General features: G+C 33.7%; 5 protein-coding genes and 1 pseudogene across 8 annotated transcripts in view; 4 read left to right on the top strand and 2 right to left on the bottom strand.

The window, feature by feature from the left end:
* The window catches only part of LOC120152242 (F-box protein At1g78280-like), a 9,522-nt gene extending 5,988 nt beyond the window's left edge, over positions 1-3,534 (bottom strand). Inside the window, exons 1-7 of the mRNA XM_039164508.1 lie at positions 3,487-3,534; positions 3,159-3,358; positions 2,744-2,843; positions 2,062-2,637; positions 1,504-1,626; positions 1,027-1,107; positions 829-945 (exon numbers count right to left, since the gene is read on the bottom strand). Coding sequence (XP_039020439.1) covers positions 829-945; positions 1,027-1,107; positions 1,504-1,626; positions 2,062-2,637; positions 2,744-2,843; positions 3,159-3,358; positions 3,487-3,534 — 1,245 coding nt within the window. The remainder of the gene's footprint in view (positions 1-828; positions 946-1,026; positions 1,108-1,503; positions 1,627-2,061; positions 2,638-2,743; positions 2,844-3,158; positions 3,359-3,486) is intronic.
* Positions 3,535-8,325: 4,791 nt separating this feature from the next.
* On the bottom strand, positions 8,326-11,052 carry LOC120155973 (F-box protein FBW2-like). Of its 2 annotated transcripts, none has more exons than XM_039167420.1 (3): positions 10,576-11,052; positions 9,643-9,955; positions 8,326-9,343 (listed from the first exon to the last, which is right to left on the bottom strand). In XM_039167420.1, exons 2-3 carry the CDS (start codon positions 9,948-9,950, stop codon positions 8,674-8,676), a joined length of 978 nt encoding a protein of 325 aa, XP_039023351.1. In that variant the 5' UTR covers positions 9,951-9,955; positions 10,576-11,052; the 3' UTR covers positions 8,326-8,673. The 2 variants fall into 2 exon arrangements, with proteins under 2 accessions (XP_039023351.1, XP_039023349.1); XM_039167418.1 differs by having other exon boundaries at positions 9,643-9,950.
* Positions 11,053-29,952: 18,900 nt separating this feature from the next.
* LOC120155949 lies at positions 29,953-58,842 on the top strand. 3 transcript variants are annotated; one of them, XM_039167409.1, is made up of 7 exons: positions 50,506-50,612; positions 51,108-51,249; positions 51,338-53,099; positions 53,178-53,401; positions 53,715-53,852; positions 53,958-54,319; positions 58,746-58,842. In XM_039167409.1, the coding sequence occupies exons 4-6, from the start codon at positions 53,237-53,239 to the stop codon at positions 54,261-54,263; spliced, it is 609 nt and encodes a 202-aa protein (XP_039023340.1). In that variant the 5' UTR covers positions 50,506-50,612; positions 51,108-51,249; positions 51,338-53,099; positions 53,178-53,236; the 3' UTR covers positions 54,264-54,319; positions 58,746-58,842. The 3 variants fall into 3 exon arrangements, with proteins under 3 accessions (XP_039023332.1, XP_039023340.1, XP_039023338.1); XM_039167407.1 differs by having other exon boundaries at positions 51,338-53,401; XM_039167401.1 differs by lacking the exons at positions 53,715-53,852; positions 53,958-54,319; positions 58,746-58,842 and adding exons at positions 29,953-29,963; positions 41,976-41,983 and having other exon boundaries at positions 51,338-53,311.
* Positions 54,981-56,471, top strand: LOC120152221 (60S ribosomal protein L17-2-like; the record flags this gene model as incomplete). Its single annotated transcript, XM_039164491.1, has 5 exons — positions 54,981-55,046; positions 55,744-55,974; positions 56,057-56,135; positions 56,218-56,285; positions 56,436-56,471. Coding segments are annotated over 5 exons (480 nt in total), but the record flags the coding sequence as incomplete, so codon positions are not given.
* Positions 55,433-55,541, top strand: LOC120157982 (annotated as a pseudogene).
* A 183-nt stretch (positions 58,843-59,025) lies between the features above and the next one.
* LOC120155964 (5'-adenylylsulfate reductase-like 4) lies at positions 59,026-65,241 on the top strand. The gene is made up of 5 exons (XM_039167414.1): positions 59,026-59,037; positions 63,053-63,293; positions 63,831-64,018; positions 64,109-64,233; positions 64,616-65,241. Exons 2-5 carry the CDS (start codon positions 63,096-63,098, stop codon positions 65,062-65,064), a joined length of 960 nt encoding a protein of 319 aa, XP_039023345.1. The 5' UTR covers positions 59,026-59,037; positions 63,053-63,095; the 3' UTR covers positions 65,065-65,241.
* Positions 65,242-72,089: the final 6,848 nt, after the last annotated feature.

The following is a 72,089-nucleotide window of genomic DNA, read 5'->3' as shown; positions in this document are numbered from 1 at the left end:
TTGGGCACAATCAAGAGTATGTCTCTCTGTTTTGTGACAATCAAAGCGCCTTGCATCTAGCAAGGAATCCAACATTTCATTCAAGGACAAAACACATACGAGTACAATACCACTTCATTCGTGAAAAGGTGGAAGAAGAGACAGTAGATATACAGAAGATTCATACCAAAGACAACATAGCAGATTTCATGACGAATGCGATCGATACCGATAAATTTACTTGGTGTCGATCCTCTTGTGTTCTGTCAGAGATATAAGCAACATGAAGGTACAAGGTAGAAAGAATGGTGTGAAGATATAATTGTTCCAATCAAATCTTCAAGTGGGAGATTGTTGAAAATTTTTCTCAATCACCGAAAGGTGATAATAAAGAAGAAAAAAAATCCACCGAAAGTGGAAATTGCTTTAGGTGGCAGAAAATGTTGAAATTTTAGACAATGGTAGAATCGTAATTTAGCCATTGTAATTTAGGGTATTTATAAATTAGTCCTTAAGCTTCAACTATAAATACCCTAGCTCATTTAGCTTCAAAATCATCCCAAAAGCATTCTAGCTTTCTTCCAATACTAGAGAATTTAGAGAGTTTCTTGAGAATTGTTTTCTCCTTTTTATCAAGAGAGAATTATCATTGTTTTTTCCTTGGTAGATAGAGAGAAGTTGTAATTCCTATTTTTTCATAGTGAAATTCTTCTACCGTTGCCCGTGGTTTTTACCCTATATTATTTAGGGGTTTTCCACGTAAATTTTGTGTCTCTTTTATCCTCATTTTTATTTTCTCAAATTATCAGTTGCGATTTTGCTCTATCCGATAGCCGTCTTCCGCAACACCCAAGAATCAATCTTGTAAGTTCCATTTTCCAAGTGCAGAATCCCACTAGCCAATACAATAGGAATGTGGTTTTTCAAAGGGGAATTAACTTCACAAAGAGTGTTGTAGAATTCAAGCTGCATGGAAGGAAATAATAAACTTAACGGTATGTAAAAGATCCACGGACACGAAGAGTATAAATTTGCACATACACCTACCTCAGTGCCTAAACCGTGTATTGAAGATTCCAGCCCTTCTTCAACAAAGATTTTCACCACATATTCATCCATGACATAGACCTGTTGCAGAAGAATTAGAATAATCAATCAAAACTACAAAAATAAATCTATGTTGATTAAATGATTGCTTATAAAAATGTTAGTCAAAAACAGTTAACATAAAGATCAGATACATCGAAATTCTAATCAAAAAAATAAATAAACAGCACTTAGATCACATGTTGCAGAAGACCAATATGTAGGAATCATTCACAAACTTTTAGTATTCCTTAAAAAGCTCAGATCTTATATCAAAGTTAATCATGTCCAATGGAATATGGTTAATATGACACTAGAGAAAAGCCTGCCTCCGAATAAGTTAATGAGAATTGATTTATCAGAACCAGTTCCGCTAATTTCCAATATGTAAAAGAAAACAGAATTTAAGAAATTAACGAAAATGACAAAAGAACTCACAGGATTGCTGCCTGTTCCAACAGGAAGCTTCTCATCATCATTGGGAAAAGGCAAATTGTGAAATGAGCAGATTTTCACCAAGCACTCCAACCATTTGTCTGCATTCATTTCAAGACATGCTCCCTAAGACAATTACAGGAGGAATTAAAATAAATAAAAAATAGTTAAAAACAAGATAAAAGATATTTATTAATAGTGAACGCCATATGTATCCTACGCTAAAGATTTGGACAAGCATAATAATAGGAAAAATCTCTAGTAACCACCACAGAGAGCATTTAGGGGAGAAGAAACCAACCAGGCACGATAATACAAAAATGTCAGCAGAAGATTTTCCTTATCATGCACTTATAAATAATCAATGTGATCTTTCTTTTCTTTTTCAACAATTTGCAATCAGAAACAACCTTTTTAAGTATATTCCTAGTTTATCTCTCTTCCAACATATGGGTCCGTATAACAATTTTCTTAGTCAACTCATCCATTGGAAGTGAAAACGAAGCAAAAGAAAGGACTGGATTGGTGGGATGAACAAACTTGGTTAGAAATGTAACATACCTTCCAAATCAGCTCTCTCATTCCCGGTTTTCTAACCCAAAGCTTGGCAAGCCATTCCCTCATTTCTCGTGGCCCTATGCAATTGCCCAAGCTCCATGGAGAAGTATAGTGGTCCTTCTCTCTATCCAAAAACATAGCCAAGAAACTTATATCATAAGAAAAGCCATGTTTCCATAGATTATATCTTTTAGAAGCACCATTAGCAATTCCTTCGTGATTTTCACTGTCTTGAGAACTTGGAAATTTAACCCGCTTCTCTTTCCTTGTCAGATCTGAATAATTAAAATTGTCTTTGTCACAGGACATGTTCTTCTCCATGTTCTCTAAGCAGCCTCCATCAAGAGCAAGCAATCCAACACGACGAACCCCTTTATGCTGGTAACCTGGAGCCATATCTAAACATACACATTCAAAGTTTCTGGAATTTACAAAATTTTGTGTCACAGCAACAGTTGCTTCCAGATTCAGGACACAGTGCCACCATCCGCTTGGAACAAATATCTTCTCCCCAGGCAGCTGAGTACACTCAATTGGCTTGTCTTCATCAGCAAGAAGTGGATAATAATCAAGCCACCACTGCACACAGACACACACACACACAAACAAAGGGGAATCAATAAACGTAACCTCGAAAAATGAGACAAGAACTAGGAATGCAAGCAGAGGGCCATAGTTTATATACCTGTGATGATGACAGAGTATCAATGTTGACATCACCATCTTCATCATTTACATGCACTGTAACACCCAAAGGAACTCTTCCAGGAGGATACAATGCCCACCTGTCCAAAAAAATAGAGACATGACATCCATGACAGTAGTATTTCAGCTATACAAAGCAACAAAAGAGACAACCTTATGCAGCTGAAATTCAATTATCAGGAAGTTTATGGTACACCATAAACCAATAACAAGGACACCAATATAACGTCAAATAAAATGGATAAAAGAAAACATTTAAAATAGTTGCTCTAGGGTATTCCGAATGAGCTCCACAAACAGACTTGTACTAATATTAAGTTTGAGGTACAATATGTGAAATCCAAAACCACCACATGGAAGCATTTTATAAATACAGAGGTCATATCTCAAAATACCTTTTACTACCACAAAGAAGAGTATTCCAGGCACTGGTAAGTGCTGGATCAACGTGCCAAGAGGCACCAGACCTCTCTGGCCCAATGATAAGCCATCTCAATGGTGGCCGACTATCCCTATCTAAAACATCAAAGAAGTCTTCTTGAAATATTTGGGGCACATTATAATCTTCCAACAAGCCAGGTGCAGATTCTCCAAACTACATGGCAACCAATCAAAGTACTTTCAAGTTTTCTAAAAATGGGCATTATTCCATTATTCACCCATTGCAAAAGAAACAAACATATACACAAAACTGTATGAATGCTATTCCTACCCTACGCTCACCTTTTCATCAAAAATATAAAGAGGCAGTCTAGTTCTCCCGCGTTCCATTCGCGAGATTTCCTCACGCGCCTTCCCTCTAACGTTTCTTCTCGCTTAACCTTTCTTTTTAGGATTTTGAGACTAATTTTACATTTACAATTGTTATGCAATAAAAAAATATTTTCTCATTTGCTTTACATTTCTACAATATTATTTCATACAAGTGGGTGCTAATATTTAGTTCAAAGGAAAAAACATGTACAATTTGAATTTATTTTATTTTTTAAAAAATTATGAAGAAATTGAAAGTTTTTCATTACTTCATGGTTAACCATGGTAGAAACCTCAACTCCTATTGCAAAGAACGCCAAAGAAATCTTCTCATAGGTTGATAAGCATCATACAAAAAAATTGCATAGTGCAATGTGATGCAAGAAACAATGATTTCTTGTTTGTTTCGAACAACATGGGATAGCTTACATTTGAATGCCTGTAAGAAATCAGGATCAGCTGTGTGTATTTATTTAACATGCCTATATGTAAAAAATGATTTTCTTCGTGGCTTGAATCTTTCATTATATTACCTTGAGGGGATTCAACAAAAGGCATATGAAGAACAACACGATCACTTGATGTAAAATAGACGACTGGATTTCATTCTTTAAATGGTGCTGCTAATTATAAAGGTTAAATCTTGCCCATTTTCATCTACTTAATTAGTTGCAATGTTGAAGAAGAAAAGTAAAGCAAAGCCATCACAATTAATTGTAATGAAATAATAAGAGCAGCAGAAAATGCATGTTCTAAGTCATATTCTTGCCCCAATAACAACGAATAGTTTAAGGCACCATCTCCATTGTGGGAAAGGACTAAAGAAAGAAACAGTGGAGAGAAGCGGATTTGGTTCAACCAACTATAAATACATTTCATAATATGGAGGTCTCCCACGGAAGCTGCTCTAAACCTAGCATTGGGGGGCAGTCTATTATTTTACCTCCCCTTGTCCCATTACATATGGGAACAAGGGTCAGCTAATTTTTTTTTTATAAAACATGTTAATCCTGGAACTCATATATAACAAGGTTTTCGAAAGATCATGAATATAAGCTTACAAAAGCATAAGTTAATAATTTGATGCAGAAAAACTCGTATAAAGTTTCATTACAATGGCGTTGTAGAAAGATTATAAATGGCAGTCATCATCAGAGCAAAGCAGACAATTTCAAGTACCACTTTCTCTCTTTTGTAACCATTGCAAAATTGAGGCAACGAATTAGTCAAATTTTATCTCAGCGCCCACCTGCATGAAATAATATTGCAGAAATATAAAGAAAATGAGACAATATTTTTTTTTAGAGAAAATAACTTCAGTGACCGAAAATACTTTATAATATACGATTTTAACCAATTTTTTTTTGGATTTGTAAAAATAACCAACAAATTCGCAACGCGAACTCCTATTTCGCAACATAGTTTCCAAATTCGCAAAACGAACATGGAAATTTTCGCAACGCTAATTACTGATATAGGTAAACACAACTATTCGCAACGCGAATTTCGCAAATCGAATTCGCCAATTTCGCAACTCAATTACCGACATAGGTAAACAAGGTAGAAAAAATCCGGTCAAAAATCCAAATTCGCCAATTTGAAAACTGAGTTGCGAATTTGGCAAATTCGTGTTGCGAAATGTAAAATCTTGCCTCTTAAAGAAAAAATCATTTCGACAGTTCGTTTGTTTAGTTAAAGTTAAACGAACGAACGAACAGTTTCCAAATTCGCAACGCGAACATGGAAATTTTCGCAATGCGAATTTCGTTTTCACAACGCGAATTTCGCAACGTTAATTATCGATATAGGTAAACACAACTATTCGCAAAGCGATTTTCGCAAATCGAATTTGCCAATTTCGTAACTCAATTACCGATATAGGTAAACACTGTAGAAAAAATCCGGTAAAAAATCCGAATTCGACAATTTGAAAACTGAGTTGCGAATTTGGAAAATTCGTGTTGCGAAATGTAAAATCTCGTCTCTTAAAGAAAAAATTAAAGGACATAAAATGCACTGGAGTGGTTTTCAACCTGTGACATCTCAGTTGCTAACTCCACGTATGAATCACTCAGCTAAACCTACGCCTGTAAATGAATTAAACACACGAACGAGGGTATGTTCATGTTCGTTCGTTCGTTTAACTTTAACCAAACAAACGAATTGTCGAAATGATTTTTTCTTTAAGAGGCGAGATTTTACATTTCGCAACACGAATTTGCCAAATTCGCAACTCAGTTTTCAAATTGGCGAATTCAGATATTTGACCGGATTTTTTCTACCTTTTTTACCTATATCGGTAATTGAGTTGCGAAATTGGCGAATTCGATTTGCGAAACTCGCGTTGAGAATAGTTGTGTTTACCTATATCGTAATTAGCGTTGCGAAAATTTCCATGTTCGCGTTGCGAATTTGTTGGTTATTTTTGCAAATACAAAAAAAATTGGTTAAAATCATATATTATAAAGCATTTTCGGTCACTGAAGTTATTTTCTCTTTTTTTTTAAGGCACAAATTTATAGAAGGAAGAATCCCAAAATTTATTTTGCCTCCACATTGAACTTCGGCTTGAAAATAGATTTTGTCTTCGATGGAGCCTTAGAAGTCGGTTTAGAACCCTTCCCGAATTTGGAAACAGGTTTAGATTTCACCTTAGTAGCAGTCGGCTTCTTCTTCGCCGAAGCAGCAACAGTTGTCTTCGCTGACGGAAGTTTAAACGGCTTCACCTTAACCGATTTTCCAACGACTTTCCAGCATGACGGTCAATGTTTCCAGGTAAATAGTTAACAGCCACATAAGTTTTCCGTCATCCACATTAACGGTAGATAATGGGGAGTGACTGATTTGTTATAAATCGATGATATTAGTGACCAATTTATTACTTTTTTAATTTCAGTGGAGAAAACAAAAACTTACTCAAATAATAGTGACCGTTTCTGTAGTTTACCCTTTTTATCTTCAGCTTTTTTGAGATAATTGCATTACGAATCCTCAAACTATGCTCGTTTTTATATTAGTCTCCAAACTTCAACATATTATAATTTGATCTTATCTTCAAACTATCAATTTAATAACTTTTTAAATATTAAATTTTAGTTTGGATCTGATGTAAAACATTTTCTTTTTGGTACATGGATGTAAAACATATTTAATATATATATATAGAGAGAGAGAGAGATCAAATTTTAAACGTGTATACATATTATATGCCTAGTTTAGACCTAACCTGTAGACATCAAATTATGTCATTAAAATTTAATAGGCTATTTATTTATTTGACACATAAGATCCAAATGATTTCTGCAATAAATGCATAATATTTTTTTAAATATATTATGTGTTATATCTAAGCTGACATTTAATATCTAAACATTTTTAATCATATAATGTATAAATAAATTATTTGATTAAAACCAATTAAGTGATCTCGTAGTCAAAGATAATATTTTTTTGAAATCCTGGATTCAAGTAGCAGGGTTTACAGGATGTGTATTCTTAATGGTGAAAAAAGAATCTTAATATATATTACATTATAATCATTACATACTATTCAAAACTAACAAATACTAATTTTTGTGAATTTAAATTTATGTATTTACATTCGTTTTAAGTTAAAATCATACATAATATTTAGTTTTAGGGTAAACTACTAACTAAACTATCCGTTTTGGTTTGTTTTATTATCTAGATTTTAATTTTTTTTTTCAAAATCATATATAATGTTTAATTTTTATTTCATTTTGGTACCACCACAGTTAAAAACTTATGTGTTTAGTACCTAAACTATCAGTTTTGGTTCTTTTTAGTACCTAAACTTTTAATTTTTTTTAAAAAATTAACGTTAGATTTTGAACGGGATACTAAAATAAAACAAAAACTAAACTTTAGGTATGATTTTGAAAAAGTACTCAACACATAATTTCCCATTTATTTATTTAGTAAATTTTAATTATGAAAAACAATTATATTATTATTAGAGTTATTATTGGGCGTAGAGGTGTCCCAAAACCTAAAACATAAATTAGTGGCCAAGGGAACATTGAATTTTGAAAATATAATAAAGTAATGAATAATGAGATCCAAATCTTAATCTTAAAATTAATTTTTTTATGTATCGGATTTATATAGAGATATAATTTATTTTTCAAAGGTTGGTTTGGTTTGGTGGACCCTAAAAATAATCTATTTTATTATTTGAATTACTATTTCTATATTAAATCCCTAATATTTTAATAAATGACTTTAAATTGTAAAATATTTATTAATTTAGTAATGTATGTAGCTTCAATTTCATATTTATTATAGGACAAACTATGCATTAGTCACTCAATTTTTTTAATAATTTTATTTTGGTCATCCACCTATTTTTTTTTAAATAATATTAATCTTACATTTTGATTCTGTTTTAACTTTCCGTTGTTTAAAAAGTGGAATTATTGATATAATAAATTTTTTAATGATCACATAATATTATCTTATGATGACTCGTCAATATCATTATTATTTTTTTAATTATGGGTGATTAACACAGAGTCAAAATGTAACTTTTTTTTTGTTGCCTTCTCGAATCCACAAGGCTTTGCCTTGACTAATTCGGATCAACTCGTTTCACACACCTGACTTCAATGGATGATTTTCTACATATACAATGACTCAAACTCGACACGTTAAAACAATATCAAACTGCTTACCATTTGAACAAAATGCGTTGATAACTAAAATGTAACTTTAAGTATGATTTTAAAAAAGATTGAATAATCAAAACGATATTGCTAGAATAATTAAGTTACTAAATACGTAATTTATCCCTTTTTTCCAAAGAATTCTATTTAGTATCACTTACTTGGAATGTAGGCTCAAAGGCAGAGATCATTGTCTTACAATAGTAATTGATTCACCCGTACAATCACCTTTGACTTCAACTGCCATTTATGCCTAAACAAGTGGCCCCATCTCCCCTATGAACCCAGCAGGATCCTCATTCATCTTAGCATGCCAAAGTCTTCTTTAAGCAGGAGACAAAATCCATGAATTCTACACTGTACAAAGGCATTCTTCAGATGATGAGGAACAAATCACACAAATTCTAACTTCACATTCAAACATAGAAATACATGGTTTCATTTTTCACATTTAGAATTGCCATATATCTAGAACCTATGGAGATGGTGGCCAACCAAGCATTCCGGCATCACCACCGATTCCGTCATAGAATCTCAGTTCAAAGTCGTTCAGTATTCCTTCACCATGCCACATTTCATCAAAAATGTCGTCGTCATCGTCATCGTCATCGTCCTCATCATAGTTGCCCATTTCAAACTCCCAGGCCAAATACTCGAAACTGTCGGAGAAGTCCGAGCAATCATCCCACTCACCCATCTCATAGCAGTCCATGACCAGAGGTCCCAGAACCTTCAATTTCGGGAACTTTTCCTTCACGAATTGATCATCGAGTTTCACATCCCAGCAACCTCTTAAATCAAAAAATTCGAGCTGGAGACAGCCGGATAGGATTTTCAGAACACTTGCGGTGCTGATAAGATGATAAGCCATCTCGAGGCGCTTGAGCCTAGGCATAGTAGCAGCTATGGCATTTGCCTCGTCATCCTGTGAGAGTTTGCCTGCTGCATCCAATGGGTGCATGTTGCGGCACAAACTAACCAGCAGTTTACAGTGCTTTCCAATGGCCTCTAAAGCGCGGGCACCAATTTTACCACAGTAACTCAAATCCAAACAAGTGATTGAGGAAAGCCTTCCAGCAGTTTGTTCAACAACTAAATCACTCATTTCACTTCTTGGCAGTCGCAAAGACCGAAGGGAACCAGCACTTGCAAAAGCAACGGAAAAGAAAAAAAGCATACCATATCAGTTAAAAGATTCCATTAAACAATGATCCCTTAAAAGTAAAAAGTATGATCCCGTGTTTCTTAAAGAAATTACAAAAGTCTCATCGGAAATCTTATCAAGAACACTGAAATTGCTGTTCAAACTAGCACATGTAAGACTAACCAAAACCAAACTAAAGCAAGAATTAATGATAGGAAAAATGTTGTCATAAATGAGACAAGACTCGTTACATTACAGGCAAAGGCAATTACCAAAATAGTTAAGGGCAGTTGAACTTACTTCTCTGTGACAAACGAAAAAATCGTATCATTCTGAAGGCCGGAAACACATAACTTGCGAAGAGATCCGCTGCTTCTAGTGATGAGCATTTGAAGCATCCGACCTGGATGGTCCGGTTGGCATCCATTGCTCCATTCTTCAATGTCTATTTCTTGCCAACAATATGGACCCATCACTACCGCTCTCCAGGATTTGCAGACACAGGGAATGACTGTTAGTATCTCTTGTAAGGACAGGTTGCTAAAAATTTGCCCCAGTGCATCCGGGATCAGTTCATCCCAGCCTCGAAAGTCGCATTGCTCGTCCATCTGATTTCATTCAGGTTAATGATGGGGAAAAAGGAAATACAATAAGCAACTCCAATATTATTAAAAGCAAAGAAGCTATAAAAAAGAAAAAAGAGGTAAAAACAGATTATTATACCTTAGTTCTTGAATAACATAGAAGGATTTATAATGCAGTAATTGAGAGATTTAGCAAATTAAGATGTTACACAAACGCTTATGGACACAGAAAGAACACAACTTCATCAAAGGGATTTCTTTTTATGCTGAGTTAAAAACAGAAAAAACAGGCAAAAACAGGTACAACTCAGAGCAGAATACTGCACACACTAAGGAAAGAGATGATTATGGTATTAAGAAAGAAAATTGAAGCCATTCTTTAGATCCAAAAAAAAGAGTTCAGAAATAAAGGAAAGGAACAAAGAAACAAAGTATAATAAACTTGTCAATTGGAATTAAAACTAGTATGCAGAGTGAAAGAAACAAAAATTTTACTGTTTGTGCATAGATCTAAGAACCAACCCAGAAATGGTGTAGTTCCATGATTTGGAAATCGCATAAAGATGGAACACTAAGTACCCAAAGTATAAAGGTTTCGTTCTTTTGCTCAAGATTTCCCAAAGATGTAGAAAATAAAAATGGGTGTTACCTTAATTTCGTCCTTTTGATATGCAAAAGAGCCCCAGTTGATCCGTCTCAAACGCCGGATTAGAAGAGAAAAGAAAAGAAAGCAGCAAAATGAAGCCAATCAAGCCACCTAACCAAAGCATCAAAAGCAAAGCCAGCAAAGAAGAACAAGAAACCCAGAGCGAAAAACAAAGTTTCAAGAGAAAAACAAATGAAAGTATGTTTAACTTTTACCCCGGAAATTGGGTTCTTTAATGGCAGATTTCGAAGAGCAAAGGCATTTGGGTTTCACCTTTCACGCAAGAAATTCATATCCCTTTTAGCTGAAAGTGAAAGTGACGGAAACATTCTATATTTTGAGTGCGATTTAAGAAAGAGAGTAATTGGGGGGAGGTGAAGAAACAAAAAAACAAAAAAAAAAAGGAAAGGGATGGAGCGAACCGGAAAGGAGGTTCCTAATTATCGGCCTACAAACTACAATGGCTCTGGATTTTCAAAGCTTCCGGTTCCAACGCCATCTGTACTGAATCTGTCTTGATTTTTTAGTTTTGCACGATGTTATTATTCATAGGGTAAATTACACCAAATACCATTAAATTTTAAATTTCGACTCGTTTATATTTCTAAATTTTTAATTTTGTTAATTTTAGTACTAACGTTATTTTTTTTAATTAAAATGAACCTATACAATTAGGCTAAAAAACTAACTATCATAAGAATAGATTGTTGAGAATGTTGCGCCTCGACAACGTTCATATTTCGTCGATCAAACTCTAGTCGGAAGAAGAACGGAGTATTCATCAGTACAAGATGACTGCGAGAGATCCGCATCAGCGGATGTTGATATATCTTCTGCAATCCGATCATTTTCCTACCATATTTGTATGTGGCTTAAAGGTGTACCTGGTGTTGATCTAGACTCTGATCAAACGTTAGCGGCCCGAGACGCACACCTTCCATTTCCCAAGTGATGAAACGACGATTACTTTGGAAGACGTCGCTTAGCAACTCGGTGTTCCCGTGAATAGAGTTCTCGTGGTGAGGTGGAACAATTACGAGCCCAAGACGTTGGTCTACGAGGGAGTATTTGTTTGCTTTACCTTAGTAAGTGACATCTTTGTCATATTGCCATGATCGTCCCAAAAGAATGTAAGATGCTTGCATCGGAAGTACATCACACCAAACATCATCACAATACTTGTTCATCTTCAGATTAACGATGCATTGTTTCATGACTTTCAACTCGGCACTCTCATTAAGCCATTGTAAACAATATGACTTTGGATGTCTTTATCAAGGCAAATTAAGTGTATCCACCAAATAACTATTAATTACATTGACACAACTTCCGTTGTCAATGATCAATAGGTATACTTTCTCTTTAATTTGACATCTCGTGTGGAAGATGTTTGTTCGTTGTATATCCGAGTCATTAACTTTTTGTTTTCTCAAATTTTGCCTCACAATCATGCAAAATGCGTCAAACTCATTACTGTCTGAGTTATTAGGTGCATTGTTTTCCAAAGCCTTGGGACAATCTATTTAATATGCTTTCCAGATCTGCAGGTGGAGTATCGTGAATCACCAACTGGAAGTGATGTGGTGGAGCAGTCTTGGTTATCTTGTCTGCGGCTTGATTCTCCTCGCGTGGAATCCAACGGAAGTATGTTATCCATGCACATTTCCTCATGCTTGTTATTGTAGGAAAAATATAAATGAATTGATTGAATCATGACTATTCAAGAAAAATAATTAAGTCTTTTCATGAAAATAGTTATTTCATTTCACTCTAAAGGTCATGTCTTTCCATGATAACCTTTTGATTAAAAGATTATGATTTTTAATCAAATGGTTAAGTCATTTCTTTTAAAGGTCTTAACCTTTCAATAAAGGTCTTAACCTTTCAATAAAGGTCTTAACATTTCAATACTCTCCCTATATAAAGGCTAAGTTGTGACACATTTCAACACACAACTTTTACTATTTTCTTTCAAGTACTTTCCTTTCAATTCTCCGATTCTTCAAAAGTCATTTTCCGGTGATAGATAAAGACAAAGATTATGTTCGATTGTTCACTACAGTTGTGCTTACTGTTGTGAACGTTTTTTTTGTTGTATCCTGAGAGACCGACGTCCAACGTTACTCAAAGCACCGAGGAGAGGACGAATATGTCTTAAGAAAACTGTTCATTCAGGCCTCAACAAAACTCTTCTTCTACATATTCAATTTCATCCGATTACAGGTTCTATTTTAATTTCACATTTTTTAACTTTATTCTTGAAACGATTTTTTTTAGATTGTAATACTACAACACTATTTTTCAATATTTTGCAATAATCTTAAGACAGATTCCTTGTGTTGTAGTTCAATCTAAACTCATACAGATTATTGTGGTAATATATTTAGGTAAATATATATTTCGTTTCATATTATATTTATTATTTCAGTTTTGATTCTGATTACAGAAAAATGTATTATACTTCATCCAATTCACAATCTAATGTGATTATCGCTACACAGACTCAGGCTGCGAGCCAAACGTTGCCTATGACCATGAGTCATAATGAAAAGCATGCGAAATTCAATGGAGAGAATTTCAAAACATGGCAACAGAAAATGTTGTTTTATTTGACGACATTGAATCTGGCCAAATTTTTGAAGGATGATCCTTCTACTATTAGAGATGATGAAGTGGATGCTGCAACCGCGTTCAACATTACCGAAGCATGAAAACACTCTAATTTCCTATGTTGTAACTACATCTTGAATGGTTTATCTGATGCACTTTATGAAGTATACAACGTAAAGAAAACGGATAAAGAACTATGGGAATCATTGGACCATAAATACAAAACTGAAGATGATGGTGCTAAGAAATTCTTAGTTGCCAAATTCTTAAACTTTGTAATGGTTGATTCTAAAATTGTTGTGAATCAGGTGCAAGAATTCCAACTGATCATTCATGGTATTCTCGCAGAAGGGATGATTATAAGTGAATCCTTTCAGGTGGCAGCCATTATTGAAAAACTTCCGCCTACTTGGAATGACTTTAAGAATTATCTTAAGCATAAGAGAAAATAAATGACAGTGGAAGATCTGATTGTGAGACTTCGGATTGAAGAAGACAATCGATGTGCGGCTAAAAGGCTAAACAAAACAGTCAATCATAACATTGCCAAGGCAAATGTGGTAGAAGTAAAAAAGGACTTCAAGAAAAGAAAGCAAGCTCAAATTGAGTCTAAACTAGGACCAAAAGGCAGTGTTTCTAAGAAGCAAAAATTCCAAGGGAAATGCTTTAATTGCAATAAGACGGGACACATGTCATCCGAGTGTAGGCTTCCAAAAAGGTCCATAATAAAAGAGGCTAATGTTGTGACAGAAATTTCCAAGGAAGTATCTGAACTTGACCTATGTGCTGTGGTCTCTGAAGTTAACATGGTTTATTCAAATCTAAGAGAATGGTGGCTTGATACTGGTGCCACACGCCATATTTTTTGTGACAAGGACTCCTTTGCAGAGTTGGTTTCTTGTGAGAAAGGATAAAAGCTCTATATAGGCAATGATGCAACTTCCAAGATCAAGGGGAAAGGCACTGTAATTTTAAAGATGACTTCTGGCAAAGAGTTGAAACTTCAAAACGTGTTGTATGTGACTGACATACGAAAGAACCTTGTCTCTGGGACCCTCCTAAGTATACATGGCTTTAGGATGGTGTTTGAATCCTAGAAGTTAATTTTATCAAAAGGGGGAATATTTGTGGGAAGGGGATATGTATTGAACAATATGTGGAAACTTAATGCTATCTCTGTAAAAGATAAAAATATAAATAAGAATGATTCTTCTTCTTCTGTTTATATGATTGAGTCATTAAATCTATAGAATGGTAGACTCGGACATGTTAATTATGATACTTGACGTAGATTAATTAACTTAGAACATATTCCTCTATTTCACATTAATTATAATCATAAATGTGAAACATGTGTTGAAGCTAAACTAACAAGGTCTTCATTTAAACCCGTTGAAAGAAATACAGAACCTCTTGATCTAATGCACAGTGATGTTTGCGACTTAAAATTTGTTCAAACTAGAGGAGGGAATAAATATTTTATTACTTTCATTGATGATAGCACAAAATATTGCTATGTATATTTTCTTAAAAGCAAAGATGAAGCTATAGAAAAATTTATTCTCTATAAGCAAGAAGTTGAAACCCAACTTAACAAAAGGATTAAGAGGGTGAGTAGTGATCGTGGTGGTGAATATGTTGAACCATTTGGTCAATATTGTTCACAACATGGTATTATTCATGAGGTAACACCACCATACTCTCCTCAATCGAATGGAGTAGCAGAGCGGAAAAATCGAACATTAAAGGAAATGATGAACGCTATGCTAGGAAGTTCTGGGTTGTCACAGAACATGTGGGGGGAAGCTGTCTTATCATCAAATTACCTTTTAAATATGGTGCCTCGCAAGAAAAAAAATAAGACATCATATGAGTTGTGGATAGGCAAGAAACCCTCCTACAATTACTTGAAAGTGTGGGGGTGTCTTGCAAAGGTAATGGCTCCTTTATCAAAGCAAACGAAAATAGGTCCTAAAACAGTGGATTGTATTTTCATTGGCTATGCTCACCACAGTAATGCATATCGATTTCTTGTGCATGAATCAAAGAATCCAGAAATTCACAAGAATACGATATTAGAATCTAAAAATGCCTCATTCTTTGAAAATAGATTTCCTTGTAAAATTAGAGAAGTTGGCTCAAGTTCAAGGAAACGAACTTTAGAAACTATTAATGAAATAGTCAAGACTTCCAACAAGAGGTTGAAGTTGAGATAGAGCCAAGAAGAAGTAAAAGGGCATGAGTAGAAAAATCCTTTGGATCGGATTTTCTAACTTATATGCTAGAGACTGAACCTGTAACTTATAGCAAAGCTATACATTCATCTGAAAGTAATTTTTGGAAAAATGCCATCAAAAGTGAAATTGATTCCATCATGCAAAATCATACGTGGGAATTAGTGGATCTTCCTCATGGAATTAAACCATTAAATTCTAAATGGATCTTCAAACGAAAAATGAAAGCAGATGGAACAATTGATAAGTACAAGGCCAGATTGGTTATTAAAGGGTACCGACAAAAGGAAGGTTTTGATTACTTTGATACATATTCACCCGTATCAAGAATAACTTATATAAGAATGATACTTGCAATTGTCGCTTTATGGAATTTAGAAGTACATCAAATGGATATTAAGACAACTTTTCTTAATGGAGACCTTGATGAGGAAATTTACATGGAACAACCTGAGGGTTATGTAGCTCCAGGACAAGAAAAGAAAGTATGTAAGTTGGTAAAGTCATTATATGGACTTAAGCAAGCACCAAAGCAATGGAATGAAAAATTTGATAGTGTTATAATATCAAATGGATTTAAAATAAATGAGTGTGACAAATGTGTGTATGTCAAAATCACTGTTGATGGATATGTAATCCTATGCCTCTATGTTGACGACATTCTCATTATTGGAAGTAATAATGAAATGATAAAACGTACCAAAAATATGTTAAATTCAAAATTTGACATGAAAGACATGAGACTTACTGACATGATTTTGGGCATCCAAATCAGAAGGTCATCTGAAGGTCTCATATTGACTCAGTCACACTATGTAGACAAGATTCTTGAAAATTTTGGCAAGGATGATTATGGTGTAGCCAAAACTCCGATAGATACAAGTCAACATCTATCTAAAAATAAAGGTGAAAGTGTTAATCAAGTGGAATATGCAAGGATAATAGGCAGTCTAATGTACCTTATGAGTTGCACTAGACCTGATATTGCTTTCACTGTAAGCAGTTTAATCAGATTTACAAGTAATCCAGGGGAGAAACACTGGAAAGCAATTGTAAGGGTATTGAGATATCTCAGATATACTCGAAACTATGGATTGTATTATTCTAGAGATCCTGCTGTGTTAGAAGGATTCTGTGATGCCAGTTAGATATTTTATATTCAAGATACCAAAGGCACAAGTGGTTATATTTTCACATTGGGAGGAGGAGCTGTGACATGGAAATCCTCAAGACAAACAATTATAACCAGATCCACGATGGAATCTGAGTTTGTAGCCTTGGACAAAACTGGAGAAGAGGCATAATGGTTACGAAATTTTTGGAGGATATTCCTGAATGGCCAAAGCCTGTACCCAAAAAATGTATATATTATGATAACCAAGCAATAATTGGTAGAGCATAAAATGTAATGTATAATGGTAAGTCGAGACACATGCGACGTCGACACAATACCATTAGCAACTGATCTCAACTGGAGTTATTTCTATTGATTTTGTAAGATCAAAAGATAACATTGCAGATCCGCTAACCAAAGGGTTGAATCGAGATCAAGTTGAATAGGACTAAAGCCCATGAATTATTAAGGCTCTATGTGAAGGAAAACCCAACCTAGTTGACTGGAGATCCCAAGATCTAGGTTCAATAGGGCAACCTACTTGCATAGACTTGGTGAGGTCACTGTGGGGGTTTTATCCCCAAGCCCATTCCTATGATTAAAACAGTGACTAAAATGTGGATAAGGTTAAGCAATGCTTTTAATGACCAATATGTGTTTCGTTGAACCGAACAACATAAGTCACCTATGTGAGAGTGAAGTGGAGCCACTTCAAAGAGACTATTGGGGCATAGTTCTCTAAGCTCTTATAGAACCAGGAGATGTCCACGGCTATATGGACATAACCATGAGAACTAAACTCTTGTCAGTAAGATATTTGTGTGAGGTATGTCATCTCTTACACAAACGATAGGACAGTTCAAGGACATCACGTCTACTGGACAACCAGTAAGGTAAACATATTTTCACAAGGGAAGGTTTAAAGGGGGACGCCTACCTATCCTATGCAAATATCGAACGTAGAATCTATCACCTCATCGAGTCAATGTTTTAAACAATCAAATTCATTCATGTGGGGTATTGTAGGAAAAATATAAATGAATTGATTGAATCATGACTATTCATGAAAAATAATTAAGTATTTTCATGAAAATAATTATTTCATTTCACTCTAAAGGTCATGTCTTTCCATGATAACCTTTTGATTAAAAGGTTATGATTTTTAATCAAATGGTTAAGTCATTTCATTTAAAGGTCTTAACCTTTCAATAAAGGTCTTAACCTTTCAATCCTCTCCCTATATAAAGGCTAAGTTGTGACACATTTCAACACACAACTTTTACTATTTTCTTTCAAGTACTTTCCTTTCAATTCTCCGATTCTTCGAAAGTCATTTTCCGGTGATAGATAAAGACAAAGATTGTGTTCGATTGTTCACTACGGTTGTGCTTACTGTTGTGAACGTTTGTTATTGTATCTTGGGAGACCGACGTCCAACGTTACTCAAAGCACCGAGGAGAGGACGAATCTGTCTTAAGGAAACTGTTCATTCAGGCCTCAACAAAAACTCTTCTTCTACATATTGAATTTCATCCGATTACAGGTTCTATTTTAATTTCACATTTTTTTAAACTTTATTATTGAAACAAAAAAAATTTAGATTGTAATACTACAACACTATTTTTCAATATTTTGCAACAATTATTGCACGTACGAGCGACAGGGAGCTGATAATTGCATTACGATCGTTTAGAAGGTGAGTTGTTTGCTTGTTGTCCTTTTGGATTTGAAGGATTTCATGGCCATAATCCCATGCTACTTATGCTGCAATGAAGGACACCTTCTCTCGAAATTGATTCACCGGGAAACACCATCTCATTCCTGTGCTTCTATACCTACCAAACCAAAGAAGCAAACAGAAGGAACCAATGTGTATTAAAAACATTTGTACTTGACTTAGAGAGGTTTGATAACAACCAATTTGGCAGATCCAAAGAGCATGCCAAATTGTAGTCACGGAGTATGTGGAGAATGCTTTCCTCAGCGTAACAACAGATGCAACAAGAAGGGTCGTTAGTGAGGGATCGTATACATCTTTCAAGGTTGGTCATAAGCTTCTCCTTAAGAGCAAGCCATAAGAAGAGCAAGCCATAAGAAGAAGCGAATCCTTTGAGGAATCTGCAGCTTCCAAATAAAATCCCAATTTTTATTCTCGTCATCCCAATTTCGATCAAGCAACCATTGGTAGGCAGAATTTGTGGCAAAGGTACTAGTGGGGTTCCATCTCCATGTACAAACATCAAGACCATCAAACGTTTCAGGTGGCTTAATATTCATTATGTGCGGGATTGCGACATGTGATAGTAAGTTTGAGAGAGATTCAATATCCCATGCACCATCGACAGTCACCATGTGGCTGGTTTTCATAGATGTGTCAATGGTATCATGTGCCAAAGCATAAGGTCTGAGAGATCCAAGTGGGGGTAGCCAGACGTTATCCCAAAAATTGATAAGAGAGCCGTTACCAACTGACCACGCAAGGCATTCCCGTAGTTGCGGCCATGTCTTAGATAAACCACGCCAAAGAGGAGAGCAACCCGGCCTTGAGATTGAAGCAGGGCAAATTTCAGTGACTTTATACTTTTGATGGAGTTAGATCCAGTAAGCATCAGTACGGGTCACCAGAGCAAAATTAATTTTTAACATAAAATCAACGTTTCGTTCGTAAAGCCTTGGGATCCCAAGGCCACCTCTGGCAATCGGTTGGCTTATTGAATCCCAATTAACAAGAGAGATTTTATTTCCCGTATTAGAGGAGCTCCATATGAAGTGACAAATGATCTTTTTCCATCTCATCACAAATGCGCTTAGGAAACATTGTTGTTTGCATAAAGAAAATCCTTAGGACAACTTTTGCAAGAGTTACATGACCAGTCGTAGAGAGTAACTTTGAAGTCCAACCATTTAGTTTGTTGAGTATCATTTCAAGGATGGAAGAATAATCCTGGTATGTGGCTAGTTTGTGCATGACTGGTACACCAAGGTATTTCCCAGTTATATCACTCCATTGTTAATGACTTAATGAGACGAAGACATGGAAGACGTACATCATAACATTGGTGACGTGGTTCTCACCAAAACAACATCGTTTTAGCGCGATTTGAACTCTTTACTCGTGATAGTAGAAGATACAAGTTAATCATTGGGCCAACTTAAATTTTTTATATAGATTTTTATAATTTCTGAAAATTTGCGATATTAGTTAAGATTTTTTTCAATTAGTTAAGAGAGGAAAATTTTTGATAGTAGAAGATACAAGTTAATCATTGGGCTTTACCATTAGAGTTGGACACTATCCTTGGTGTCAACTTCCCAAATTTTTATATTCCCTCTAAATTTTCCAATTTCTCTCTAAATTCTCAATTTCCCTATATTCTCAAAATTTCTCAGTTTCCCTCTAAATTCTCAAATAAAATCAAAATTTTCCACACAAAAATCTTTCTTTTAAAAAAATTTCTCCCACCACTCACTTTGAATAATATATATAATCTCAAATAATTTCATCTTATATGATATTTTAAAATTTTATGTTAAATTATATTTAAATTATTAATTAATTATTACAAGAAAAATAAATTAAACTTATAAATATTTAAATTAATTTTATATAATCTAATAAAAGCATGTTTATTAAATAAATTATTTAATGAAATTAATTTAATGATTATAATTAAGATTTATAATATAAGAATTATAATTAATATAGAAAATAAAATTTATTAATTTAATTATCATAACTAACAATTTGTTTAACTTTTAAAAGTAAACAAATTAATTATCACAGTTCATTATAAATTCAAAATCTCACAACTTTATCAATTGTAACTTATAAGTCAGAAAAAATATCAGATCAGGTCAAATAACAAGTCGAATTATTTACAGGTTGAGTCAATTACAAGTCAGGTTGATAGCAGGTTGGGTAATATCAGTTATTTACTAAGCTAATCTCGGGTTCGGGTTCATATCAGTCGGATGCTTGTTGGGTTTTGTTATTATATTATCGGTTCAATTAGGGTTCATATCATTCTCAGATCAGGTACAGGTCGGGTTCATATCCATAATTTCCAGGTCTAACTCGGGTTCAGGTCAACACCAGTTCGAACTCGAGTCAGTTTCGGATCACCAGCCCTCATGTCACAAATAGTTTTGATTCGAGTCGATTAAAAATCAGTTTTACAAGTCGGGTTAGCTTTTACATCCCTAGGTTAGTTTATGCTTCATTTTATTACTCATCGTTAAAAATTTAATGGAACTATGTACGTGACCCTTTTTATGGGTAAACTGCATTATTCATAACTCAACTATCTTTTCACTCATATTTTGGTTACTAAAGTTTAAAAATTTTCAATTTAAATACTCCACTTTAAAATTGCTCATTTTTTAATAAGTATAATTTATTTTATTAATGATTTTATGATATGACATTTTATTATTATTTTATTAATAAATGGTTAAAACAAAAAAAATTAAATTTGAAAGTTAAGTAATTATTTTTTAAAAAAATAAACTTTAGTAACCAAAATTTGAGTGAGGAGATAGTTGTGTGATTAATGATGTAATTTACCCATAGAAAGTATTATGTTGTAACAATTTGCTAAACTTTCAACATCGAGGTACCAAAACAAAATAAAAAGTAAATATTGGGTGTGATTTTGAAATAAATGAAAATTTAAGTATCAGAATTAAAATAAAAGTAATAGTTTAAGTACTAAATGTGTAGCTTACCCAAAATAATAATATATGTAACACCCCAAAATTTTGGTTAGTGAGCAAAATGTTAATTTTGAAAGTTTAGTGGTTAAAGTATAAAGTTTAGAAAAATTTAGGGACCAAAAAAGTAATTTTTAAAGGTTTAGGGACCAAAAGTATAATTTTTAAAATTTAGGTGTTTTGACACCATAAATGAATAGTTCACCCTCAAGAATGACGTTTTGGTGGGAATTAGATTTTTGATCCGAAATTTATGTTAAAAACTGTAACGTGTTAAAGTCGGGTAAAATTCGGTAAATCGGATTGAAGAGAAATTTTGAGAAAATTTGAAGGATATTAAATTAAGCTTAAAAATATTATTTCCACATTTTAAAATGATGAAAAATAATATGGATCATTGGATTTGAGAATTTATTTCCATGTTCAATTTGGACTGTTGGATAAAAATGACAAGATTGAAATTCTTGGAAAGTTGTATAGATAAAGTTGTCAAGGGTATAATATTTTGTTCATCTTTGACTTCGGAAGATGATAACCAACATGTGGCTTGGTATGGATGTAATTATCAAGTTTCATTAATGGTAAAATTGTCATTTCCTAATTAAATGAATTTAAGCTTAATAAATGACAAATTAACATGAAATAACTAGAAATTTCATAAAAATAAGACCTTCTTCAACCTCCATTTCGTGCTCCTCATAACCTAGGTAAGAGAAATTTTATTTTTCATTTTTGAGCAATTTTCTTTGGATTTTGGATTGAACCGTGAAATAGAAAATTATTCTATTCGAATAGCTCTATCATTTGGTACAATCATTGCATGCTAATCTTGTTTGAATGTTAAGTTCACAAATTTTAGGGTTTATGTTCATGTTAGAGTTTTATGGATTGATGATGGATTTTGAGGTTGTTGAGGCTGTAGAATTATTTCCAAGCTTGTTTGATGATCAAAACCACCTAGAAATGCTATATTGATTTTTAGCCTAAACCTTAAATTAGGGAAAGTTTGTGATTTGATGAAATTGAGTTAGGGGTTTGATTGTAGAGGTTTTAAAATGTTGAATAGAGGTTTATTTCATGCTCGAATCAAATTGAAATCAAGTGAAATCACAAAACCCTCCCCTTAACATTTGGCCTAAGCTTTTGGAAGTGAGAACAATTATGGAAAAATCATAAAAGGGTAAGAAATGATGTAAGAAAGATCCTACAAGCTTTAGAAAGTTATTTGGACCAATTTGTAATTTTAAGAAACTTGTGAGACCTATTCGATAATTTTGAAAAGTTATGGGGTTGATGTGTAATTATTCAATACATGAATTAATATGCAGGAAATTATTGTTAGAGTGATGAATTTGGTGTTACAATGTGAAATTTGACTATTTTCGAAAGTTGTCAAAGTTTGAGTAATAAATGGTAAATATTGAGAACTTTAATAACTTAAGTGGTAATAATGGAATCTTTGAGGTATTGGGATGGAAATTAGATTGTTGAAATTTAATTAAGTTGTTAGAGACTTGAATTGAAGTAAAAAGGCAATGGACTATTTAGAATAAAATGAAAAAGTTGAGATGAATTCTAAAAGAATTCATAATTAGTAGTTAAAATGGAAAGTTGAAAAAGGTTTTGTGAAGTTTGAATGAATTTGGATAAAAAGAGACTTGAATGGTTAACTTGAAGTGTTAAAGTCAATATTTATGTTATGACATAGAATTAATATCGAATGAACATCGAAAGATTTTTAGGAATTTATTTTCTATTGTGTGCCTATGTTAGTGAGATTCTAACATGTGGTTTCAAATGTACATGCTTTGTACATGAGCTCATTTAGATTGTGTGCTTGAAACCAAGACCAAACAATGTTAAAGCTAAGGAGAGCTTAAGGATGAAATATGAATTTCTAAGGAAAGTTGCAAGCTAAGGACTCCAGATGAGTGCATATTTAATTCATATTTATGATATCGTGCAAACATTGGCTTGCGATGAGCCAATGACAGAGTTGATAGATAAGAATTGACTCATAAATGTTATGAAATTTTGTGATTCATGCATATATGTTCATTTGGTATCCTACTACAATTAGTGAATAAGATGAAAATATAAGTTAGTGAAATCTGCACAGATTTGTGTTCTGAACAGTAAGTTTAGAAAATAACCATAAATTATATAGAAATTATTAGGGGATGATTTTTATTCCATTGGATTTGTATATCGGTCTAGTTTTGATTAGAACAAACAGATACTGATTTCAAGAAGTATATAAAAAGATATGAATTTTTAATCAATGATAGGTCAGAAAACAGGGCAATATATTCTGCTCAAAACAACTTCTGTAAGTCAACATTGAAAATTCACTATAAATTGTACAAGATGAACTAGAAGGAATGAATTATATGGTCATATTCATATTCGATTATAGTTTTCATTGGTATAAACATAATAATTTTTAAGTGTATAGATTAGTACAAAATAATATTTCTTTAAAGGTAGTACAAATTGCCAACATATGAAACTTGTCATAAATTATGTTTTCATGTTACTCCTATGTTATAAGCTATTATAAATGTTGAAATGTTTCAACTTCATTACATTTGACATGATAGTTAAGATTATCTGTTTCATGACGAAAATGATGTGTTTATGTTCAAGAAAGCTAATTGAGGATGATTATGATATATTAATGTTATACGGAAATGAAATGTTTAGGGTATGAACTTCCCATTATGTTATGATATGAAAAGTCATTTATGTCGATATATTGATATCTTTGATATTCAATAACATATAATAATTAATAGAAAAGCTCATTGTATGTTGCATTAAGTGTCGTAGGTACACTTGGCATGCTAGGAAGTGAGTAAAGTTCAAATTAAGTCAAGTTTTGGTACATACATTACGTATGACACCGCTAGTGCATATGATATGTTTTGCACTTGGAGTGCATCTTATGATGATGATTAGCATTGTGAAGTGCCTAGTGAGCACATTATGTATGACTTATGTACCTTGTATTCTCATAAATATGCATTGGGCCATGAACTTGAAAATAAGCTATAATATGAAATTAAGTTATGAATCTGAAATAAGTTTTGAGTCTGAAACAAGTTCTGAATCTCAGAATGAGTTTTGAAATATGAAAGTACGGATTATGAAAATGAAATGTGAACGTGCATATGAAAGTGAAAGATGAAAATCAGATATTGTATATGAATGAAAAAGAATATGATATGCCTATTATGTATGATATTGTTTATCATGGCTTTGATATTACTATTATGTATGATATTGTTTATCATGGTTTTGATAAAATCATGAGATTATGATTTTCAGATTCTTGATGAGGAAAAATGACTTGGATAAATCAATTTGGATATTTAGTGATTTTATTGGAATTTAAGTTCATGTTTTAAATTGTTATGATATTATTAAATTTTATATAAGTGAATATGTTGTTTAGATGTTGCTAAACTGTTTATAATGCCTCACTAAGTGTATACTTAGCATGCGATGATTTTCACGCGTAGGTAAAGAAGAGCAAGTGAAGTAAGGAGCTGAGTGGGTATCAATCAATAAAGAAAAAGTTTCAGGTATCAATAATGACATCCTACTATTTTAAATTTTCTAGATGGCATATATACGAATAAGAAAAATCTAAGATATGCTATTATGGATATAAATATGAATTTAAGTTTTGTGTTTTAAATAAAAATTATATTTTGACAGAGTAAATAAATATTTTAAATTAGACAATAATTAGGCAGTTTATCATATGATATAGAACACTATAAAACTATCTAGTTATTGTCTAAAAATGATATTGATATAGAGGCTTAAATAATATAATATGATTTTACGTGATTACATTATTTATTGAAAGGATTAAATTGGATAAATTTTAAAAGTTCAAAATTTTATTGGATTTCAACCTTATAATATATGTAAAACTATGTGACATCTTTGACTCATATTTGGTAAATATAAGGTAGTATGTCAGTATCTATTTAAATACTCTCTACTAATTAGCAATGGACACTTGTATCCTTGTTGATACTTGAACTCGTGACCTCCAAAAAGAATAACAAGCCCCTTAACTGCTGAAGTCAATTAGTTCGTACCAACGTAGTGACCTTGAATCAAATGTTTGGGTAACAATTAAATGAACCCTAATTAGGCTTGTAAACTGATATAAGGCTATCCAAGCTTCTTTAATGATGGTAGACTTGTTGTTTCCCGATCTAAGAGAGACACCAAATGTTACACTTGAATTAATAAGTAATCTGCACAAATAAATGAAAGAAATAATTAAAATGGAATAAGAAATTAAGAAAGAAATGAAATGATAAGAAAAAAAATGGATAGAGTTGTTATCAAAGGTAGGCTACGGAAGTGATGTAGAAAGATCCTTCAAATGGAAGTTGATTTGGCATCCAATGATGATGATGGACGTTGACCTTGATGAATAATGATGGATGTTTCAATGGCGTTGAAATGGTAATGGAAATAGAGATGGTGTAGGCATGCAGGTGATGGAATATGGAAGGATGAAGGTAGTATCTTAAATAAGTTAAAGAGAAAGAAAAATTATAGAGAGTTTAACCCCGTTCTTTATAAACTTAAATATGGGATGGTAGGATAGGACTTGAACCCCCTAGTTATGAAAACTAGGAACTCAAAGTATAAAGGGAAAGGATTGACGCCACAAACTTAGAAAGTTTGCTTAATCGATAAAGTTCTTAAAGAACTTGCAAGAGAGAAAATCTCACAAAGAGTTTATATTAATCAAAAGGGTTGAGTTTACAAATGAATAAGCCTTCCTATTTATATGATTTGGAAGGGCTGTTCGAATAATTACATGCCTATTCGGTTAGATACATAACTTTAAATGAAAATGCATGATGTATGGATGAATGAAGATGTCCCTTGGCCTTGGTGTTGGTTCGGCTAACCCTTCATGTAGGAGCATGACCATTCGGTTTGAATTTGAAGACTCATCTCCCTTGGTCGAATAGATATACATCCCTTCACTTTGGCGCCAAGCCTTGGGCATGTGCTAGGCGTGTGCTAAGGGTGTGGCCGTATAATACCCCCAACCCGTATCCGACTCGGATCCGAGTCCGATGTGTCGCATTGACTTTTCAAAACATTTACTTCACTACAGCAAAACAGAGTTTTAGTGGCATTTTTTAGTCCTATAGCGGCGTTTTTAAGTGCCGCTAAAAGTACTTGCGGCGATAGCAAAAACGCCGCAAGAAGCGCCGCCAATACCAGCGCCGCTAAAGTTAGCGGCGTTTGAGAACAAAAAATGCCGCAATAGGTCAAGATATATTACGGCATTTCTAGAAAAAACACTACAAAAAGTCATGATCTATAGCGGTGTTTTTAGAAAAAACGCCGCAAAATGTCAGATCTATAGCGGTGTTTTTGAACACAAACGCCGCAAAAGGTCATAACTATAGCGGTGTTTATGGATACAAACGCCGTTAATTACCTTTCTTTAGCTAATATTAATTGATTTTTCATATTTCATTTCTGATATACTTCACCTAAATATATATCTAGCTGTATCTAATTAACAACAACCATATATTTTAATTAAGACAAAAAACATAAAGAAAAATACTTAACAATAAAATAAATTAAAGTTTTTTTAATGGAAAGAGAACCTTAAAAGACATTAAAGTACAAATAAGTTACAATTGAACCTCAAAGTGTAGATATACATGGATTGTTGTTCGATACATCCTCAATTTCACTAGCGTCATCATCAAAACCTCCAAATATGCCTTCTAAAGCTACTTTGTTTCCTATTTCATTGGAATTTGTCCTATTCATCGTCTTGACATCTTCTTTGAATGTATCATTTGACAGTGAAGGATCTCTCCTCAATAGATTAAAAACAAATAGGAAACGATGTGCCAGTCTATTGAAGAACCCTTTTTGTTGAAGTTTGTTCTTCAAGATTACTGCAATTACAATAATTTAGATGAGACTAAGAAGAGAATGAAACAACCAGCATAACTTGCATTCATAACCTACATGTGAGTGATTGAGAACTGAAAAAAGATGTTGCAACAAACATAAAAAATAAGAAGTCAGAAACCATGAAAACTAAAATATATTCTACATAAGAATGTAAAAAATGTCATCATAAATTTTTTTTTTTAATAATGTACTGGTTTCCATCTTACTTTTAGAAGTTAGAATTCTTACCCCAAGATAACAACTGTTGTGACTAGAAGGTTGGGCTCCAGCTTAGGATCATGAAATACAAATATAATAATGTCCTTTGTGTACTCTGTAGTTTGACGGAATGTACGCTAAAAGGCTTGCAAATCGTCATCGCTGATAACATTAGAACTTGCAAAAACACATATAAATATGCCATCGAGGTCCTACGTCCAAAAATGAAACTTATGTAACATCTGCTTTAAAATTTTCTTAATGATACCTTTACCCCTGCACCAATAAAAGGGCAGTCATGCATAGCTTGCGAAATTGAAGTTATGATGCTGTAAGCAGCTCCAAATCTAAATTGCATCTTTGTACTTCCCAATAATCTGAGAAAGTTTGCACTCTTAGAAAAGAAATGAAATCTTATAATTTTGGATCAATAAAGCATGCAAGTTTAAGTCCCTCAAATTTCAACCGATGTCAAGAAAAAAAGTGTTAGTAGCAGATCCAAAGGATAATGAAAAAAGGTAGTTTAAGAACAACATATAAAGGGTTGAGTAATAATAAACTCATGGGTAGTAACTAGTACAAAATGCAATGTCATGTCAACTAACATTTATAACTTCTGAAACTCCAAGCACCTTAATATTAGCATGAACTACATCAATGAGTTTTCTTTGTATCTCCTGGAGAATTCCCAGAGCTTACAAATGATATAAGCATGTCATAAATTTCAGAGCCAACCCAACAAGCCTAAAGAAATGTTGACACTTATGACAACTGATATGGCATTTATAGCAAGTATAACAACATTATTGACAGTTCTCAAAGCCTCATCTAGAGTTGCCAACTCATTTTTTAGCAAGGAGTCAGTGTTAATTTCTGCGAATAAGAAAACATGTGAGAACTCCCGACATTATAATGGGAGGCTTTTAGAGATCAATATCATAAATGATATAAATAGATTATCAATAAATTTTTTAAAAGAGATGATAAATACTCAACTAACAAAATCTTTATGTCATGCTTACCAATACAAAAATTTGTCATCTCTTGAAGTTTTCCCGTCAAATCCTTGACCTGCAAATTGTGTTACACAAACTGAGTTAAGAATCAGTTTGAATTGTTATCATAGTTATAAGCCAATAACCTCAAATTTCAAACTTCCCCCTACCAGTACACCAAAAAAGCGATATGTGTAACTTTATGCCTAGTACGAAACCATAGAGCTCCCTAATACTTAGAAATGTTAACTTCTGCAAGACTCCAGCACAAAACCCATAGACAATGACTATAAATTTCCTTTTGAATTAGCATATCCAAATCAAATGTAAACTCCTGCAAGATTCCAGCACAAAACCCACAGGCTCTGGTTACAAATTTCCTTTTAAATCTTAGCATATTCAACTCTAGTTGATTTTCAAATTCCCATTTGTCATTCTACATACTTACCAAAGCTGAGGGTTTCAAGCTATAACACAAAAGGATTTCCAACTAAGGAGGTCATCTCCACTTAGTCTTTTGCCATCAATTTATCAACCTTTTGCATCGACAATTCTTAGTGGCAAACATCAGAATTTCAGCCATACACATGACATAGCAATCTTCCTATAAAAGATTAATTCTTAAATCCAGAAAGGGGAGAAAAGTAAAAAAAATTATTATTTCACAAGGGTTAAGTTAAAATCCACTCAAACTAGAAAAAAAACTATTTACATGACTTGTTACAGGTGGCAGAGAAGTTAATGATTATGAACGAAGAATGTTAGAAAGGTAATTATCAATCTGTTGAGAAACTAAGGACTACAAATCCTCCACCAGTCGCTCATGTCAAACCGGTAATTTCTAGTTATTCAAACCCTTTTGTTTATGTGTTTTGTAGAAAAAATATACTATATGATACTGTCTCTATTGATTTTTGCTTCTGTTTATTCTTACTTATTTCCTAGGCATTGATTCAATGATCAGTATAGTTGTGTTGGTATGTTGAAGGTAACATACTATATTCTACTCAAACTAGAAATAATTCATAGATAAAGAGTAGACTAACACCCCGTGTTTTCTATATTTCAATCACAGAAAAATCAATTCTTTGCCGCAACCAAATTTACCAAATCCAATACAGAAAATCTTTGCATATTGACATGTATAGCTTCAAATTGACTTTTGAGCTACAAATTACAACTTCAAATTCTTAAACAAAGTAAACAATCAAATTATCCCTAATTATCAAATCAAAATTAATCATAATAATAAAAGAAAAATACCATTATTTCTTCGATTTCAGCTAGTCGACGAATCACAATCCAGAACAGTGACATCAGTATTCTACCTTCACTCCCATTTGATTTTCCAAACCTTTAAAAATACGCAGAACTTTCACATTTAGTAAACAAAATAAACCCCAAGCTTGCAGAAATTATGAAAAGAAAATACCTTGGAAAGAGAGATTCAAAAATAACTTATAATTTCAAGGATTATATCTATATATGAAAACAGAAAAGAGACTATAACCGACGCCTCCACTTTTTGAAAAATATTTCTGAAAAGCCTGAGTTTCAGGTTAAAAGAGAAGATAAAAAAAATATTGTATTCTATTTCCCTGAATAATAACACATACATCCAGACAACACATTTCAACCGAATCTAATTCCCTTAATCCAAGAACAAGCATTTGAAGAATCCAATTCAATCGAGAAATCACCAAAACAACCCTAAGAGCAGAGAAAAACACGATTCTTTCGACGAAACAATGTAGATTCGATAGAAATTGTAAACATACACAAAGAAGAATCCTTCGACATGATCAATCACACAAAAAAATCCTAAAAGGAATTACTGAAATAAAAAAATTGAAAAAGACAGAACGAAAAGGCTTAAATGAAATAGGGGAATGAAAAGAATGAAGATACATGGGTTGAATATAAGGGGAAGATGGATCGAACAATGGAGGTCGAAGGATCAAAGGGTGAGAGTGGATGCAAAGAGATAAAAGAGAAGGGAGACGTATTTCGATGCCCAGACTAAATATATGGAATTAGGGTTTTGTTTCGATATGTTCAAGTAGTGTTCAGGAGAAGCTTTTTTTACGTAAACGCCACTAGGTTATATGACAATTGCAGCGTTTGGTATTAAAAGCCACTAAAGTACGCGTCTATAGCGGCGTTTGTATAAAAACACCACTAAAGTATGAGTCTATAGCGGCGTTTGGTATTAAAACGCCACAAAAGTATGTGTCTATAGCGGCGTTTGTGTAAAAACGCCACTAAAGTACGAGTTTATAGCGGCGTTTTGTATTAAAACGCCACAACAATACTAGTCTATAGCGGCGTTTGTATAAAATCGCCATTAAAGTACGAGTCTATAGCGGCATTTGTGTAAAAACGCCACTAAAGTACGAGTTAATAGCGGCATTTATATAAAAAATGCCACTATAGTACGATTCTTTAGCGGCGTTTGTATATAAACGCCACTAAAGTATAGTATTTTACGGCGTTTGTTCTAAAACGTCGTTATATGTAAACAATAACCAGCGTTTGTTGTAAAAACGCCGCTACATCTGTCGCTAAAAACCATTTTTCCTGTAGTGCTTGTATAAAATAGTGAGTAATTTAAATTTTTTATAACATATAACTTATTCAAAACATTTACAGAATTATTTAGAGCTTATACAATATATTATTTTGAATACATGCCAACTAGAACTTTATATATTAAAATCCATATTATTCACCTTTCTTCTGATCTGACATTCGGTAAGAAGAACTGATATGTCTTGCTCCACATTGCTTTTTACTCTTCTCACTTCTGTAACCTACGTGCGAAACAATCACACGCTAAGTCTATGACTTAGTAAGGCATTACATTTATAAAAGAACTCTAATTATTTAAACATGTAGGAACACATCATCTCATGATGTCATACCAAAACAATTTAACATTACATACGATGTAATATACACATATACATATCTCACACTATTTCCATTACTAAACTTATTCCACTGTCCATATTCTTATCATTTATGTCTCATAATCATACACTCATATATTCATTCTTTTAAGCCACATATGATTCGATTAATCAAGCAATATACACATAATCTCATATATCATATAATACAATTTATATCACAAAAGCATATACTTTACATGTAATATATATATTTATTGTTATCTCTTTGTTAGCCCATGTACATCTGTGAGAACTGTAGATATGTGAGTCTATTGAGGTTGTGCACTATACTGTCACCACAACTCGTATGGGGTCCCACTAGGGGCTATAAAATTTGTCCTGAATGACCACTATGAAATATCCCGAAGGATCACTGTTTGTCCCGAAGGATCGCGTAGACCCTCGACTCTTGGCATGCCAACTATACATATAGCTCTCGTATCATATAACATGGGCATTTTCACTTATATCATTCCACATATACACTTTCATATCACATGTCATATTACATATATCCAAAGTGCATAGAATCACGTAGATCGTATCATATACCTTAGATCATTTCTTAGATGTTCATGTAAACCTACATATCATATCTTGTTCACATATAATCATATATACTTCATATAGCACATAGAAACACCTAGAACACTTCCACATAGCTTATATCAATTTTCTGAATCCTTTCATATTACTTGATAACATATATCATATATGTATATAATAACTTATGTCATATCATCTACCTTATGCTTCATTTCTTTGTATTCCCTTTGATTACATAAACTATGTCGTATTTCTAAACATATATCATTTAATAGTATTTTATTTATATATTAATTTAATCTATTTACTTAATTCAATATCATATATTCCTTATAACCTTTTCATATCGCTCCATAAATCTTTAGCATATAACTTATCTTATATATTCGTATAATCCTTTTTATATTCAATTTCCTAATTGATATACAATTCCCATTTCATTCTATAATTCAATCTTATTTAGTTCCCTTAACTCTCATTAAATCAAAAAGCTCTATTTTACTAATTCTCATAATGGATCATACCACTATGTACTTGTCCAACTCATGTTTCTATTAAGCATATAATGTTACACATGTTTACCTAGTTCCTATCACTTCTCATGAACTCACTTTCATCATATTTTCCTATTATTACATATTTTCTCTCATAACTATATATTCACATAGTCTTATATTTCATTATCATATGACTTATATTTGTTCTCCTATAACTCTTCATAGACATCTATTTCCATTTCCATATATCACTTGACTTATCTTCTATATTCCTATAATTTCATAACTTACTTTATATTCTCTCATTAACACTTAAATAGTGTTTTTATGTAAACCACATAGCACATACAAAACATATCAATTCATATAATCAAACATACATACACTTCATGTTGTTAACATACTTATGATCAAGACTTAATGAGCTATTACTATAGGAAATAGACTTATCACAAGTCCAATTTCCATATAATCTTATAAAAATAAAATGCACTCACCTTGGCCTCACCACGTTCCAATCCACTTATGATTTCCTCTATTTCGATCGAATCTTAACTTGATAATCATTCTGGAACTTGTTCATGTTTGATATCTATATAATCACACATTGATACATATCAATATCCAATTGATATACTCTAATCTATCATTTCTTAAACCAAAAGAAAGGTCTATTTCTATTTCCCCTTTGAAGTGCATCGATACATTCTACAGTGCATCGATGCATTCTTTAACATGTGCATCGATGCATTACCCATGCATCGATACACCAATCACCTTCGATGTTTTCATTTTAAGAGGGTACATCGATGCACTCCTTATGCATCGATGCACTAATTACATTCGATGTTTCTTCTTTAAAGAGTGCATCGATACACCTTGCCCAGAATTTGCATTTTAAGCCCGAAAACCATCAACTTTTCACTCAATTCTTCTATTTTAAGTCTCTATCATGTCATTAAACTCAACTACCATTACTTAAACCAACTTATATCCATATAAACCATCTTTATCTTCCATATCTCATCATGATTCTTAAAATTTAAGAATCTTACTAAACTTTCAACTTTGTTATTAATCCTTTCTAACTTCATAAATCTCTTATTCTTATTGATGCAAGTCAAATTCAACTTTCAATTCTTATTATAAACTCTATTTCAATATTTCACTCAAGAACTCCAAATCTTTAATCTTCCCTAACTCCTTTATCTTTTGATTTTAAGATAACTTAAGCTTTCCTTAAGCTTAGTTATCATCTAATGATCATAACCCAACCTTAAATTTAACCAGAAATTATCTAAATAGAAGACTCACCTTTTATTCAAGCCTTCACGTATGAAGAAGGAAGAAGAAAGAAGAGAAGAGAAGAGAACTCTGGAACCTTTTTTCTCTTCCCACGTGGTTTCCTTATCTTATAAGGGAAAATAAAAATCTTCCTTGTCAATTAACTATTTTACCCTTTACTTCATTTAATAATTACCAACAATCCCTCAAAAATATTTACAAATAAGTCCCTACATTTACAATCTTTTGAAATCATACTTCAAAGTTACAAAAATTTTATTTTAGTCACTCACCCTGATTTTGGGATATTACAAATCTCCCATCCTTTTAAGAAAATTTGTCCTCGAATTTTCATTGCCCATACCAATAAGAACATACCTTCTAATGTTCTCATGTTGCCTCCTATACTTAACCTTTCCTTCGTTTAGTTCTTCAACTTCCTTTTTCCTTTATACATTTACTTACTGTCACTTATTATATACACAGTAACCAGTAACCTCAATCCACTCATGTCTTTTCTCTCCTTCGATGCTGCATTTTCCTATGACTTTTCTAAAATTCCATATAATGTCACTCATCACGTACACAGTAACATCCATCTCTAATTACCTTATAACCATAACTAAAATCTTTTTCCATCATCATTTTACCAAGAACACGACCTTAAATCTTCTTTAAATATGATTCAACATACACTTTAAAGAATCTTTTCACATCACCTTGCACACTTTTCTTACTTCTATATCAAAATTATCATCTACACTTCCATATAACTTTTATCGTATCTGATCCTTTAATTCAATCCCTTTCATTTCTTTATTCCATTATTCCTTTATTTATTCCTTATACACAAATCATATCTTTCCTTTCATGTTCACATACTCTTGTCTTATCACCTATACTCATCTCTATGTACCAATATTCATTGCATCTTCATAACTTTGATAACCCATTTCTTATACAGAGCTTCATTCTTTATCATTTCTTATACTTGTATTTTTCTTCCTTAAGGTTTCATGCAAATACTTATCTCCTTTTCTACATCAAAGCTATCTGATCAGAATATACACTTATTTTCAGATTCACATCATAATTGATTAACTCAACTTTATCTTTTCCTCCAATCTCATAACTCTATCACTTTTACTCTGATAGTTAGTTAATAACATTTGTTCAATCTAGGGCACAAGCCCTATTCTGCCAATCATATACATCATTTCCAATCGAAATTATCTCAAAATTAGTTTACTTAACTTATCAATTTCACCTCTATTTTCACACATCCTGTAAATTCCGGTGTTCAAACTCAACATTATGACTTCATTTGTCTTATAAACTGATCATCGATATACATATTCTCAAACTCTTCTTATTAATCCTCAGCTTTACTCAAATATACAAATCCTTATTTCCTTTACTATACCACATTACCATGATCCAAATATACAATTGTATCCAGATCCATTTCATATTTGGTTATCATATCTTGACAATATCTTATAATCTTATACTTCCAGTATATTCCCATCAAATATTCTTGTTAGCCAACGCTAACTTTTTTCCTTATAAAATGCAATCTCTTATCATATCCACACTTTTGCTTATGTACAACACTATTCTTTGTTTCAACTCATAAACTCTGGCTTTCTATATCTTATACGCTTGTCACTGATACACTTATTCTTGAGCTCTTCTATAAGTACTAACCACATCATTTGATCTTTTTAACGTTCTTATGGTGACACTTGTTCACCATATTATATCTTATCCACATACTAACAAAACTAATTCATATCGCTTTTCCAATTTAAAACAATAAAAATCTTCTATCACTATTCTAATATGATTTCAACTTTCTGAAATCAATCTTTAATCTTATAAGACATTTTCTGAGGTTTCCGCTCTTCATCCTACCTGGCCAGGGCAGGTGAATTGCTATCACCATCAGATTTGTCAGCTATCGATTTACTTTACTTTGACAATTTCTATAATCAATTCCTACTATATCATACAAATCTTATTCTATTAGCAAGATAACATATTCCTTAAACCTCATTTAACTTCGGTTTAAGCCTAGAATCGGCTAAACCTTAGCTTTGATACCATTAAATGTAACACCCCAACCCGTATCCGACCTGGATCCGAGTCTGAGGTGTCACATTGACTTTTCAAAATATTTACTTGTATAAAATAGTAAGTAATTTAAAATTTTTATAACATATAACTTATTCAAAACATTTTCAGAACTATTCAGAGCTTATACAATATGTTATTTTGAATACATGCCAACTAGAACTTTATATATTAAAATCCATATTATTCACATTTCTTCTGATCTGACCTTCGGTAAGAAGAACTGACCTGTCTTGCTCCACATTGCTTTTTACTCTTCTCACTTCTGTAACCTACGTGTGAAACAATCACACGCTAAGTCTATGACTTAGTGAGGCATTACATTTATAAAAGAACTCTAATTATTTAAACATGTAGGAACATATCATCTCATGATGTCATACCAAAACAATTTAACATTACATACAATGTAATATACACATATACGTATCTCACACTATTTCCATTACTAAACTTATTCCACTATCCATGTTCTTATCATTTATGTCTCATAATCATATACTCATATATTCATTCTTTTAAGCCATATATGATTCATTTAATCAAGCAATATACACATCATCTCATATATCATATAATACAATTTATATCATAAAAACATATACTTTACATATAATATATATATTTATTGTTATCTCTTTGTTAGCCCATGTACATCTGTGAGAAGTGTAGATATGTGAGTCTATTGAGGTTGTGCTCTATGTTGTCACCACAACTCGTATGGGGTCTCACTAGGGGCTATGAAATTTGTCCCGAAGGACCACTATGAAATATCCTGAAGGATAACTATATGTCTCGAAGGACTGCGTAGACCCTCGACTCTTGGCATGCCAACTATACCTATAGCTCTTGTATCATATAACATGGGCATTTTCACTTATATCATTCCACATATACACTTTCATATCACATGTCATATAACATATATCCAAAGTGCATAGAATCACGTAGATCATATCATATACCTTAGATCATTTCTTAGATGTTCATGTAAACCTACATATCATATATTGTTCACATATAATCATATATACTTCATATAGCACATAGAAACACCTAGAACACTTCCACATAGCTTATATCAATTTTCCGAATCCTTTTATATTACTTGATAACATATATCATATATGTATATAATAACTTATGTCATATCATCTACCTTATGCTTCATTTCTTTGTATTCCCTTAGATTACATAAACTATGTCGTATTTCTAAACATATATCGTTTAATAGTATTTTATTTATATATTAATTTAATCTATTTACTTAATTCTATTTCATATATTCCTTATAACCTTTTCATATCGCTCCATAAATCTTTAGCATATAACTTATCTTATATATTTGTATAATCCTTTTTATATTCAAGTTTCCTAATTGATATACTATTCTCATTTCATTCTATAATTCAATCTTATTTAGTTCCCTTAACTCTCATTAAATCAAAAAGCTCTATTATACTAATTCTCATAATGAATCATACCACTATGTACTTGTCCAACTCATGTTTATATTAAGCATATACTATTACACATGTTTACCTAGTTCCTATCACTTCTCATGAACTCACTTTCATCATATTTTCCTATTATTACATATTTTATCTCATAACCATATATTCACATAGTCTTATATTTCATTATCATATGACTTATATTTGTTCTCCTATAACTCTTCATAGACATCTATTTCCATTTCCATATATCACTTGACTTATCTTCTATATTCCTATAATTTCATAACTTATTTTATATTCTCTCATTAACACTTAATAGTGTTTTTACGTAAACCACATAGCACATACAAAACATATCAATTCATATAATCAAACATACATACACTTCATGTTGTTAACATACTTATGATTAAGACTTAATGAGCTATTACTATAGGAAATAGACTTATCACAAGTCTAATTTCCATATAATCTTATAAAAATAAACTGCACTCACCTTGGCCTCACTACATTCCAATCCACTTATGATTTCCTCTCTTTCGATCGAATCTTAACTTGATAATCATTCCGGAACTTGTTCATGATCGATATCTACATAATCACACATTGATACATATCAATATCCAATTGATATACTCTAATCTATCATTTCTTAGACCAAAAGAAAGGTCAATTTCTATTTCTATTTCCCCTTTGAAGTGCATCGATTCATTCTACAGTGCATCGATGCATTCTTTAACTTGTGCATCGATGCACTACCCATGCATCTATACACCAATCACCTTCGATGTTTTCATTTTAAGGGGGTGCATTGATGCACTCCTTATACATCGATGCACTAATTGCATTCGATGTTTCTTCTTTAAAGAGTGCATCGATACACATTGAATGTGCATCGATACACCTTGCCCAGAATTTGCATTTTAAGCCCGAAAACCATCAACTTTTCACTCAATTCTTTTATTTTAAGCCCCTATCATGTCATTAAACTCAACTACCATTACTTAAACCAATTTATATCCATATAAACCATCTTTATCTTCCATATCTCATCATGATTCTTAAAATTTAAGAATCTTACTAAACTTTCAACTTTGTTATTAATCCTTTATAACTTCATAAATCTATTATTCTTATTGATGACAAGTCAAATTCAACTTTCAATTCTTATTATAAACTCTATTTCAATATTTCACTCAAGAACTCCAAATCTTTAATCTTCCCTAACTCCTTTATCTTTTGATTTTAAGATAACTTAAGCTTTCCTTAAGCTTAGTTATCATCTAATGATCATAAATCAACCTTAAATTTAACCAGAAATTGTCTAAATAGAATACTCGCCTTTTGTTCAAGCCTTCACGTATGAAGAAGGAAGAAGAGAAGAGAAGAGAACTCTCGAACCTTTTCTCTATTCCCATGTGGTTTCCTTATCTTATAAGGGAAAATAAAAATCTTTCTTGTCAAATGACCATTTTACCCTTTACTTCATTTAATAATTACCAACAATCCCTTAAAAATATTTACAAATAAGTCCCTGCATTTATAATCTTTTAAAATTATACTTCAAAGTTACAAAAATTCCATTTTAGTCACTCACCCTGATTTTGGAATATTACAGGCCGAATGGTGGTGAGGGTTGCCTCATGTCTCTTTGCAAATTAAGCTTTATTTGGCTACAACAAGCTCACCAACATGCACCTATATAACATAGCATCCAATGGGCAGCAACTTGTCATGAAATGTCACATTGTGTATATGGTAACCTTTCATCAATTGAGCTACTTCCCATGTGTATGAGCTGAAGATGAGTTGGTCATAGATGAATGACATGTAGGTGAGTCTTTGAAAAGCTCATTGTGAAAGGACACCTCTTGGAATGGCAACTATTCGTGAAAAGGCATGATTCCACAAAAATTGATCTAGGCCATATTTGAAGTACTCTATATTGTGGTGATGATGGTGCAACTCTCCAGCTGAAATGAGATGTCTAGCTAGCTCAAAAGTCCAGCTCAAGTCAACTATGAGCTCGGAGGGTAGCTGACAACTTTGTCTCAAAATGTTCTTGAACTGTTCCAGAGTTGTCCTAGTCATGTTTCCATAGCTCTTGGACTCCAATGCTAGCTTAAGTTAGCTCCTATCATGTGGCCGCCTATGTACCTACAAAACAAAGCATAATATAAGCTAAGTATTAAAAGTAATAAACATATAAATATATGGTTCATAGATTATATTATATGTTAACATGAAACATGGTATATAATCTATTTCTTGAGGATGCATTTTTAAAAGATTCAAAGGTTTTAATGAATTTAGATGTAAGATCTTTCTTGAATAATTTAGCCCTTGATCGAGTGATTGGTCCTTGTGGCATCACTTATATGTCCTTTGAAGATGGTGTTGGTGTACTCACATCATCCCCCTTCTTTTATGCGATTTGTCCCCAAATAGTCATCATCCTTAAATAGAGAAAGATTTGCTATATTGAAAGTGGCACTCACATTGTATTCTCCGGGAAGATCCAATTTATATGCATTGTCATTGATCTTTTCAATAATCTGAAATGGACTATCACCTCTCAGCAAAAACTTAGACTTCATTTTAGTTGGAAAACTTTCCTTATGCAAATGCACCCATACCCAATCTCCAACTTCCAAATGGAGTTGTTTGCATCCCTTATTGGCTTGTTGCTCATAATGCTTTGTTATTCTCTCAATGTTGTGCCGACTTTGCTCATGTAACTTCTTGATGAACTCGGCTTTGTTCTTACCATCCTTGTTAACGATCTGTTCTTGAGGTAGAGGAATAAGGTCCAAATGAGTTAAGGGATTGAATCCATACACTACCTCAATTGGTGAAGTCTTTGTTACTGAATGAACTGACTGATTGTAAGCAAATTCAACATGTGGGAGGCATTCTTCCAATGTCTTTATGCTCTTTTTGATGACGACTCTTAACAACATTGATAACACTGTTGACAACCTACGTTTTCCCATCAGTTTGGGGGTGACAAGTTGTTGAAAACAACAATTTAGTCCCAAGTTTGCTCCTCAATGTCCTCCAAAAATGACTGAGGAACTTGACATCTCGATCATAAACAATAGTCCTTGGTATGACATTCAACCTCACAACTTCCTTGAAGAATAGATTAGCCACATGAGTTGCATCATCGGTTTTATGACATGGTATGAAATGGTCCATTTCGGAAAACCGATCAACCACGAAAAATATGGAATATCGTCTATTTCTTATCTTTGGCAGTCCCATCATGAAGTCCATGGAAATATCAACCCATGATGCTATAGGAATGTGAATAAGTTTATAAAGACCATGAGGCATGACTTTGGACTTAGCCTTGTAACATCCTCAATATCGGTTTAGTGATTAAAGTATAAGATTTTAAAATTCAATGACCAAATTAGATAAATTGAAAAGTAAATGAATTAATTAAAAGATGTTGGTGTAGGATGAATTAATAAGTGAAGGAGAAGTAAAAGGGTATGGTCTTTGAACAAGGAAAATAATAAAATAATAATTGGGGGTATTATAATACCCATGTGGGAAATGCTTTAAAGAGATAAGTTTTAGACTTATCTTCTTCATCTTCTTCTTCTCCCAAACGTGAAGCTTCAAGCTCAAGGTGAGTTTAATTTCTTTTGGTTAATCATTCAAATTAAAGTATGGTTTAGATTCATGAAGCTTTAGGAAAGATGATGAAGATGAAAAAGAGCATAGAAACTCAAAGATTTGTAAGTTATGAAGGATTAAAGATAGGAAGTGGATTAGTAAAATTTTGAATAATGATGTATAAATGGATTTAGAAGTTGAATTTGACTTGTCATGGGTGTGAATAATAAGTTATAAGTGTTAGAAATAAGTTTGGATTACATGGAAATTTTGGTATGTTTCTTAGTTTTAAGAATTTGAATGATATATGGGAAATTCTAAAGGGTTAGAATGATAAAAGTTACTTAAAATGGTTGTAGTTGAGTTTAGTGGTATGAAAGGAATTTTATATAAGGAAATTTAATGAAAAGTTGTGAAATTTTTGGGTGAAACCAATTTATTATTGACATGTGCATCGATGCACTAAGAATGGGCACCGATGCACTAAGGAAAAATTGAAGGTGCATCAATGCATTAAGGGGTGCATCGATGCATGGAAATTTTGAACCTAATTTGTGTACCGATGCGTCCATAGTGCATCGGTACACCCCTAAAGGAAAATTGAATTTTGGGCTTATTAAATTAGTTCAAGTTATTAGTATCGAATTATAAGGTTTATGATTCTTATAATTATCTTGAAAATTATACTTATATAGATATCGAGCCAAAACAAGTTCTGGAACAAGTGATAAGTAAGATCGATCGAGGAAAAGGCAAAGAGATATAGGTGAGTGCATATGCATAGCTTGAATATAGTAGTATATTTAGTTCTAGACTTGTGATAAGTCTAGATTCATTATTTTGACACATGACCACATTCCATATTATGATACATGACATGAATTCATATTATATGCATTATGTAACATGAATATGCAGGAAAAGTTATATGAGCTATGTGATAAAGGTATGGAAATGACATGTCTATGTGATAAAGGTATGGAAATAATATGTCTATGCGATATAAACTATGTGAACTGTGAAAGTCCATGTTATGTAGATGAGAACTATAGGTATAGTTGGCATGCCAAGAGAAGAGGGTCTACGTGGTCCTTCGGGACAAAATTCTATGTGGTCCTTCGGGACATATATGTATTCTTTGGAACATGTATGAGGTCTTTTGAGACACCTACTTGATCCTTGGTATATGTATATGATTCTTAAGGAATTTCTATGTGGTCCTTAGGGACATATTATATGACACTACAGTGCAATTCTACGTGGCACTTTGGTGCATTTCTACGCGATCTTTCGGGACAAATTCTACGTGGTACTTCGTTGCAAATTTATACGAGCTGTTGAACTTATTATATGAATTCATGATGGTTAATTTAATCATATTATGGGTAAGGTACATGATTATGCAATTTATATGAATTGAATATATGATTTCATGATATTGCATTTAATTATGACATTTTTTTATCATATTTTATTGTCATTATTATTATGCCTCACTAAGTCGATAACTTAGCGTGTAAGTGTTTTACACGTAGGTACCGAAAACAGAGAGATCCATTATAAGCTCAGCAGAACAACATAACTCCACTGGAAGGTCAGATCAGAAGTAGATTAAATAATATGTCTTACTATGTGAAAATAGGTTGGCATGTAAACAAAGTCGGTAAATTAAGTAGTTATGCTCTGATCGAGTTTTGTAATGTTTTAAATATATATATGAAAAAATAAATGCAAAGTAATGAACGATTAAATTTTTACGAGTTTTATGTAAGTTTTACGAAATCACTGTAGCAGTGCATCGATGCACAATTTGTATTCGAAGTTTTTATGCATCGGTGCACTGTAGCAATGCATCGATGCACTGTAGCAGGTATTGTAGCACTGTAGCAGGTTATTGTTCATTACTGTTCATACCGTATTTTACTGTTCATAAAATGTATATTTTCTTAAATTGGTTATAATGAACACAATTCAACAATATATGATCATATTTTCTTAATATAAGTTCAAATGTTTTGAAATTTTGTAAGAATATAGTTTTAAAAAGTTAATGTGACATCTCAAATTCGTATTCGGGTCGGGTACGGGTTGGGGTGTTACAAGCCTTTTTGCAAACGATGCACCTTTCACAAATCCGTTCAACATCTCTTTTCATCTTAGGCCAATAGAGATGTTCTTTCAAGATTTCCAACACCTTGCTTATGCCAAAATGTCCCATAAGTCCTCCTTCGTGTGCTTCTCGTACCAATACTTTTCGGAAGGATCCTTGATGGATACATAGCCTTTCTTCTTTAAATAGACGTCATGTCCATAGAACTTCTCAACTGCACATTTTTCACAAGACTTATATTTCTCTCCAAAATCATGATCATTAGCATTGTAATCTTTAAGGAAAAAAAATCAAGTAATTTAGAGTCTAAGGTGTTAAGAAGTACATACATTCGTGAAAGGGCATCTGCAACGATATTCTTTTTACCTTTCTTGTAGTGAATTACGTATAGAAAGGATTCAAGAAACTCTACCCACTTAGCATGTCACTTGTTGAGTTTGTGTTGACCTTTAATATGCTTCAATGTCTCGTGATCAGTATGAATAACAAACTCCTTGGGCCATAGATAGTGTTGTCATGTTTCTAATGCCCATATAAGAGAATACATCTCTTTATCATAAGTGGGGTAGTTTAGTGAAGCACCACTTAACTTTTCACTAAAATACGTAACCGGTCGCCCTTCTTGAGTCAAAACGACACTTATACTAATTCCAGAAGCATCACATTCTACTTCAAAAGTTTTATCGAAATTAGGTAGTACCAATAGTGGCGCTTAGTCAAACATTCTTTGATTGCCATAAATGCTTCCTCTTGTTCTTTGCCCCATATAAAGATTGAATTCTTTTTAATTACCTTAGTTAAGGGAGAGGAAATAGAACTAAAGTTGGGCACAAACCTCTTGTAAAAGCTTGCAAGACCATGGAAACTTCTGACATGGCTAATTGATGTAGGTTTTGGCCAATCTTGTATTGCTTTAATCTTTTCTGGATCTACTTCAAGTCCCTGTGAACTTACAATAAATCCTAAGAAAGAAAGCTTGTTAGTGTAAAAATAGCATTTTTGAAGGTTGGCATAAAGCTTCTTCTTCTGAAGAGTTTCAAGTACTAACCTTAGATGTTGCACATGATCTTCCAAAGTATAGCTATAAATCAGAATATCATCGAACTATACCACAAAAAACTTACCAATAAAGGGTCAGAGTACATGGTTCATTAACCTCATGAAAGTACTAGGGGCATTGGTTAATCCAAAGGGCATAACCAACCATTCGTACAATCCTTGCTTTGTTTTGAAAGCGGTTTTCCATTCATCTCCTTTTCGCATCCTAATATGATGATATCTACTTTTAAGGTCAATTTTGGAGAAGATAGTGGCAACACTTAGTTCATCCAGCATATCGTCAAGCCTTGGAATAGGATGTCGATATTTGATGGTGATCTGACTAATTGCTCGACAATCTACACACATTCTCCACGATCCATCCTTCTTTGGTACAAGCAAAACTGGAACAACACATGGACTTAAGCTTTCTCTAATGTACCCCTTTTCCATTAACTCACCAATCTATTTTTGAATTTCCTTTGTTTCCTCTGGATTTCTTCTATAGGCTAGTTTATTTGGAATGGTAGCACCGGGAATGAAATCGATTTGATGTTCAATTCCTCGAGGGTGTGGAAGTCCTTTTGGTATATCTTCTAGTAATAGTGCTTCAAATTCTTGTAAAAGAGAAACAACAGAAGAAGGCAAGACTTCTTGGAGATTAGTTAAAATTAAACTCTCCTTGTACATTAGTACAATTAAAGCCTTGTGTGACAACAAGTGTTTTCGAATCTCTTTTCTTCCAGCATAGATGTTTAATGCCTTAGGTGGTGTTTGTTTGTATTGTGAAAGGTCTGCAAAGCTCTTATGTCTGCACCGCGCAGACCACACGCAGACATTGGGCTTCACAGACCGTTTGTTGTTTAGAAGACATAAGCTCTTCTAACGTCTGCGCGTGGTCTGCGCGGCGCAGACGTAACCTTATGTCTGCAGACGTCTTCTAACCTCTTCAAAGAGGTTTTATATTTAATTTTATATATTATATTTGATTTTAATTTTAATATTAATTTTTAAATAAATTAAATATTAATTTTTTAATATTATATTATAGATATTTAATTTTATATCATATAAATTATTTTATATATTATTAAAATTTTATATTTATTTTAATTATTTTGATTTAAGTTTAAATATAATATTTTTTGGATTTGTTATTTTTAAATTATATTTAAAATTTTTATACAAAATGTAAGTATTTAAACCACATTGCTTAATAAAAAATGATTTCATTGTTTGATAATTAAGATTTTAAAATATAAAAAATTATAAATTATGTTTTTAAAATTTTAAAATATAATCACAATTAAATAAAAAATAATCATAAAATAATTTGATAAATTAAAAAATATTTTCTAAAAATATCATATAATTATAAAAATAAATTATGAATATATATTTAAAAAAATTAAAAGTATTACATAATTGCATATTTAAAAAAATCATATAATTTAATGATCATTTATAAATTTTATTCTATAAAACTTATAAAACTAATAATACATGTGATTATGTGAGACTTATAATAGAATTAATAAGGTGGTGTTTTTTTTTTCTAAAAAAATTATTATTGTAGTTGTATGAATTATTTAAATTTCAGTATTGTAAAACTAAAATTATTTAAATCTCAGTATTGCAAAACTCTTTTAAGTTTAAAAAATCAGTTTATTTATATTTCAGTTTATTTTAGCAGTCTGCAGACGTTAAAAAATAAACAGTATTCTTCTTACAGACTGCAGACTTTTGGTCCACCTCTTCTGCTGCATATGCCTGCAGATGTGGTCCGCAGACTGCAGACCTTTTACCTCTGCAAAAACAAACACCACTTTAGTCATCTCTTCTTCAACGTTTTTGTATGATTCTATGCTTTTCTTTAAATGGTTCTGGTCTTCATGCACTTGACTAGGATAAAGTGGCGTCAAAGTGATTTTCTTACCATTATGGGTGATATAATATTTGTTTGTAAACCCATCATAGATTGCTCGTCTGTCGAATTGCCACGGTCTTCCCAAAAGTATATGTCCAACATCCATTGGTACAACATCAAAAATAACTTCATCTTGGTATTTTCCAATTGAAAACGGGATGACAACTTGCTTTGTGACAGTTACTTATCCTCCGTCATTTAACCATTGAAGTTTATATGGATTCAGGTGCTTAGATGTCTTCAAGCCAAGCTTTTCTACCATAAGGGTACTTGCAACATTCGTACAACTTCCTCTATTGATGATCATGAAACAAACTTTGTTGTTTACATGACAACGAGTATGGAAGATGTTTTCTCTTTGGTCATCTTCTAAGATTTGAGTGCTTCAAGCCTTTTTAACGACAAACACTGGTCTTGAAGCTGTATGAAAATCAAGCAACTCTTGTGACATGTTTAGTGGGAAAAAAAAATTAAAAACCTTACCAGCACGCTCACAAAATCCTCACTTGGTCTCTCCAAAGAAAATTCAGATTTCACTCCACTCACACTCGTGTTTGCACTCGAGATATGTTCTTGGCTTTTTCTGATCCCCCTTTTGATCTCACCATCTCTGTTGCCTTTTTCCTCTCAGTTCTCTCTTGTGGGTCCTTTAGAGAACTAACTCAATATTGAGCAAGTTTCTTTGTTTGTTGCGCCAGCTATAGGAAATGGTTAGTATATAAATGGATAGTATATAAATGGATATGGTAAAGGTATGATAGAATGGGTAAGAAGAGATAAGGTAATGAATAGGAAATGATGAAAGCAAAGGAAATGAAGTAAAGAGAAAAATGAAGATAACTTACAACCCAAGATGTAACACTTACTATCTTCCTTCACAAGAAACAACAAGGACACCTCCTTCAAGTTTGATGTTGAGCAAAATGTAATGTGCTTCCTTTGAGTGTAATTTGTAACTTTTCTTCTTTGTTTTGAATTTCCTTTTTTTTCTTTTCTTTTTGTACTCAAAATTTGATGTAGGAGTTATTTTCTTTTTGTTTTTCTTCTTTCTTTTTGCTTTGCTGCAACACTTTGATTGTCAATCCAACTAAGCTCTGAATACCACTTGATGTAAGGCTATCCAAGCTTCTTCAATGATGGAGAAGATGATAGCCTTATTGTTTCCCGATCTAGGAGAGACACCAAATGCCACACTTGAATTAATAAGTAATCTGCACAAATAAATGAAAGAAATAATTAAAATGGAATAAGAAATTAAGAAAGAAATGAAATAATAAGAAATAAAAGGGATAGAGTTGTTATCAAAGGTAGGTTGCGGAAGTGATGTAGAAAGATCCTTCAAATGGAAGTTGATTCAGCCTCCAATGGTGATGATGGATGTTGACCTTGATGAATAATTAAGGATGTTTCAATGTCATTGAAATGGTAATGGAAATAGAGATGGTATAGGCGTGAAGGTGATAGAATATGGAAGGATGAAGGTAGAATCTTAAATAAGTTAAAGAGGAAGAAAAACTATAGAAAGTTTAACCCCGTTCTTTATAAACTTAAATAAGGGATGGTAGGATCGGACTTGAACCCTCTAGTTATAAAAACTAGGAACTCAAAGTACAAAGGGAAAGGATTGACGCCACAAACTTAGAAAGTTTGCTTAATCGATAAAGTTCTTAAAGAACTTGCAAGAGAGAGTTTATATTAATCAAAAGGGTTGAGTTTAAAAATGAATAAGCCTTCATATTTATATGATTTGGAAGGGCTGGCTGAATAATTACATGCCTATTCGGTTAGATACATAACTTTAAATGAAAATCCATGATGTATGGATGAATGAAAATATCCCTTGGCCTTGGTGTTGGTTCGGCTAACCCTTCATGTAGGAGCATGACCATTCGGTTTGAATTTGAAGACTCGTCTCCCTTGGCCGAATATATATACATCCCTTCACTTTGGCGCCAAGCCTTGGGCATGTGCTAGGCGTGTGCTAAGGGTGTGGCCGAATGGTGGTATGGGCTGCGTCATGTCTCTTTGCAAATTAAGCTTTATTTAGCTACAACAAGCTCACCAACGTGCACCTATGTGACATGGCATCCAATGGGCGGCAACTTGTCATGAAAGGTCACATTGTGTATGAGGTAACCTTTCATCAATTGAGCTACTTCCCATGTGTATGAGCTGAAGATGAGCTGGCCATAGATGAATGACATGTAGGTGAGTCTTTGAACAGCTCCTAGTGAAAGGGCACCTCTTGGAATGGCAACTATTCGTGAAAAGGCATGATTCCACAAAAATTGACCTAGGTCATATTTGAAGTACTCTGTGTGGTGGTGGTGATGGTGCAACTCTCAAGCTAAAATGATATGTCTAGCTAGCTCAAAAGTCCAGCTCAAGTCAGCTATGAGCTCAGAGGGTAGCTGACAACTTTGTCCCAAAATGTTCTTGAACTGTTCCAGAGTTGTCCTAGTCATGTTTCCATAGCTCTTGGACTCCAATGCTAGCTTAAGTTAGCTTCCATCATGTGACCGCATATGTACCTACAAAAGAAAGCATAATATAAGCTAAGTATTAAAAGCAATAAACATATAAAGATGTGGTTCATAGATTATATTATATGTTAACATGAAACATAAATATATAATATATTGCTTGATGATGCATTTTTAAAAGATTCAAAGGTTTTAATGCATTTAGATGTAAGAGCTTCCTTGAATAATTTAGCCCTTGATCGAGTGATTGGTCCTTGTGCATCACTTCCATGTCCTTTGAAGATGGCGTTAGTGTGCTCACATCATAAACGAACCTAACGAACACGAACTAATGTATGTTTATGTTCTTTTGTTTAAACTTTAAACGGACAAACGATCGAACACGAACAACTAAACGAACGAAATTTCTTATTCGTGTTCGTTCATTAAGAAATTTAGTTTGTTCGTGTTCGTTTATGTTCGCTCGTTAAAATGATAAACGAACATAAAAGAACAAACGTAAATGAACAGAAACAAACGTACATAAACGAGCGTAAACGAACATAAACAAAGGAACATAAAATTAATTGGGCTTATATTTTGAGAAGATTTTCTCCCCAAATAATTTTAGGATTTATATTTTCTTTAATTGATTTGAGTATTTTTATTTGAGTTTAAAATTAATTGAGTTTTAAAATATTAATGAATTTAAGGTTAAAATTTATTAATTTCAAATGGGTCTGGAGATTGAGCTGAATATAAATAAACGAACATAAACGAACGGATTACGGAACGTTTAAGAACGTAAATGAACAAACGAATCCTTTGTCCGTGTTCGTCCATTTAATTAAACAAACATAAAATCTTGTTTATGTTTATTCATTTGATCAATAAACGAACATAAATAAACTTCTTCCCGAATAATTTATTAACGTTTTGCTCAACATTGGATTCGTTCGCTTGACCTAATTAACAGATTTGGGTAACAGTTGAGCCGCGCTAAGTTAGACTGAGGCCAGGATTGGGTTAGTAAAACCCGGTTAAATCCGACCCGTTCCCTTCATAATTCTTAATATCGACATGGCAAAGTTTTGTTGGGAAGTTAAATCGAACCGCTCCCTGTTCAAAATAAATCCCCATTCCAATCAGTTTCATCGAGAACTCTTCCGATTTTTCATGATCGTGGTTCTTATTTTTCTCCTTTTTCGATGGCCACAGCCACCGTCGACAACCACAACCACCTCTACCTCGAATCTATCCCCGTCGTAGACCTCCGTCTCCGCTCCCAACCCGAACTCCTTTCCCTATCTTTATGCACCTCTCATCCTTTCCCTTCTAATGCCGAAACCGAACTGTTCACTCCCAAAATTGACCGCTCCGTTTTAAACGAGTTCGCCGGTAGTCGGAAACAGACTTTCTTCCGCCTCCGCTTCGCCGCACCCCGCAGCCACCTACACAACTAACATTCTTCTCCTTCCTCCGAACCCTTCGCTCATCTAAACCTAAACCCTGAATATCTTAACGAAGAAAGCTCCAACATCCTCTCTCTGCTTAAATCACTTTTCAACATCGATGATTCGCTGACTGCTAACCCCGAAAGCGATGAACCGTACGAGGACAAGGATCTTGTGCCAGTTCAAATCGAGTATACGAACGAAAACTCGACTTTGCATAACGCTCCAGTTGACATTGTTAGTAGTAGTATTAGTGTAGGAAAAAGGAAGCGAGGGAGGCCGAGGAAGGACCGTAAAGATAATTGGCTGATTGAGAGCGAGCCTTTACCAGTAGAGGAATATAAAGAAACGGAAGCCTTAGATAAAACAAATGAGGCACCGGGTGCCAGTAATAGTAGCAGTTGCAACGGAGTGAAGAGGGGGAGAGGCAGGCCACGAAGGGAGGAGGGTCAAAGTAGAACAATTGGAAACGAGCAAAAGAAATTTGAGAGCGAAATTGAGAGGGCAGCATTGGAGAATGTGGAGAAGATTCTGGGAATTGAAGAAGAGTTGAGGAGGACTGAGGGGATTGTGACAGAGGCGCAACTGTTGGAGTTTATGGGGGGTTTAGATTGACGCCGCTGGGTTTGGGAATGTGCTTCCACAAGGGTGGAAGCTTATGCTCTTTGTGAAGAGGAGAGGCAGCCATTTTTGGTTAGCTTGTAGCCGATATATAAGGTTTTCCAGTACTTTTCTTTTATTGAACTTTATTTTAAAATTCTTGTTTATGATAACTTGCATATTTTATCAACGCTGTTTACTTTCTGCGAATTATAATACACATAATTTCTTGTTAATGACAGTCTTTTTTAGTTGAATTTTCGTCCTCTTTTTTTAATCAATTTTGTTCTTGTTAATGTCGTTGTTTTATCAATTTTCGGGGTTAATTTTATATTACATTCTATTTGAATTTTAATATAATGCTATTGAATCCTTTCTGTATAGATTTTTGAGTATTATATGTTGTTCTTGTTGGTTTTAGTCCTCAGATTTGCTGTTGCATGCATGATACCAAGTAGGAGAGATGTAGAGCACTTATTAAGGAAGAGGAACTAGATAACAATCAGACTCAAGAAATTTGTTTCTTATGATTTTCAGTTTTCAATTCTCTTTTTGTGAACTTTGTTGCTCATGTCATTCTTACACTCTTTTCCATAATTTGGTACATTCCAGCCCTAATGGACAACAGTTTGTTTCCTGCAAGGAGGTTTCTTCATACTTGCTCTCCTTTGGTGGACTTAAAGATTCAAGCCTGGAAACTTCAAATCTTGCTGACAAGGGCATTGATTTTGCTGTCAAACCCTCATCCGGAAATGTAAGTTTCTTATTGTGTTTGTATTTATTACACTTCATCTCCACTTGATTCTGCAGTTGTTGATGAGAACGTTAAATGTCGTCCACAGTTGCCAACTACATATAGATCTTCTGAAAACGAGAAGGGAACTCCCTTACAAAGAATGGGGAGTCCAAGGGAAGTCCAGAGAGCTGAAATAATAAAATGCCACAAATGCACCATGACTTTCAATTTGCAAGACGATTTTATATGCCACCTGTTATCATCTCACAAAGGATCAGCAATGAGTTCGGTAGATGGTACCTTAACTAATGAGGAGGTGAAAAACAAAAATGGAAAATATGAATGCCAGTTTTGTCATGAACTATTTGAAGAAAGGAATTGCTACAGTAGCCATCTTGGGATCCACATGGAAAACAATATGAAGAAAGTTGAAGGTTCTGCTGGAGAGCAAAACATCATCCAGCCATTAAATTCCGCTCCCAACAACAAAATGGGGTCTGGTACTCATTGCAGTGAATCTAATGAAAATCCTCTGGTTCAAAGGTTTACTGATAACAATCATGAATGCAATTTATTGTCTCATGATGAACAGGATAAGGTTAACAGGAATGAAAGAGTGTTAGCTGATAAAAATTGTGAGACAAAGTAAATTCTATTCTGCAGCTGATAATAAAGGAGATGTCAATGCTGCTGCTGTAGCTGCTGATCTTAATGTTTCTTTGGGTTCTGAAAATGTCTTGTTTACTGCTGACAAAGAAGGGATTTCCCAACCTTCATGTAAAATAGATGTGGGATTTGCCATTCCAGTGGATGAGAATAAGAGAAAGTGTGCTTCAGGCACCAGTTTCCTTCCAAATTCTAAGGGAAATATGTTTACTGATGAAAATATTGAGGATAGACATTTTCCTAGTTTTTTGAAACGGATGGAAGCTGATTTGAAGGATAAAGCTACAAAGGATGATCGAAAAACTGGCTGTGCTGATACTAGAATAAGGCTGGATAATGCTAGAATTGATTCTAAGCCGGAAAATTATAGTGAAGGTTATTCACTCATTCCTTCCGGCAACAATAAAAGAGTTAATTTCGTGGATCATTTGAAAGGGGCTTCTGTTACAATAGATTCTGCGCATAAAAGAGGATCTGGATGTGGTTTAACTTCGTCCAAAGATAGTCAAACATGTGTCATCAACAATAATTCAATTCTAGTCTCTGGTACATTAGATGATCCAGCATCTATTATGGTCAATGAGTTTGCAAATATTGGCCCTACTGTTTCTTTTCAAAGCCATTTCCCTATGAAGAAACCCTCACAAGATAAAAGTGAAACTGTCTTGCTTGCTTCACATGGAAGGGAGCAAATATTTCCTTCGGACAATAATGCATTTAAGGTCTTTAGCCGGACAATAGAGATGTCTGAACTTGATGAAGGCCAAAATTCTAGAGGATTAATTCAAGGTGTCAACAGGCATGACAGTGGTGTGGGTGCTAACAATCTGGCTTGTGTCAAGCATGAAATTAAAGATAGTCAATTTGGCCCATCTTCATATAAGAAAACATCTACCTGCACACCAGAGTATAAACAGGGTAAAGGGTCTGAGAGCATTCTCTATCAACAATATGCTAATCAGCAAAACAGTAACTATGAAAATAGTATGAACAAAGTTTCTCTCTTTACAATAGAGGAGCCCAAACACAAAGGGGGAAGCTTCTTTTCTGGAAATGCTTATTCTAGACCAGGACCATTTGCTTTGGCAACGTGCAGGGAAGTTGTTCCCCTCATTTTTCTGGAAATAGGGAGAAAATTGCTGGTAAAAATAATGTACCTGGTATTAGCAGTGGTGCTGTTCATGAACTAAAGCAAAATAAAGATCCTTTTGGGAATTTCTTTGGTCTATCGAGTAGTGAACAAACACATGTTGCAAATAATTTGAACATGGTTCATGCAGGCACAGCACATAATGGGTCTAGGTTACAGGGTTTTGAAAATGCAGGGAATAATGAAATAATGATTGGCTATTCCAATCATGCCCGACCTATTGAGGATTCCGTGACTGGGCTCACATGGAAAAGTAATGAAGGAAATGTTCTGCTGAGTGGTTTGGCTGATACTTCATCCCAGCTGTTGCCATCATCTGGTTATTACCCTACATTTGACTGGATGTCACATAAGGTACAGATTTGATCTCTCATTCTCTGCTATAAGTTGTACTACAATGCAAAAAAGCATGAAACTGTTATTTTTCTCAGAAAAAAGTATGATATGTGTCGAGTGTTGTAATGTTATGTTTATTTCTAGTTCTTTTCAAGATATGGTTATTGAATTTTAAGTTTTTTAACTTAATGGTAATAAAGGTCTCGGGCGATTGCAGATGTTCTCAGTACACATAAATAAATTATTTTTGCCCACTCGGTGCAGCTTTTAAATAAATTAGTGTTATTTTGGTTAAAGAATTTTGACACTGCAATATTCTTGTAATTGATAGGGTGAAAGTGAAATGTTTGACATTAGTGGAAAGGGCAGCAGTGCATCAGCTTTTGAAGGCCTGCAATCAGATAGCATAGAACATATGGAATATAATTTTCTGACTGCTCAATCAAGTTCTTGTTCAGGAAATTCCAAGGTATCATTATATGATTGAGAGGTTGTACTGAAAGTAAACAATTGCTTAAAATGAATTAGTGGTAGTTTTCTTAACCAAATTTGACTGTATTTTTGTAATGGACAGGGTGGAAGTGAAATGTTCAACATTAGTGGGAAGTGCAGCAATGAACCAGGTTTTGGAGGGCTGCGATCTGATAACTTAGAACATATGGAATATAGTTTTATGACTGCCCAACTGAGTTCTCGTTCAGTAAACTCAAAGGATGTTCTGCCACTGTTGCCTAAAATAGCTGGCAGACATCAGGTTTCCTTGTGTCCTTGGTGTGGAAATGAGTTTTATAACGAGGCTGTTGACGTCAGGGCACAAAGAAGCACGGTTATGTGTGCCAACTGTCAGGCTAGGTTCTCTAGGAACTGTGATTTTATGTAGAATAGCATGTTTACAAGCATAACAACATGTCTGATTCCCAAGCTCTTTGATTCAAGGTAACACTCCCACATCAGGCGAAACTATTATTTGCTGAATATAAGCCTAGTTTTCTTGATTGGACGGATTGATTGATGCATATACCATTAACTAAAGGATTTAACCCTAGAACCATTTTGCTATAGTTATGTTATATAACTGGAGAATACTTCAATAATACTTCGGCCAATGGCAGATTACATGTAACATTTGATAGTACGACTTTGAAGACCTTTTTCCTCCCAAAACTAACCTGAAAAATATTGTCCCTGTTTTCACTTCTTTCTAGTACAAATAACCCACCAAAATAACCGTTAAGCCCCGTTTGGTTCACGGATTAAAACATTCTTGGGAGGAATCTTTTTTTCCCGTTTAACTTACCCACGTTTGGATGGTTATTATTCCCAAGTGAGGGTAAACATAGAATACAAACAGTAGTTTTTTTTCCTGTTTTACTGGGAATGTTAATCCTCCAGCTCCCTTCGGTATTTGAACATTCCCGTCCCTCTTGGCTAAAATACCCTCTCTTTGTTAGCTTGATTCTGCGAAGGAAAACATTGCATCTTCTTCGATTTGGCGAGAGTTGTCCTTTTATTCTCTTTTTTCTTCTATTTTTTGAGCATTTTCCCTTTTTTTATGAATCTCTAATTGAGCGTTTCCCCTTTTTTATGAATCCCTAATTATGCTTGGTGTTGGTTCTCTGCAGCCTGCAAAGCAAGGGGCTCTGATCTTAGGGTTCATTTCAAGGTATTATCGTCAAAACTGATGGAATTTGATTTAACTATTGCATATTGATATTAAGTTCTGGGTTTTTGTTGGATTTTTATTCAGAAACCTGTGTGTCATGTACAGTTGAAGATCCAGTAAATTATTCGATGCTAGTAAATGAAGAATCAAATCACATCATGTAAATACATTATATTTAAGTCTTTTATATTAATGGTATTTGTTAAATATGTCATAGTATTATAGTATGCATAATCGAATGGTCATCGTAGTTAACAATTCTATTAAATGATTGAAGGTTGCTGTTAAGAGGATCTTTTTGTGTGATTTGATTAATAATTTTGAGAATGCGTTTGTTTATGGTTTTAGATTTTCTTGGCCAAGTATTTAAATTCTTAAACCTGATGACAAAAGCAGAGTCTTGTTGTCGTTTGCAAACAAGGCTCTCGTAAACTTCAAAAAAATTACCCTACATTGTTATTGGTAACATAAGAATCAGTAAAGGATACAACATTTCATGATCCTTCATAAATAAGTTAGTTTTTGAATTAGCTGTGATTTAAGAATGAGTTTGCTCAGTTGTTGTTGGTGGTGTGTTTTGATGTTTGGTTGGTCTACTTTTATGAACTTTCAAAGTATCGGTTTTATGATATATTTCCGGGTGTTTTTTTATGTTGGTTGTCTTCGATGATACTCATACCCTATTATTGTTTTATAGAACACCAGGGAAACAGCTTTTGCCATTAGAAAATTGCCTTTGGTTAAGGCAAAGAGGTATTTGGAGGATGTTATGGCTCACAAGCAGGCCATACCATTCCAACGCTTTTGTGGAGGCGTTGGACATACAGCACAGGCAAAGAACAGACATTCTAACGGGCAAGGTCGCTGGCCTGTAAAATCGGCCAAGTTCATTCTAGATTTGCGGAAGAATGCTGAGAGCAATGCCGAGGTATGCCTTACTTTATGGTTTCTAGTTTTCGCCATCAATTCCATTGCTTCCCCTTTCTAACAGTTTGATATTAATTTCCCAGGTCAAGGGTTTGGATGTCGATGCACTCTATATTTCTCACATCCAGGTAAACCAAGCCCAGAAACAAAGGCGTCGTACATGCATCATAACAACCATCCTTATCCATATAATTTTTTAGGCTCTATTTTTCTTATGTTTATTGAACTCTGATTTTTTTGCCAGCTTACATGTCTTCTCCTTGCCACATTGAGTTGATTTTGTCCGAGAAGGAAGAGCCTGTCAAAAAAGAGGTGAGTCGATTAAAATTGAAGTTTCCTTGATGAATGAAAGATATGTTACAGCGACTCCGCTATGGGGTTTGTTGGAGCAACATAGAATGAAAACATCTGTTCCGCTTTTCCATTTTATGTTGGTAAATCATCCTCATTTTGTGCTTTCAGCCTGAGACTCAATTGGCAGCAAGCAAGTCCAAGTAATCGCACGCTTCCTATTGAGTGAAAAAGTTTGAGAATTTGAGTCAGCTCAGTGGTTGGATTTCTTACATTTTTGAGGAAGTTTTGATATTTAGATGTATTGGATGGTTTCCTTTGTTTTCAGACCATATTTTAGTCATACGTTTTCTGAGTCTTTTCTTGGAGATTACCTCGATTGCAGTATTTTTCTTTTATTTTCGGTTGCATTTATACTCTTGAATTCATATGTAATAATTTTTCTTTTTAATTGGGTAAAGTACATACGAAATCATTGTAGCTTATGACTGTTATGGTGATTGAACTTTCAACTTCCAAAATAATTATTTTCTTTTTCTCATGGTTATAAAGAAATCATCAAATTTTATCGAATTTTTTAAAATGATCATCAAATTATAATGTATTAATTGGACGGCGATGATGACGCGTGTACATAAGTATTGTCTTCAATCATTTAATGATTGTTTAAAAGATTATATTTAAATATTTTAAAATATTATATATAAGCAATGTGATATTTGAAAATAACATGACAAAATTTGTTAATTTTAAATTGTCAAAGATAATTCTTAAATTTAATTAAACTTATATCCGTACGACAATCAAAGATTATTTAAGGAGAGAGAGATATTATTTAGAGAGAGAGAGAGATTATACTATTATTCTTGAGTGAGATTGAAGTTTTTTCATCCTATATCCAAATTCAATCCGATTAAACTTTATAATTAAAAAATGTCAGTTTTGATATGACTTTAAAAAACGTCAAACATTAAGATCTGGAGAAACAATTAGTAGAGTTGTTGATGTAAAATTTTAATATATTTTTACATAAATTATGTAAAATTTAATATTAATTAAAATAAAAATAATACATTGATATATTTAAATACTTAAGTAATATATTATCGACAGATAGAATTTTTATATAAATAATTTTTTTTAAATATTTAGAATTTCACTTGTTAAAAAATATAGACCAAGGACAATTTAGTAAAATATACATTCCAGTAATATTTTATTCCTTCAACCAAACATTGTAATCTTACATTCATGCCAAACCAACCAAACACAGTAATATAACATTCACAGTAATCCTATTCCCTGGTAATCGTTTATTCCCACTGATAATCTTACATTCCGTGAACCAAACGCACCCTTAATAACTTTTAGGAATCACAATAAACAATATAAATTAAACACACAATAACTGATGCAAACAACTAGCGACCAATGCATAATAAAAATTAAAAATAGTGTACTAAATCTTATAGCCACCCTTGCTTCTACGGTGTAGACCTTAGTAAGTGCAGATCTAACAAGTTCCCAACACGAGTTGATATAGTTCAAGTTGATTTTGTTTAAGTAATATGACTCAACATGATTAATGGAAATGATGATATCCCCTATATGCATTAGCGTACAATTTTGTAATTTTTGTGCTTGGCATTTTATTTTCTGGAATAGTACTAATGATATGCTTCTGTTGTAAGGCTTTGTTTGGCATGAATGGGAAGAAGTGAGGATGAATAATTTGTTAATCAAATGATTAAGATTCATGACCACTTTCTCATGTTGTAGCTTAACCATTATTAGATTAACAAATTTTTCATCGTCGCTCCTTTCCATCCTTCGTACCAAGCACAACCTCAACATTGTAAGGAATAAACATCGTCAGAGTTTTCGGCATCCTTCAGTGGGATTCAATCTAGTTGATTCAATTCAAGGTTATTTTGAAGCTTGGGCTGTGCTATAGTTCAATATATAATATGATCTTTACATTGCAACATACCCAAACTTGGCACCAACTGCCGTTCCTAAAAATTATTAAAAGATGGTAGGTACAATGTGTACTCATGTATGATTTTCGGAAAGTTATAGATCTGACGCCATGTATTTGCTTTAGCTTATAATGTGATGTGCCCTTTCCTTTCAAATGATATTATTGAAGTTCTAGTCACTCCACTCAGTTTTTCAACTTGCAAAAATAACTTGAAATATACATTTATGAAAAAATGAGTCTATTGGTGGCACTCTTACAAGATACTGATGGGGTCAAAGCTGTCTTTTTATATAGACAAGTTCAAGTGTTCTAAAATTTGGTCATGAGCTTTTTGTATGTGCCTGTGTTTGGTCTATATGCTCCTCATTTTTAGGAGAGCATCAAAATGAAATGAATGGGTTGACTCTTTATTTCTTGCTTCTTTCTAATGGCATTTGAATAGACAGCTATTGTAAAAGATGGTAGATAAATGTAGATTAATGGCTTCTAAACTTTTGCAGACAGAATCTGAAACAAATTGAAGGCTGAACTAGTCTGCTTATGGGTTGATCAAATTATTGTCCTCCCAACGCAGAGTTTGCAGTTCTGGTATGATTTTAGTTGTCTTGTTGTTGCTTTTCCCTTGGTCTATATCATCTAGTTCATCAGTTGTGTTGACATTTGGTTTTCAAGGATATTGTGCGGTCTGTTCATTTCCAGCACAAGTAAGAAGCGAGAAAGCTTTACACACTGACTTGGGCATAACTGACGCCCATAACCTTGGCTTCTGTTGTACTTTTACGCATTTTAAATGTTGTGTGCAGCAAATTACTTTTTTGACGAATGTGCTGCTCGGGTCTTGGCTCATGTGTGTATATATCACAATCTGACTCCCCCACCCCCTTTTTCTTACCGTTGGTATGCTACTCTAAAGTCTAAACTAGAGCTGTAGGTTAGCAATTAGCATTAGAGACCTCAGCACCCCAACTCGTCCCGTGGATTTGCTCGATGATTCCTTGTAAGAGTAGTTGTCGAGAACTCTATGTTGTATTCAACAACAGGTGGTTTTCAGTGTTTTTAGTCCTTAGATATGAACATTTTATTTTCTGCTTTGTTTGCACTAATCTTGCTATTTTCATGACCAAATTTTGGAAGTTGGGACTTTAGGTGTTTCATACGAGCAATGTTAACATTTCATATGGCATTCGGCAGCGTGATCTGTAACCATATTTGTTTTTCAGTAGAGATGATAGTGGATTTAATATTTTATCACTTGAATCTTATTCTTTATTTGGGATTTGTTTTTCTTGTATTTTACGATTTGAATGTTGTTCTTTATAAGGTAGTGATATCAATTGCATTCATGAAATATCTTGATATAAAAAATAATTTTCCAGCCTATGTTTGAGTCTATTATATGTACTTGGAACTATCAAAGTTCGGTCGACCAAGAAGTAATTTCTACAATTTATAGTTATATTTCTTTGTCAATTTAATAATTAATAATGTGTATTTAATTCTATAATGTGTTTGAACACTATAGATCAGGAAAGTGTAACAACTAATGTTCTTTGGATTCTAATTTCTATACATTCATATTCAATTACTTTCTATACATTCGTGTTCCAACAACAAAACCCTATTCCCATATACAATATAAGGGGGAGGTAGGGTAGTAGGCTGCCCCAACGCCAGGTTGAAAGCAGCTTCCGTGAAAGACATCCGGCAGTCAGAAAATTAAAAATAAAGATAGAATGCAATACATGTATAGTTAAATAAATAAATATATAGTTGAACAGCTTAAATAATGCAATCTTCAATATGCGCGTCTGTAAATGGGAAGTAATCCTTGCAAATAAATCACTGCATAAGAATCTCTGCAATAGACAGAAACGTAAGAACCGACAAAATTTAAAAAGAGAAAACATGAAGAGAATGATACACAGAAGTCAACGATAGCAAGCTACGAGAAGGAATAAATAAAATGGGTTAAAACCTAAACAAAGGCAACAATACTCCGCTACCCTAGTTCTAAGCCTCCATAATTTCCATTGACATAAACGTATAAAAAGTAGAAGTCATGTAAATTACTACAAAGACATTAAAAGAAGACAGAGATGATATACCCTACGGATCTGACCCGCACTACTCGGCTACCCTGGTCTTAAGTCTCCATAATTTCCTATCAGAGGTCATGTCCTCGGTAAGGTCTAAATCCTTCAAATCAGATCTCAAGCAGTCTTCCCACTTCCACCTTGGTCGTCCTTTCCTTCTGGCACCATCGACTGTAATCGACTCTACCCTCCTGACCGCATCCGACGGTTGTCGCCTAAGGACATGTCCAAACCACCGTAGTCTTCCCTCCCTCAAGTTTTCGGATACAGGCACCACCCCCAAGGACATCCTAATAGCAGAGTTTGGTGTCATGTCCCACAGAGTCCTACCACATGCCCATCGAAGCATTCTCATTTATGCGGCCTCTATCCTCCTTCTTGAATGCCCAACATTTTGATCTATACAGTAGCGCTGGTCTTATTGTCATTCTATAAAATTTTCCCTTAAGTTTTAGAGGCACCTTCTTGTCACACAAAACTCCAGTATCAACCCTCCACTTTAGCCATCTAGCCTTAATACGGTGTGTAACGTCGTCATCCACACCCCCATCTTTATGTATCATAGACCCTAGGTACTTGAAACAATCATTTGATGGGAGAACGTGTCCTTCTCTACATACTTCTTCATCTTCATCGTTTTGGTTCCTACTAAAGTTTGAACATAAATACTCTGTCTTTTCAATATTGATCCTTAGACATTTTTCTTCCAAAGTAGTCTTCCAGGTAGCCAGTCTACTATTCAGCTCAGTTTTTGTTTCAACAACTAGGACAATGTCGTCAGCGAAAAGCATACACCATGGAACCTAGTCTGGTGTCGCACAAAAGATGTCGTCCATATTCAAGGCGAAGATGTAAGGGTTAAGAGCCGACCCCTGGTGGAGTTCGATTTCTAATGGGAAAGCCTCGGTGTCACCAACTGTAGTCTTGACGAATGTAGTAGATCTACAGTACATATCACGAATTGCCCGGATATAAGCCGTTGGGATCCGTCTCGATTCCAAGGTCTTCCAGATCGTATCGCGGGGAACTCTATCATACGCCTTCTCAAGGTCAATGAACGCCATGTGAAGATCTCTATTTTTTCCCTATATTTCTCCATAAGCCGTCGGAGTAGATGAATTGCCTCCATAGTAGACTTGCCTGACATAAATCCAAATTGGTTTTTCGAAACCCTAGTAACATGTCTCAACCTAGCCTCTATCACCCTTTCCCATAGCTTCATGGTATGGCTGAGTAGTTTAATACCTTTGTAGTTGCCACAACGTTGGGGATCTCCTTTATTCTTATAGATTGGTATCACCGTAGACTCTCTCCACTCCTTTGGCATCTTGGCAGTCTCTAATATAATATTAAAGATATTGGTCAACCACTTAACACCCTCTTCTCTTAGGGCCAACCACACAGTGATAGGAATTTGATCTGGACCGACAACTTTGTCCCTCCCCATCTTTCTAAGAGCCATTTTGACTTCCTCAAACCCAATCCTACTTGTAGGGCAGTCATTGGCCGTAGTATGATGGTCGGCTGACCCATCAACGATACTATCTCTACTGGTAGAGGCACCGTCATTAAATAAGCCAAAGAAATAACTACCCTAAACCCTCTTAATATCATGATCATTGGTCATAATCATTTTTTTTCGCCATTCAATAGGCAGGTGCTGGTGATGTAATTGATATTAAAACATTTTTTCTAGTCTTTTCTAAATTATTTTTTTCTTAAAATTGATAAAATTTAAATCAAACATTTATCCTTATCTTAGCTTGATCCATAGTTTTATTCGCTTGATCTATAATCTTGCTCGTTCGATCAACATGAAATTTCCTTTTTCAAGCTCCACATTGCTAGAATTTGAAAGAAAATCTTTAACATTAATAAATAAAAATCTTAATATCTGAATTTGAGATTTTAAATATATGAAATTGAGATTTCCTGAATTTGAGATTTAGATAGAAGGAAGGAGTTTGTATAGATTTACCAAAATATTTTTTAGTTTTTTGCATATTTTTAAGAAGTTAAAAAACCAATGGTCAAAAACAAAAATCTCTTGATCTAGTGGGATGAGTCACTAGGTCTTAAGTAAGATCAGGGGTTCGAATCCTGACATTTACGAATGGATCAAACTGGGTTGGAAGGGTTGCCCTCGCCTCTGCATTACTCGATCTGGATTAATCGGTCAATAGATCAGATACCAATGATTAATTCAAAAAAATGGTCAAAAGAACAAATCCTAAAGATATAATGATCAAACTGAACTCATATATTTGGATGATTAAAATGAAAGTATGCCGAAAATTGTATAACTAAAAATTAATTTACAAAAAAAAAAATCCAAAAATAACATACGATCATGACAAATGTCTTTTAAGTAAATTTATGAATTAAAGTGAATTTGTCATCATCTTAATATCATAATTCCATTGTCCACCTTGAGAAAGACGGATAAGAAGGATGGCAATAAAAACTGATTATTTTTGTTACCCAGCTTCTGCTTACCTCAAGTCTCACACTCCGATCCTTCCGAATTAGAGTTCCCCCAAATTATCATATATATGTATGTGTACGTACAAATATGTGTGCGCCCAACAGCTCTCCCTCCAGTTTTCCTCTTTTTTCCCGACTGAATATATGAAGTCCCTTTTATAGGGTTTACATTTCTTTTATATTTATCGAAAATTAATTATATTTTGCCAGACTTTAAAACCAACAAAAAGAAAGAAGAATTCGTGCCAATTGGCAGACCATTGTCGGTAGTTGATGGGTACGAAGGCATGGCAAACGAGGTTGCTGATATTGGTTTTATGGTGGAGGCTAACGTGCGCCGTCTTCGTTCCACTTAGGGTTCCGTTCTGTCCCAGGGTCTCTGTTTCCGACGCGATATTTGATCTCCGGGACTCCTATTGTCCAATTACCTCTGCGTATGTTGAATCTGTCGACTTCCTTGGCGTTACCGAGGTACCTTCAGATTCGGTATTTCCTTTCAAGTCTTGTTCATTTTATCTTTTTTTGGCTGATTCGATACTAAATTCTGAACTATATTTTTACAAATTAGTAGTGAGAAGCCTTTTTATTTAGTTATAAGCTGATAAATAATAAGAAAAAAAAGGGAGTGCATTTAGGGTTTTTCCTTTTTGTTGCTTAAAAATGTAAAATTTGCTTTAGAATGGTGGAAGCATAATTTCTCAAGATTAGAGAAAAATACGCTAATTATCATGTATAAGCTGACAAATATGTGATCACAGAAAAGAAATCATTCGGTTTTTCATTTTTGTATAATTTCGCTGGATTAGTTCTCGATTGATATTGATGGAATTGGAGATATCTTAAATTTCTTTAAGCTTTTATTTATTTATATCAGTTCATTGCATTAGTTCTAAAGGAACCGACAATTTTTTTAAACAAAATTAATTCATATAAAAATTTGCGTTGAATCATGATTATACTTTTTGTCCTTGCAATTTTATTTACACTTTTTTCTTTGGTTCGGTGAAGGGAGATGAGGTTTCATTGCAAAAGGCGCTTAACATGGTTTACAAGAACAGCCATGAATATGTAGCTGTGCTTTTCTATGCATCTTGGTGCCCCTTTTCAAGGTCCTTTAGACCAAGCTTCAATATCATTTCTTCTTCTTATCGTTCTATTCCTCATTTTGCGATAGAAGAAGCTGCTGTCAGGCCAAGGTTTGCAAATGAATCTCTTACATTTGTTATATGCATGTCTATGAGTATGTATATCTTGTTAAACTAAATTGTTGATTTTGATTTCTTCAGCATACTCTCAAAGTACGGAGTTCACGGGCTTCCTACGCTTTTCCTTTTAAATTCTACAATGCGTGCACGTTATCATGGCAACCGGTCTTTGGAATCTCTTGGTGCATTCTATGGTGATGTCACTGGTAAGGCCTTTGTTTTTCAATTCGTGAATTGTTGTGATATCTATGTTTCATTGAGTTGACTTATTTAGTAGATTTAGCGTGGAGATCATTGTTTTGACTAACGAGGAATGACATACCTTTAATGTAGTTTTTATTTATTCTTGGTTAATAATGCATTCTAATTCTAGCCGGTAATCACCTGTCTGGTGTTCAATTGATAATGCTCCATTTTTTAGTGTGTGAGTGTGCTTAGTGCATAAGATTATGAAAACAACGTTCAATGGTGATAGTATTCTACATCTGGAGTCTTATGAAAACCATACGTAACCTTTGCTTCGCCATTTATCTTAGCTGGTACTTTCCCCCCTTTGTTTGTCCTAATTAATATGTTACATTGTTCTAGGCATCAAGAACTCTTTGGATAAAATATCACTGGACAAAATCAGGCACTCATCAAACCATGAGAAGCGTAATAGCACTAAGCAGGAAAGCTGTCCATTCCCGTGGGCAAGATCTCCAGAGAAATTACTTCGACAAGAGACATTTTTGGCCCTGGCCACCGCTTTTGTGCTTTTAAGATTGTTTTACCTTTTGTACCCAACTTTGCTTGTAATTGCACAGCTAACTTGGAGACGGTTTATCCGTAATGTGAAATTTGGGGCTTTGTTGGAACATCCTGTGGCATATCTGAAACGAGTGATTCAGCTGTTTAATTCCCTGAAGGAACCTTGCAAGAGAAGCAATTTGCAAGGCGCAATGAATGCTAAAGCATGGGCCTCTAAATCCCTTGCAACTGTTTCAATTGGCGATGGCAACACAAGCCGTGCTGTGCCTATAACTGGATGTCACTAACTCTTTTGCTGGTGTTATAGATATATTTGTTTCCTATGCAATGTTTGGCTACCATCTCCGGGAAGCAGGAGTGCTTTTGTTTCACGAGTTCTCGATACACCAGCTTCGGTGTTAATTTGAATTATGCTATGTTATGTTGATCATGTACTAGTAGTTATATATCATTTGTTTATATGATCTAGAATACACGTTTATACATAAAGTGGCACTGCAACTTGTGAATAGCTACTGCCAAGAACCGCAATGTGTTTGGCTGTTGATGTAGGTGTCATCTGAGTTAAGCCATTATCTGGCTTCTTCAAAGCATGTTGCAGCTTTTTGTTAAATAATAGTAGACCTAAATTCCATGGGCGTTTTTACCCAAAAATCACCTTAATATTATAATATTACCGTTCAGGCACCGATTCAGTAAATTTTTCCGATCTAGCATTCTTTCTGACAAAGAGATAATAAGGAGTGTTACAAGAAACACGCCTAAGGAAAGGCGTGTTGCAAGAGGCATGCCTTTGGTGAGTTTTATCTGAATTGGCACCACAATGGGAAGGCGTGTTCAAGGGGATGCGCCTTCGCAGGGAAGCAGTGACACGTAGAAATGCGTGTTGTAGGGGGCACGCCTTCCATTTAATTTTTCACTTATGAGCCATAAATCCCGCCTAACAACCCGTCGCCCTCACCCTATAAATGCTCCTCATCCAACACTCAAACCACACAAAAACAACTTACTCTTTCATTCTTTCTTTTATTAAGCTTTTAAGTTGGTATTGTTATAGTTTTTAGAAGGTAAAAATATTTATTTTATTTTATTATATTTACTTAACATTTTATTATCTTATAATATTTTATTTTACTAATTATTTTTTTACTTTTTGTAATTGTAAAATAGAAGGCAGGATGCTGTGATTGGATGAGAATAATATCTTGAGTCATTTTGTTGATACAGTAACAATATTAAATTGTGCTATTTTTATTATTGTGAATATTTTATTAGTTTAATTTTTTTAGTATTAGCTTATATTTTAATTCGTATACTATTTATTTAATTAGGGAAATGATCATATATTAAATGTATTTATTCGTAACGGTAAGTTAGAGATATCACATCGTGTCTAGTCGTATTTAGCCGAGGCTGGATTTGATTTCATAGAAAAATATGAAGGCCACTATAAACTTGAACCCACTCTTATTTCTGCACTAATTGAGAGGTGGAGATCGGAGACACACACATTCCATCTTCCGTGTAGAGAGTGCACTATTACGTTACATGATGTTTTTATCCATTTGGGGCTTTCGGTGGATGGAGATGTTATTTCTGGTGTGACAGATGGTGAATGACATTCGTTGTGCCAAGAGTATCTTGGAGGTGTCCCGGATGATTTCAACGATGGTTGAATACCATTATTATAGTTGCGAAGAAATTTTTGACAGTTGAGTGAAAACTGTTCTGAGGACAAGGTTAAAGCATTTGCTCGGGCATGCATATTAAACCTCATAAGAGGGAAATGTGTTAGGCAACGGATTATCAGAAAAATAATATTGGCGGATGTCTCATTCTTCCCCAATCATGGGCGTGGTATCACATGCCCCTTTTATGCAGATCGTGAAGGAGTCGTTTGTCTTACCGTTACTGTTGACGTAATTTCAATGATGAGTTCGTATATAAATAATTTTGTTAAGTATATAATTAAATATTTTATTACATTGAATAGGTGGTCGACTATAAGGAAAAATCATCATGATATACTGGACGAATTGGAAGAAATTTGGCTACTCATTGATCAAAAGATTGCTATAGATGTACATATTAAAATTTTAATATTTACCTTTAATTATCATTGTATAATTAGAATATAATTTTGATAATATATATATATATATATATATATATATATATGTTTTAGTTTCAATGGGATCCTTATTCTACTAAAGAAATGAGGCTTTGCATCTCACCTCACTTGAGTGACACATTAGATGTATGGATGACGTTTGTGCCTATGATATATTATGTGATTATCGATGGGCATTCGATTGATTGCGTTCTCTGGTAATTTGTCTACGTACAATATATTCCTGAAGCACTTAGGAATCTCGACAATGTGCATAACGTCGATAGACGGGGTAAAAAAGATGTAAATTGTGTGATGAAGCACAACCAGTGGATAATGATTTGGAATGATTGACGTCGACGCATTCTGTAACAACCCTGACCCGTACTCAACCCAGATACGAATATGAGGTGTCACGTTTGACTTTTCAAACATATGAAATTCATAAATAGGCAAAATTTAAAAAATTATTGTTCCAATCAAGATAAAGAAAATAATACCATTCCAAATATAAAATAATTTTACATAAAATCTTAATAATTTACATAGATAAAACAAAAGTAATAGTTTACCAAATACAAAATTATACAAGTTTACAAAATCGACCAGAGCATTTCAAATTAAACGTATAATACATGCCAACAGTTTACAAAATAAACAAAATCCACATTCAATTTGTACTGATCTGATCTTCAGAAGTGTATGCTATCCTCAACCCCAAATCATTCGTCATCCTTCTTCAAACCTACGCGTGAAAGAACACACGCTAAGTCGATGACTTAGTGAGGCAATACTAATAGTGCTAACTTATTAACAAAAGTCTTATTTGTTTTATTCAATCGTTTTCCAAAGAGCTTCTTAATTTCCATATCAAAGATATACTTATGAATAATTATTTTTTGTATGTCTTTGTTCCAATTGCCCAATGTATACTACTGAGAAATCTAGATATTTGAGTACTTTGTGCACTAATGATGTCACCACAGCTTGTAATTTGCACCGAAGTGCCACATAATTGTCCCGAAGGACCACATAAATTACAACGAAGTGCAATATAGAGTTGCACTGAAGTGCCACGTATTTGTCCCGAAGGACCACATAATTATCCCGAAGGATCACATAGACCCTCAACTCTTGGCATACCAACTATACCTCTAATCCTCATACATATACATTGGGCTTTTAATCACATAATTAGGTTTAATCCTTATTCAAAGTGTTTCTTATTCGCACAGCTTCTCTGTCATAGGATATATTCACATTCAATGTTTCGAATGTTTCGAAACTCATATTCACATTCTCAAGGTTCAAACGTTCATAACACATAATCATAATACATAGTTTGTAACAATTGCAAATTGAATAAAACATTTAAATAAAACATAAAATAAATATATAGTTTTCGATCGAAAACACTAAGGTTGGCTTATTGCAAGCCTTTCTCAATTCTATTACGAAAAGAAAAGTTACACTCACCTTTGCCTCACTAAGGTCTAATCTTAATCTCTTTGAATTGATACTCAAAAATACAAACCTGCCTGAATTCAATTATGTTCGATCACTACACAAACAATCTAGAATCAATATCGATCTTATCTTAATTATATCGAATCATAACAACTTGATATACAAGAAACTCCATAATTTATTTCATACTTGGGGGTATCGATACCTACACATGTACCGATACCCAAATTGCATTCAAAATTGCAAGGGTATCGATACCTCCTCAGTGTACCGATACACAAATAGCACTCAATGTATTAAGGATATCGATACACTCCTCAGTGTACCGATACACATATGACACTCGATGTATTAAGGGTATCGATATACTCTCAACAAGTATCGATACACTCCCCCTTTCAATTACGCATGTTCTACTCATGAGGTATCGGTACTTCTCCTAAGGGTACCGATACACTAAGCCCAGAATGGCTATTTTCAACCCGAAAATCACCTAAAATCCACCCAAAAACTCTCTTAAACACATACTTTGAGTTTATAGACTCACCTTAATACATTCAAACAAACTTGTACAACTTTATAACTCTCAAACACCCCAAATTATCATTTAAACACTTGCATCTTCAAATCATACCCAACATTTAAACATGTTATTAACCAATTCTAACAATCTTAATCTTTTAATTAGACTATTGACAAGTGAAGAATCTTATTCAAACTTCAAAAACTCATCCATAACAAAATTTCATTTAAAAACCCATTTTACAAATTCATCTCTAAAATACCCATCTTGTTGTTTTAATGCTATATAAGCTTTCCTTTAGCTTATATAACATCCAAACTTCCATTACTAACCCAAAAATCAAAATAATACCACAAAATTCAGATTCTTACCTTTAAGATGAAGCCCACGTTGAAGAAGAAAGAAGCATGATGAGTTACCAACACTTCTCTCATTTTACTTCATATTTATCCAATATAAAAACCATTTAAAAATATCCTTCCCTAAAATTTACCATTTTACCCTTGTTATAATTTCATATTTATTATAATACCCAACACAAATTTATCCATAAATCACTAAACTTATCACTTTATTCTAATTTAACAACTGAGTTTAGAAGTTCTTATAATTTGGTCACCAACTCGATACTTGGGCTGTTACAAATCTCCCCCTTAAGAAAATTCATACTCGAATTTTTATTATAGAAAAAGGTGGAGATATTGTTCTCTCATATCTTCCTCACGCTCCCACGTAGCTTTTCTACTTTATGGTTTCTCCAAAGAACATTTACTAATGGGATCGTTTTATTTCTTAACTGCTTGCTCTCGAAAGTTAGAATCTGAAGCGGTTCTTCTTCATATGTCAAATCCGATTGAACTTCTATTTCCTCTGGAGTTATGATGTGAGCAGGATCAGATCGATACCGTCGAAGCATAGACACATGGAAGACATTGTGAATCTTTCCCATCTCTGGCGGCAACGCTAACTGATAAGCTACATATCCGACTCTTTTCAAAATTTCATAAGGTCCAATGAACATAGGACTCAGTTTTCCTTTACACCCAAAACGAAGCACTTTCTTCAAAGGTGAAACTTTTAAAAACACCTTATCACTTACTTGAAATTCAATTTCTTTTCTTTTTAAATCAACGTGTGGTGTTTGCCTGTCCGATGCAACTTTCAAATTGTGCTGAATCACTTGAACTTTTTCTTCCACTTCTTTGATCAAATCTAGACCATGAACTTCTCGATCCTTTAATTCATACCAGTTGAGTGGTGTTCTGTACTTTCTTCCATATAACGCTTCATACGGTGCCATTTTTATGGTGGATTGGTAAATATTATTATAAGCAAATTCCACAAGCGGTAAATATCTTTCCCATGATCTAGCAAAATCAATCACACACGCTCTCAACATATCTTTCAGAATCTGAATTGTTCGCTCTTATTGACCATCAGTCTGAGGATGAAACGCCGTTCTAAAATTCAATCGGGTCTCAAAGTGAATCTAGGATCTCTATCAGGAACTATCGATATCGGAATACCATGCAACCTCACCATCTCCTTAATATACAACTCCGTATGTATCTCCATAGAGAAGTTCGTTCGCACAGGAATGAAATGTGCAGTCTTTGTAAGATGATCAACAATTACCCAAATCGAATCCTTTTTACCCGATGATAAAGGCAAACCCATTACGAAGTCCATCGTAATGTTTTCCCATTTCCACTGCGGAATTGAGATGGGTTGCAACAAACCGGAAGACACCTCATGCTCAACTTTCACTTGTTGACAATTTAAGTATTTTGCTACAAATTCTGTAATATCTTTCTTCATACCCGACCACCAATAACGCTCTTTCAAATCTTGATACATCTTGTTTCCTCTTGGGTATATCGTTAAGGGACTACAATGTGCTTCATACAAAATATCTCGTTTCAGCTCACGGTTATTAGGGATATACACACGATTTTTGAAATATAAATACATATTCGACTTAATCTCAAAGTCCTCAAGTCCCCCATTATCTACTTGATCAAACCAAGCTAAAGACTTATCATCTTTCTTTTGTAATTGCTTGATCCGATCTAATAACAATGGTTTCAATCTTAACTCATCCATCAATGCACCATTTTCTTTTAACACCATTCGAGCATCCAAACTACGCAAAGCAGTAAAAGTCTTCCGACTGAGAGCATCTACTACAACGTTAGCTTTCCCGGGATGTAATCAATGATCGCGTCATAATCTTTCAGCAATTCCATCCACCTTCTTTGTCTCAAATTTAACTCCTTTTGAGTCAAAAAGTACTTCAAACTCTTATGGTCAGTGAATATGTAGCAACGTTCACCATACAAATAGTGCCTCCAAATTTTTAATGCAAAAACCACATCTATTAACTCCAAATCATGCGTCGGGTAATTCTTTTCATGAGGCTTCAGTTGTCTCGAGGCATAAGCAACTACCTTCCCATCTTGCATTAAAACGCAACCCAAACCATTATGGGAAGCGTCACTGAAAATTGTGAAATCCTTGTTTGATTCCGGTTGCACCAACATCAGAGCTTTAGTCAAAAGTTTCTTCAATGTTTCAAAGCTTTTCTGGCAATCAGGAGTCCATTCAAAATGTACATCCTTTCTCAACAATTTGGTTAAAGACAGGGATATCATTGAAAAGTTTTGACAAACCTTCGATAATAACCTACGAAACCTAAGAAACTTCGAACTTCCGACATATTTTTTGGAACCTCCCACTCTAACATAGCTCTAACTTTTTGTGGGTCTACACGAATTCTCTCAACGGAAAGAACATGCCTTAAAAACGCAACTTTCGATAACCAAAACTCACATTTGGAGAACTTTGCATAAAGCTTCTTATCTTGTAACTTTTGAAGAACTACAAGAAGATAGACATCATGCTCCTCTTTCGACTTAGAGTACACTAAGATGCCATCAATAAAGACGACCATAAACTGATCAAGGTACGGTTAAAAAACTCTATTCATCAAGTCCATAAATGGTGCATATGCATTTGTTAACCCGAATGGCATTACAACAAATTCATAATGACCATACCGAGTCCTAAAAGTCGTTTTAGGAACATCTTTTTCTTGAATTTTCAACTGATGGTACCCTGAGCATAAATCGATCTTTGAAAACACAATCGGTCCCTTGAGTTGATTAACCAAATCGTTTATCCTTGGAACATATATTTGTTCTTTATGGTCATCT

Source organism: Hibiscus syriacus, unplaced genomic scaffold (genome assembly GCF_006381635.1).
Source record: "Hibiscus syriacus cultivar Baekdansim isolate YM2019G1 unplaced genomic scaffold, ASM638163v2 tig00002840_pilon, whole genome shotgun sequence".
Taxonomy (NCBI): domain Eukaryota; kingdom Viridiplantae; phylum Streptophyta; class Magnoliopsida; order Malvales; family Malvaceae; genus Hibiscus; species Hibiscus syriacus.
This window is presented reverse-complemented; position numbering and strand designations above follow the sequence as displayed.

Coding starts and splice junctions, on each gene's coding strand:
- LOC120155973 (XM_039167420.1), bottom strand. CDS start 9,950: ATGGACGAGCAATGCGACTTTCGAGGCTGGGATGAACTGATCCCGGAT. Junction 9,344..9,642: donor TTTTCGTTTGTCACAGAGAA/GTAAGTTCAACT, acceptor TGCTTTTGCAAG/TGCTGGTTCCCTTCGGTCTT.
- LOC120155949 (XM_039167401.1), top strand. CDS start 52,101: ATGTTTACTGATGAAAATATTGAGGATAGACATTTTCCTAGTTTTTTG.
- LOC120155964 (XM_039167414.1), top strand. CDS start 63,096: ATGGGTACGAAGGCATGGCAAACGAGGTTGCTGATATTGGTTTTATGG. Junction 64,019..64,108: donor GAAGCTGCTGTCAGGCCAAG/GTTTGCAAATGA, acceptor TGATTTCTTCAG/CATACTCTCAAAGTACGGAG. Junction 64,234..64,615: donor ATTCTATGGTGATGTCACTG/GTAAGGCCTTTG, acceptor ACATTGTTCTAG/GCATCAAGAACTCTTTGGAT.